The 72,089-nt window shown below is 45.1% G+C and overlaps 2 protein-coding genes across 2 annotated transcripts; one reads left to right on the top strand and one right to left on the bottom strand.

Moving 5' to 3' along the window:
* The first annotated feature begins 40,252 nt into the window (after positions 1–40,252).
* Positions 40,253–42,506, top strand: LOC135533051 (uncharacterized). The gene is made up of 3 exons (XM_064960445.1): positions 40,253–40,274; positions 40,416–41,611; positions 41,703–42,506. Exons 1-3 carry the CDS (start codon positions 40,253–40,255, stop codon positions 42,504–42,506), a joined length of 2,022 nt encoding a protein of 673 aa, XP_064816517.1.
* Positions 42,507–44,761: 2,255 nt separating this feature from the next.
* LOC135533050 (inner nuclear membrane protein Man1-like) lies at positions 44,762–67,445 on the bottom strand. The gene is made up of 10 exons (XM_064960444.1): positions 67,380–67,445; positions 65,118–65,187; positions 61,806–61,965; positions 59,419–59,564; positions 55,828–56,032; positions 50,708–50,886; positions 50,337–50,418; positions 47,321–47,426; positions 45,772–45,850; positions 44,762–45,115 (listed from the first exon to the last, which is right to left on the bottom strand). The coding sequence occupies exons 1-10, from the start codon at positions 67,443–67,445 to the stop codon at positions 44,937–44,939; spliced, it is 1,272 nt and encodes a 423-aa protein (XP_064816516.1). The 3' UTR covers positions 44,762–44,936.
* Between the last annotated feature and the right edge of the window lie 4,644 nt (positions 67,446–72,089).

The following is a 72,089-nucleotide window of genomic DNA, read 5'->3' as shown; positions in this document are numbered from 1 at the left end:
GACTGACTGACTGTGTGTGGTAAGGGGATGGTAGAGGGTACTCTCCTACTGACTGACTGTGTGAGGTAAGGGGATGGTAGAGGGTACTCTCCTACTGACTGACTGTGTGAGGTAAGGGGATGGTAGAGGGTACTCTCCTACTGACTGACTGTGTGAGGTAAGGGGATGGTAGAGGGTACTCTCCTACTGACTGACTGTGTGAGGTAAGGGGATGGTAGAGGTACTCTCCTACTGGATGAGGTAGAGGGTACTCTCCTACTGACTGACTGTGTGAGGTAAGGGGATGGTAGAGGGTACTCTCCTACTGACTGACTGTGTGAGGTAAGGGGATGGTAGAGGGTACTCTCCTACTGACTGACTGTGTGAGGTAAGGGGATGGTAGAGGGTACTCTCCTACTGACTGACTGTGTGAGGTAAGGGGATGGTAGAGGGTACTCTCCTACTGACTGACTGTGTGAGGTAAGGGGATGGTAGAGGGTACTCTCCTACTGACTGACTGACTGTGTGAGGTAAGGGGATGGTAGAGGGTACTCTCCTACTGACTGACTGACTGTGTGAGGTAAGGGGATGGTAGAGGGTACTCTCCTACTGACTGACTGTGTGAGGTAAGGGGATGGTAGAGGGTACTCTCCTACTGACTGACTGTGTGAGGGGATAGAGGGTACTCTCCTACTGACTGACTGGTAGGAGGGGGGTAGAGGGTACTCTCCTACTGACTGACTGTGTGAGGTAAGGGGATGGTAGAGGGTACTCTCCTACTGACTGACTGTGTGAGGTAAGGGGATGGTAGAGGGTACTCTCCTACTGACTGACTGTGTGAGGTAAGGGGATGTACTCTCCTACTGACTGACTGACTGTGAGGGTAAGGGGATGGTAGAGGGTGCTCTCCTACTGACTGACTGTGTGAGGGTAACTGACTGACTGGGGATGGTAGAGGGTACTCTCCTACTGACTGACTGTGTGAGGTAAGGGGATGGTAGAGGGTACTCTCCTGACTGACTGACTGTGTGAGGTAAGGGGATGGTAGAGGGTACTCTCCTACTGACTGACTGTGTGAGGTAAGGGGATGGTAGAGGGTACTCTCCTACTGACTGACTGTGTGAGGTAAGGGGATGGTAGAGGGTACTCTCCTACTGACTGACTGACTGTGTGAGGTAAGGGGATGGTAGAGGGTACTCTCCTACTGACTGACTGTGTGAGGTAAGGGGATGGTAGAGGGTACTCTCCTACTGACTGACTGTGTGAGGTAAGGGGATGGTAGAGGGACTGACTGTGTGAGGTAAGGGGATGGTAGAGGGTACTCTCCTACTGACTGACTGTGTGAGGTAAGGGGATGGTAGAGGGTACTCTCCTACTGACTGACTGTGTGAGGTAAGGGGATGGTAGAGGGTACTCTCCTACTGACTGACTGTGTGAGGTAAGGGGATGGTAGAGGGTACTCTCCTACTGACTGACTGTGTGAGGTAAGGGGATGGTAGAGGGTACTCTCCTACTGACTGACTGTGTGAGGTAAGGGGATGGTAGAGGGTACTCTCCTACTGACTGACTGTGTGAGGTAAGGGGATGGTAGAGGGTACTCTCCTGACTGACTGTGTGAGGTAAGGGGATGGTAGAGGGTACTCTCCTACTGACTGTGTGAGGTAAGGGGATGGTAGAGGGTACTGACTGACTGTGTGGTAAGGGGATGGTAGAGGGTACTCTCCTACTGACTGACTGTGTGAGGTAAGGGGATGGTAGAGGGTACTCTCTACTGACTGACTGTGTGAGGTAAGGGGATGGTAGAGGGTACTCTCCTACTGACTGACTGTGTGAGGTAAGGGGATGGTAGAGGGTACTCTCCTACTGACTGACTGTGTGAGGTAAGGGGATGGTAGAGGGTACTCTCTCCTGACTGACTGACTGACTGTGTGAGGTAAGGGGATGGTAGAGGGTACTCTCTCCTACTGACTGACTGTGAGGTGATGTGAGGTACTGACTGACTGTGGATAAGGGGATGGTAGAGGGTACTCTCCTGACTGACTGACTGTGTGAGGTAAGGGGATGGTAGAGGGTGCTCTCCTACTGACTGACTGTGTGAGGTAAGGGGATGGTAGAGGGTACTCTCCTACTGACTGACTGACTGTGTGAGGTAAGGGGATGGTAGAGGGTACTCTCCTACTGACTGACTGACTGTGTGAGGTAAGGGGATGGTAGAGGGTACTCTCCTACTGACTGACTGTGTGAGGTAAGGGGATGGTAGAGGGTACTCTCCTACTGACTGACTGTGTGAGGTAAGGGGATGGTAGAGGGTACTCTCCTACTGACTGACTGACTGTGTGAGGTAAGGGGATGGTAGAGGGTACTCTCCTACTGACTGACTGTGTGAGGTAAGGGGATGGTAGAGGGTACTCTCCTACTGACTGACTGTGTGAGGTAAGGGGATGGTAGAGGGTACTCTCCTACTGACTGACTGTGTGAGGTAAGGGGATGGTAGAGGGTACTCTCCTACTGACTGACTGTGTGAGGTAAGGGGATGGTAGAGGGTACTCTCCTACTGACTGACTGTGTGAGGTAAGGGGATGGTAGAGGGTGCTCTCCAACTGACTGACTGACTGTGTGAGGTAAGGGGATGGTAGAGGGTACTCTCCTACTGACTGACTGTGTGAGGTAAGGGGATGGTAGAGGGTGCTCTCCTACTGACTGACTGTGTGAGGTAAGGGGATGGTAGAGGGTACTCTCCTACTGACTGACTGTGTGAGGTAAGGGGATGGTAGAGGGTACTCTCCTACTGACTGACTGTGTGAGGTAAGGGGATGGTAGAGGGTACTCTCCTACTGACTGACTGACTGTGTGAGGTAAGGGGATGGTAGAGGGTACTCTCCTACTGACTGACTGACTGTGTGAGGTAAGGGGATGGTAGAGGGTACTCTCCTACTGACTGACTTGGAATGTGGCCTCTAAGGGCACCTTTGGGTGCCATAGGTTCTGGTCAAAAGTAGTGCACTATATAGGGAATAGGGTTCCATAGGACTCTGGTCAATAGTAGTGCACTATATAGGGAATAGGGTGCATAGGGTTCTGGTCAATAGTAGTGCACTATATAGGGAATAGGGTGCATAGGGTTCTGGTCAATAGTAGTGCACTATATAGGGAATAGCGTGCCATAGGTTCTGGTCAATAGTAGTGCACTATATAGGGAAAAGGGTGCCATAGGTTCTGGGCAATAGTAGTGCACTATATAGGGAATAGGGTGCCGTAGGTTATGGTCAAAAGTAGTGCACTATATAGGGAATAGGGTTCCATAGGACTCTGGTCAAAATTAGTGCACTATATAGGGAATAGGGTTCCATAGGACTCTGGTTAAAAGTAGTGCACTATATAGGGAATAGGGTGCCATTAGGGAGGAGCCCTGGAATTGCGTCCCCTGTGACTGTAGCCTGGTCTCTGCTCTGATGTAGCTAGGGGTCAACCTTCCAAATTAGCACATTTCTCAGACTTCCTGGCTTTTCAACCTCAAGTGTAAATATTGTTTCCTAATTGTAAGCAAGGTTTGTTCTCTGCTACCCCCGCTTGCTTATTTTAACTTGTCAAACTTATGGCTTCTCATCCCCCAACCTTCTTTTTTATCTCCCTCCCTCCATCCATCTCTCTCTCTCTCCTTTTCCTCCATCTCTCTCCCCCTCCCTCCCTCCCTCCCTCCCTCCCTCCCTCCCTCCGTCCGTCCGCCCGCCCGCCCGCCAGCCAGCCCGTCTGACTCTCTCTCTCCCCCTCCCTCACTCCCTCCGTCCATCCGCCTGTCTCTCTCCCCCTCCATCTCTCCCTCCCTCCGTCCGCCCGCCTGTCTGTCTCTCTCTCTCTCTACCCCTCCATCTCTCCCTCCCTCCCTCCGTCCGCCCGCCCGCCCGCCCGCCCGTCTGTCTCTCTCTCTCTCTCTCTCTCCCCCTCCATCCCTCCGTCCGCCCGCCTGTCTGTCTCTCTCTCTCTCTCTACCCCTCCATCTCTCCCTCCCTCCGTCCGCCCGCCTGTCTCTCTCTCTCTCTCTCTCTCTCTCTCTCTCCCCCTCCATCTCTCCATCCCTCCGTCCGCCCGCCTGTCTGTCTCTCTCTCTCTCTCTCTCTACCCCTCCATCTCTCCCTCCCTCCGTCCGCCCGCCTGTCTCTCTCTCTCTCTCTCCCCCTCCATCTCTCCCTCCCCCTCCGTCCGTCCGCCCCGCCTGTCTGTCTCTCTCTCTCTCTCTCCCTCCCCTCCGTCCGCCCGCCTCTCTCTCTCTCTCTCTCCCCCTCCCTCTCTCTCCCTCTCTCCGCCTGTCTGTCTCTCTCTCCCTCCATCTCTCCCTCCCTCCCTCCCTCCGCCCGCCCACCCGCCCGTCTGACTCTCTCTCTCCCCCTCCCTCTCTCTGTCCGCCCGCCTGTCTGTCTCTCTCTCTCTCACCCTCCATCTATCCCTCCGTCCGTCCGACTCTCTCTCTCTCCCCCTCCCTCTCTCCGTCCGCCTGCCTGTCTGTCTCACTCTCTCCCCCTCCATCTCTCCCTCCGTCCGTCCGTCCGTCCGACTATCTCTCTCTCCCTCTCTCTCTCCCCCTCCCTCTCTCCGTCCGCCCGCCTGTCTGTCTCTCTCTCTCTCACCCTCCATCTATCCCTCCGTCCGTCCGACTCTCTCTCTCTCCCCCTCCCTCTCTCCGTCCGCCTGCCTGTCTGTCTCTCTCTCTCCCCCTCCATCTCTCCCTCCGTCCGTCCGTCCGACTCTCTCTCTCTCTCTCCCCCTCCCTCTCTCCGTCCGCCCGCCTGTCTGTCTCTCTCTCCCCCTCCATCTCTCCCTCCCTCCGTCCGTCCGTCCGTCTGACTCTCTCTCTCTCTCCCCCTCCCTCTCTCCGTCCGTCCGTCCGTCTGACTCTCTCTCTCTCTCTCTCTCTCCCCCCCTCCTCTCTCCGTCCGTCCGTCTGACTCTCTCTCTCTCTCTCCCCCTCCATCTCTCCCTCCCTCCCTCCGTCCGCCCGCCTGTCTGTCTCTCTCTCCTTTTCCACCATCTCTCTCCCCGTCCATCTCTCCCTCCCTCCCTCACTCCGCCCGTCTGACTCTCTCTCTCTCTCTCCCCCTCCCTCTCTCCGTCCGCCCGCCCGTCTGACTCTCTCTCTCTCTCTCCCCCTCCCTCTCTCCGCCCGCCCGCCCGTCTGACTCTCTCTCTCTCTCTCCCCCTCCCTCTCTCCGTCCGCCCGCCTGTCTGTCTCTCTTTCCTTTTCCACCATCTCTCTCCCCGTCCATCTCTCCCTCCCTCCGTCCGTCCGTCCGTCCGCCCGCCTGTCTGACTCTCTCTCTCTCTCTCTCTCTCTCTCCCTCCATCTCTCCGCCCGCCCGCCTGTCTGACTCTCTCTCTCTCCCCCTCCATCTCTCCCTCCCTCCCTCCGTCCGCCCGCCTGTCTGTCTCTCTCTCCTTTTCCACCATCTCTCTCCCCGTCCATCTCTCCCTCCCTCCGTCCGCCCACCTTTCTGTCTCTCCCTCTCTCTCCCCCTCCATCTCTTCCTCCCTCTAGGTGGTTCTCCCAACCCAAACAGTCTCTGTGTCGAGGCAGACCGAGCAGAGCATCAGTGTGGTATTTCATCGAGGACTGTGAGCAATCCTTTAAGGGTATTTGTAGCCACAAAACAGCGAATGAAATGAGACCATTCAACAGCGTCGGGTTACAGAGGAATTAAACAGTCTTCTGAAACATGTCTAATATAAACAATAAACAATAAACTAATAAACATCAAACAGAGCCATATTAAACCTCTGACATTAGAGGAGAACAGGTGTGACGTGAAGAACGTAAAGTTGATGCTTTTCTACACGTCTAAAAGCCAAATCTCTCTGGATAAAAGAAGTTGACATTAGTCAAGCAGAAACAGCATTTAAAGAGAAAAACAACGCAGTATGTTAGACGCGAGCTGAAAGGAAGGCGAGCAGTGAGTTATTCCGTTAACCAACTGACAAGGCGGGGGGGGGGTTGTAGCTGAGAAGAGCAGTGAGTTATTCCATTAACCAACTGAAAAGGCGGGGGGGGTTGTAGCTGAGAAGAGCAGTGAGTTATTCCATTAACCAACCAGAAAGGCAGCGGGGGGGGGTTGTAGCTGAGAAGAGCAGTGAGTTATTCCATTAACCAACTGAAAAGGGGGGTGTAGCTGAGAAGAGCAGTGAGTTATTCCATTAACCAACTGAAAAGGCAGCAGGGGGGGGGGTTGTAGCTGAGAAGAGCAGTGAGTTATTCCATTAACCAACCAAAAAGGCAGCGGGGGGGGGTTGTAGCTGAGAAGAGCAGTGAGTTATTCCATTAACCAACTGAAAAGGCAGCGGGGGGGGGGGTTGTAGCTGAGAAGAGCAGTGAGTTATTCCATTAACCAACTGAAAAGGCAGCAGGGGGGGGTTGTAGCTGAAAAGAGCAGTGAGTTATTCCATTAACCAACCGACAAGGCAGCAGGGGGGGGTTGTAGCTGAAAAGAGCAGTGAGTTATTCCATTAACCAACCGACAAGGCAGCAGGGGGGGGGGGGTTGTAGCTGAAAAGAGCAGTGAGTTATTCCATTAACCAACTGAAAAGGCAGCAGGGGGGGGGGGGGTTGTAGCTGAGCAGAAAGTGAGAAGGGTTGTTATTGACAAACTGCAGTAAAACACCACAATCACCAAGCTTTCAAATAAATAACTTTGTATCTCTATATTTTAATATTATGTATTTATTATACAGGGCAAAGAAACCTGCCAGCTGTAAACATCCTATGAAAAAGGACTTCAATGCTTCAATAATTACCATAATGATCAAATATTAACTTAATAAATACTAATGTAGGTGGGGAGTGTTTTTTCGGCAGGAGACAACAACAAAATCACACACACCCTTCATAACATCACACACACCCTTCATAAAAACATCACACATCTCAAGGAGATTTAAAAACCAGAAGAGGGCAGAGCAGAGCAGACAGGCACACCACACCACACCACACAGCGCCCAGCTCAACCTGAAGGGAGCCCACATGGCTTCAGAGTAACAGGCTTGGCATTGGTGATCAGGTGTAGCAGATTGAACCCCGACATGGCTGCTTCTGATTGGCTGCTCCTGTCTGCTGATTGGAGGAGAGAGAGAGAAGACACGCCCGACTGACACACCCTGTCTAGGAGGGAGGGATGTAGGGAGGGATGGGGGGGCTATGCTACTCAGGCTGAGAGAGAGGGGCAGGGAGGAAGAGAGAGAGAGAGAAACAACAACACATAGGTCAAAGGTCACATTTCAATCACTGTACACTGTTAGACAGACAGACGGGTGTGATCCATCCACCGACCGACGTCCCGATTGGTTAACAGGGCTGATGCTGAAGGATGATTGGTTAACAGGGCTGATGCTGAAGGATGATTGGTTAACAGGGCTGATGCTGTAAGACGATTGGTTAACAGGGCTGATGCTGAAGGACGATTGGTTAACAGGGCTGATGCTGAAGGATGATTGGTTAACAGGGCTGATGCTGAAGGATGATTGGTTAACAGGGCTGATGCTGAAGGATGATTGGTTAACAGGGCTGATGCTGAAGGATGATTGGTTAACAGGGCTGATGCTGAAGGATGATTGGTTAACAGGGCTGATGCTGAAGGATGATTGGTTAACAGGGCTGATGCTGTAAGACGATTGGTTAACAGGGCTGATGCTGAAGGACGATTGGTTAACAGGGCTGATGCTGAAGGATGATTGGTTAACAGGGCTGATGCTGAAGGATGATTGGTTAACAGGGCTGATGCTGAAGGATGATTGGTTAACAGGGCTGATGCTGTAAGACGATTGGTTAACAGGGCTGATGCTGAAGGACGATTGGTTAACAGGGCTGATGCTGTAAGACGATTGGTTAACAGGGCTGATGCTGTAAGACGATTGGTTAACAGGGCTGATGCTGAAGGATGATTGGTTAACAGGGCTGATGCTGTAAGACCATTGGTTAACAGGGCTGATGCTGAAAGACGATTGGTTAACAGGGCTGATGCTGTAAGACCATTGGTTAACAGGGCTGATGCTGTAAGACGATTGGTTAACAGGGCTGATGCTGAAAGACGATTGGTTAACAGGGCTGATGCTGAAGGATGATTGGTTAACAGGGCTGATGCTGTAAGACGATTGGTTAACAGGGCTGATGCTGAAAGACGATTGGTTAACAGGGCTGATGCTGAAAGACGATTGGTTAACAGGGCTGATGCTGAAAGACGATTGGTTAACAGGGCTGATGCTGAAGGACGATTGGTTAACAGGGCTGATGCTGTAAGACGATTGGTTAACAGGGCTGATGCTGAAAGACGATTGGTTAACAGGGCTGATGCTGAAAGACGATTGGTTAACAGGGCTGATGCTGTAAGACCATTGGTTAACAGGGCTGATGCTGAAAGACGATTGGTTAACAGGGCTGATGCTGTAAGACCATTGGTTAACAGGGCTGATGCTGTAAGACGATTGGTTAACAGGGCTGATGCTGAAAGACGATTGGTTAACAGGGCTGATGCTGAAAGACGATTGGTTAACAGGGCTGATGCTGAAAGACGATTGGTTAACAGGGCTGATGCTGAAAGACGATTGGTTAACAGGGCTGATGCTGAAAGACGATTGGTTAACAGGGCTGATGCTGAAAGACGATTGGTTAACAGGGCTGATGCTGAAAGACGATTGGTTAACAGGGCTGATGCTGAAAGACGATTGGTTAACAGGGCTGATGCTGAAAGACGATTGGTTAACAGGGCTGATGCTGAAAGACGATTGGTTAACAGGGCTGATGCTGAAAGACGATTGGTTAACAGGGCTGATGCTGTAAGACCATTGGTTAACAGGGCTGATGCTGAAAGACGATTGGTTAACAGGGCTGATGCTGAAAGACGATTGGTTAACAGGGCTGATGCTGTAAGACGATTGGTTAACAGGGCTGATGCTGTAAGACGATTGGTTAACAGACAGACACACAGAGCATTGAAGGACAGAGGCCACGTTGAAGACATTGATCAGAATGAAATATTCCCCTCCATTTGAAGTTGACCCAGAGGTGAGGATGAGACAGTTATAGGACGACATCGATCAGAATGTCAGGGTCCATTATTACTACAGGAACATACATAAATATCATTATTATTATAGGTAGATTGTTTACATTAAGTATCATATAATGTGATGTCTGTCTATAAACCTCTGGACGCCGCCTGGTTATTGAGGACTGCAGTATGAGTCATAACACCCAGAAAACATAGAGGTCAAACAGGGAAAGTTTATTTATTTAACCAGGCAAGTCAGTTAAGAACAAATTCTTATTTTCAATGATGGCCTAGGAACAGTGGGTTAACTGCCTGTTCAGGGGCAGAACGACAGATTTTGTACCTTGTCAGCTCGGGGATTTGAACTTGCAACCTTTCGGTTACTAGTCCAATGCTCTAACCACTAGGCTACACTGCCGCCCAATTGATTGGTTCCAATAGTTTTCCCACTATTCAATCCCCCCCCCATCTGGGATTTTAGAAACCCTTAAAATCAGGGCTGTGTGTCTCCTGGAGCCTCACCCTGACGTGGTGTATTGATTACCATGGAAATCTCTCTCGGGACAATTACATTTTTCAAAACAATTGGAATCTTTTTCCCTTTTTTGACCGCTAGGTTTTCTGGGTATTATGACGGCTCCATTGTGGGGCTCTATTTGCGCTGGCTGTAGCACCGGGGGAGGGGGGGACGGACGACTGGGGTGTGATGAGACTGACATCATCTGATTCTACTCCCACCCAGTCCCTCTAACCGGGGGTTATAACATGGTCAAGCAGTGGTCACTCTACCTAGACGAGTGGCTAGCAGCAGGGCCTTCTGGGGGGGGATCCTGGTCTGTCTCAGGGACAACTGTAGAGCCACACGCCTTAGCAGGACAGCCATGGCAGGGCAGGCACACGATCAGAGAAAGACAGACCAAGCTACAAGGAGAGAGAGAGAGCTGAGTAGGAGCGTGGTGTGATGTTGGACAGCGCCACACATTTCAGGCCCCCACAGGTTACTAAGCAGGCTGTCATGGCGATACAGAGAGATAGTGTGTGTGAGGGTACAGAGAGATAGTGTGTGTGTGAGGGTACAGTGAGTTAGTGTGTGAGGGTACAGTGAGTTAGTGTGTGTGTGTGTGTGTGTGTGAGGGTACAGTGAGTTAGTGTGTGAGGGTACAGTGAGTTAGTGTGTGTGTGTGTGAGGGTACAGTGAGATAGTGTGTGTGTGTGGGTACAGTGAGTTAGTGTGTGTGAGGGTACAGAGAGATAGTGTGTGTGAGGGTACAGTGAGTTAGTGTGTGAGGGTACAGTGAGTTAGTGTGTGTGGGTACAGTGAGTTAGTGTGTGTGTGTGTGGGTACAGTGAGATAGTGTGTGTGAGGGTACAGTGAGATAGTGTGTGTGAGGGTACAGAGAGTTAGTGTGTGTGTGTGAGGGTACAGTGAGTTAGTGTGTGGGTGTGTGGGTACAGTGAGATAGTGTGTGTGTGGGTACAGTGAGATAGTGTGTGTGAGGGTACAGTGAGATAGTGTGTGTGTGAGGGTACAGTGAGATAGTGTGTGTGGGTACAGTGAGTTAGTGTGTGTGGGTACAGAGAGATAGAGTGTGTGTGAGGGTACAGTGAGTTAGTCTGTGTGGGTACAGTGAGTTAGTGTGTGTGTGTGGGTACAGTGAGTTAGTGTGTGTGTGTGTGTGTGGTGTGTGTGTGAGGGTACAGTGAGTGTGTGTGTGGAGGGAGGGACATCTAGTGGTGAATCTGGAGATGTGATTATTTAGCAAAGCTTTACCTGCTGTGTGTGTGTGTGTGTGTGTGTGTGTGTGTGTGTGTGTGTGTGTGTGTGTGTGTGTGTGTGTGTGTGTGTGTGTGTGTGTGTGTGTGTGTGTATGGTGTGTGTTTGTGTGGGGTATGGTGTGTGTGTGTGGTGTATGGTGTGTGTGTGTGGTGTGTGTGTGTGGTGTGTGTGTGTGGTGTATGGTGTGTGTGTGTGGTGTGTGTGTGTGTGGTGTATGGTGTGTGTGTGGTGTATGCTGTGTGTGTGTGGTGTATGCTGTGTGTGTGTGGTGTATGCTGTGTGTGTGTGGTGTGTGTGTGTGGTGTATGGTGTGTGGTGTATGTGTGTGGTGTATGGTGTGTGTGTGTGTGTGTGGTGTATGGTGTGTGTGTGGTGAATGCTGTGTGTGTGTATGTGTGTCCGAGAGAGATATGCATAGATGGTTAGAACAAACAAAGCAGCCTTGACATGTTCAGGTAAACTAGAGTTGTAAGATCTGTTATTTTCAGAATACTTGCTGAATACTTCAGTATATTAGCCATGACTAAAAAAGGGCTTGCTGGTTCACTTTGAATGGTTGTTGTTCGCATGAGGAGATAACATTCCAGGGATTAAGTCAGCCGTCTAACCGCAGTACCAACATCTACCACCGGGTGGCAGAAGCAGAGAAGGAAACGAGACAACCTTCCAAAAGGTTCACAGCATGATGTCGGAGGTCCAACCAAAAGGGCAAGCTGTCACTGGATCAAAACCTGAGCCTGATACATTTATTTGATGTATTATTATTCAAAATAAAATAAAAATTACATTTAAAGCTGTCCTTAAATTCATTTTTAAAACACATTTGCTATGTTTAAATGTACTGATTTAGGTGAAGATACAGGGCCAGTGTTTCCCCACACTCTGTCCTCAGGACCCCAAGGGGTGCACGTTTCGGTCCTCAGGACCCCAAGGGGTGCACGTTTCGATCTTCAGGAACCCAAGGGGTGCACGTTTTGGTTTGTGCCCCAGCACGACACAGCTTATTCAAATAATCAAAGCTTGATGATTTTAGTTGATGATTTGAAAATCAGCTGTGTAGTGCTGGAGCACAAACCAAAACGTGCACCCCTTGGGGTCCTGAGGACCAAAACGTGCACCCCTTGGGTTCCTGAGGACCGAAACGGGCACGCCTTGGGGTCCTGAGGACCGAAACGTGCACCCCTTGGGGTCCTGAGGACCGAAACGTGCACCCCTTGGGTTCCTGATGACCGAAACGTGCACCCCTTGGGTTCCTGAGGACCGAAACGTGCCCCCCTTGGGGTCCTGAGGACCGAAACGTGCACCCCTTGGGGTCCTGAGGACCGAAACGTGCACCCCTTGGGGTCATGAGGACCAAAACATGCACCCCTTGGGGTCCTGAGGACCGAAACGTGCACCCTTTGGGTTCCTGAGGACCGAAACGTGCACCCCTTGGGTTCCTGAGGACCAAGTAAGGGGGAACCCTGAAGTAGGCGAAAATGATCATTTTGTTGTTGAGAAATGACCAAAACAAGCCGAAATAACAGTTCAAAGACCTCGCAGTAACGTTGCTGCAGATAAAACTGGATGAAGCTGAACGCCACAAAAATGTGTGAGGAGGTGGAACGTGATAAACAAACGTTAGCCCAGCTAGCTGGCTTCTTCTGGAACTAATATAGAACTACTATGGCCTTATATAGAGCTGAGGCAGAGCTCTGCGTCTGGACTAGAGCTGAGTGCTCTCTCTCCCCCTCAAGAGACAGAAACAGTCCCAAGGGACCCAGACAACCTTCAGCTCAGCGAACACTGTATTCTGCTCCCAGTACAGCAGCTCTCCTGGAACAACAGGAAGACAAGCCTACTGGTACTATTAGACTGATAGAATACTGTAGTCTACTATTAGACTGATAGAATACTGTAGTCCACTATTAGACTGATAGAATACTGTAGTCTACTATTAGACTGATAGAATACTGTAGTCCACTATTAGACTGATAGAATACTGTAGTCCACTATTAGACTGATAGAATACTGTAGTCTACTATTAGACTGATAGAATACTGTAGTCTACTATTAGACTGATAGAATACTGTAGTCTACTATTAGACTGATAGAATACTGTAGTCCACTATTAGACTGATAGAATACTGTAGTCCACTATTAGACTGATAGAATACTGTAGTCCACTATTAGACTGATAGAATACTGTAGTCCACTATTAGACTGATAGAATACTGTAGTCTACTATTAGACTGATAGAATACTGTAGTCTACTATTAGACTGATAGAATACTGTAGTCTACTATTAGACTGATAGAATACTGTAGTCTACTATTAGACTGATAGAATACTGTAGTCCACTATTAGACTGATAGAATACTGTAGTCTACTATTAGACTGATAGAATACTGTAGTCTACTATTAGACTGATAGAATACTGTAGTCTACTATTAGACTGATAGAATACTGTATTCTACTATTAGACTGATAGAATACTGTAGTCTACTATTAGACTGATAGAATACTGTAGTCTACTATTAGACTGATAGAATACTGTAGTCTACTATTAGACTAATATTAGACTGATAGAATATTGTAGTCTACTATTAGACTGATAGAATACTGTAGTCTACTATTAGACTGATAGAATACTGTATTCTACTATTAGACTGATAGAATACTGTAGTCTACTATTAGACTATTAGACTGATAGAATACTGTAGTCTACTATTAGACTGATCGAATACTGTAGTCTACTATTAGACTGATAGAATACTGTAGTCTACTATTAGACTGATAGAATACTGTAGTCTACTATTCTACTATTAGACTGATCGAATACTGTAGTCTACTATTAGACTGATAGAATACTGTAGTCTACTATTAGACTGATAGAATACTGTAGTCTACTATTAGACTGATAGAATACTGTAGTCTACTATTAGACTGATAGAATACTGTAGTCTACTATTCTACTATTAGACGGATAGAATACTGTAGTCTACTATTAGACTGATAGAATACTGTAGTCCACTATTAGACTGATAGAATACTGTAGTCTACTATTAGACTGATAGAATACTGTAGTCTACTATTAGACTGATAGAATACTGTAGTCCACTATTAGACTGATAGAATACTGTAGTCTACTATTAGACTGATAGAATACTGTAGTCCACTATTAGACTGATAGAATACTGTAGTCCACTATTAGACTGATAGAATACTGTAGTCTACTATTAGACTGATAGAATACTGTAGTCCACTATTAGACTGATAGAATACTGTAGTCCACTATTAGACTGATAGAATACTGTAGTCTACTATTAGACTGATAGAATACTGTAGTCTACTATTAGACTGATAGAATACTGTAGTCTACTATTAGACTGATAGAATACTGTAGTCTACTATTAGACTGATAGAATACTGTAGTCTACTATTAGACTGATAGAATACTGTAGTCCACTATTAGACTGATAGAATACTGTAGTCTACTATTAGACTGATAGAATACTGTAGTCCACTATTAGACTGATAGAATACTGTAGTCTACTATTCCACTATTAGACTGATAGAATACTGTAGTCCACTATTAGACTGATAGAATACTGTAGTCTACTATTAGACTGATAGAATACTGTAGTCCACTATTAGACTGATAGAATACTCTAGTCTACTATTAGACTGATAGAATACTGTAGTCTACTATTAGACTGATAGAATACTGTAGTCTACTATTAGACTGATAGAATAGAATTAGACTGATAGAATACCACTATTAGACTGATAGAATACTGTAGTCTATTACTGATAGAATATTCTACTATTAGACTGATAGAATACTGTAGTCCACTATTAGACTGATAGAATACTGTAGTAGTCTACTATTAGACTGATAGAATACTGTAGTCTACTATTAGACTGATAGAATACTGTAGTCCACTATTAGACTGATAGAATACTGTAGTCCACTATTAGACTGATAGAATACTGTAGTCTACTATTAGACTGATAGAATACTGTAGTCTACTATTAGACTGATAGAATACTGTAGTCCACTATTAGACTGATAGAATACTGTAGTCTACTATTCTACTGATAGAATACTGTAGTCTACTATTCTACTATTAGACTGATAGACTATTAGACTGATAGAATACCACTATTAGACTGATAGAATACTGTAGTCTACTATTAGACTGATAGAATACTGTAGTCTACTATTAGACTGATAGAATACTGTAGTCTACTATTAGACTGATAGAATACTGTAGTCCACTATTAGACTGATAGAATACTGTAGTCTACTATTAGACTGATAGAATACTGTAGTCTACTATTAGACTGATAGAATACTGTAGTCTGTAGTCTACTATTAGACTGATAGAATACTGTAGTCTACTATTAGACTGATAGAATACTGTAGTCTACTATTAGACTGATAGAATACTGTAGTCCACTATTAGACTGATAGAATACTGTAGTCTACTATTAGACTGATAGAATACTGTAGTCTACTATTAGACTGATAGAATACTGTTCTACTATTAGACTGATAGAATACTGTAGTCACTATTAGACTGATAGAATACTGTAGTCTACTATTAGACTGATAGAATACTGTAGTCTACTATTAGACTGATAGAATACTGTAGTCCACTATTAGACTGATAGAATACTGTAGTCTACTATTCTACTATTAGACTGATAGAATACTGTAGTCTACTATTAGACTGACTGATAGAATACTGTAGTCTACTATTAGACTGATAGAATACTGTAGTCTACTATTAGACTGATAGAATACTGTATTCTACTATTAGACTGATAGAATACTGTAGTCTACTATTAGACTGATAGAATACTGTAGTCTACTATTAGACTGATAGAATACTGTAGTCTACTATTAGACTGATAGAATACTGTAGTCTACTATTAGACTGATAGAATACTGTAGTCTACTATTAGACTGATAGAATACTGTAGTCTACTATTAGACTGATAGAATACTGTAGTCTACTATTACTATTAGACTGATAGAATACTGTAGTCTACTATTAGACTGATAGAATACTGTAGTCTACTATTAGACTGATAGAATACTGTAGTCTACTATTAGACTGATAGAATACTGTAGTCTACTATTAGACTGATAGAATACTGTAGTCTACTATTAGACTGATAGAATACTGTAGTCTACTATTAGACTGATAGAATACTGTAGTCTACTATTAGACTGATAGAATACTGTAGTCTACTATTAGACTGATAGAATACTGTAGTCTACTATTAGACTGATAGAATACTGTAGTCTACTATTAGACTGATAGAATACTGTAGTCTACTATTAGACTGATAGAATACTGTAGTCTACTATTAGACTGATAGAATACTGTAGTCTACTATTAGACTGATAGAATACTGTAGTCTACTATTAGACTGATAGAATACTGTAGTCTACTATTAGACTGATAGAATACTGTAGTCTACTATTAGACTGATAGAATACTGTAGTCTAGACTATTCTACTATTAGACTGATAGAATACTGTAGTACTATTACTATAGTCTACTATTAGACTGATAGAATACTGTAGTCTACTATTAGACTGATAGAATACTGTAGTCTACTATTCTACTATTAGACTGATAGAATACTGTAGTCTACTATTAGACTGATAGAATACTGTAGTCTACTATCTACTGATAGAATATTCTACTATTAGACTGATAGAATACTGTAGTCTACTATTCACTATTAGACTGATAGAATTACTGTAGTCTGTAGTCACTATTAGACTGATAGAATACTGTAGTCTACTATTCTGATAGAATACTGTACTATTAGACTGATAGAATACTGTAGTCTACTATTAGACTGATAGAATACTGTAGTCTACTATTAGACTGATAGAATACTGTAGTCCACTATTAGACTGATAGAATACTGTAGTCTACTATTAGACTGATAGAATACTGTAGTCTACTATTAGACTGATAGAATACTGTAGTCTACTATAGAATACTGTAGTCTACTATTAGACTGATAGAATACTGTAGTCTACTATTAGACTGATAGAATACTGTAGTCTACTATTAGACTGATAGAATACTGTAGTCTACTATTAGACTGATAGAATACTGTAGTCTACTATTAGACTGATAGAATACTGTAGTCTACTATTAGACTGATAGAATACTGTAGTCTACTATTAGACTGATAGAATACTGTAGTCTACTATTAGACTGATAGAATACTGATAGTCTACTATTAGACTGATAGAATACTGTAGTCTACTATTAGACTGATAGAATACTGTAGTCTACTATTAGACTGATAGAATACTGTAACTATTAGACTGATAGAATACTGTAGTCTACTATTAGACTGATAGAATACTGTAGTCTACTATTAGACTGATAGAATACTGTAGTCTACTATTAGACTGATAGAATACTAGTCTACTAGACTGATAGAATACTGTAGTCTACTATTAGACTGATAGAATACTGTAGTCCACTATTAGACTGATAGAATACTGTAGTCTACTATTAGACTGATAGAATCTGTAGTACTATTAGACTGATAGAATACTGTAGTCTACTATTAGACTGATAGAATACTGTAGTCTACTATTAGACTGATAGAATACTGTAGTCTACTATTAGACTGATAGAATACTGTAGTCTACTATTAGACTGATAGAATACTGTAGTCTACTATTAGACTGATAGAATACTGTAGACTATTACTGATAGTCTACTATTAGACTGATAGAATACTAGTCTACTATTCTGATAGAATACTGTACTATTAGACTGATAGAATACTGTAGTCTACTATTAGACTGATAGAATACTGTAGTCTACTATTAGACTGATAGAATACTGTAGTCACTATTAGACTGATAGAATACTGTAGTCTACTATTAGACTGATAGAATACTGTAGTCTACTATTAGACTGATAGAATACTGTAGTCTACTATTAGACTGATAGAATACTGTAGTCTACTATTAGACTGATAGAATACTGTAGTCTACTATTAGACTGATAGAATACTGTAGTCTACTATTAGACTGATAGAATACTGTAGTCTACTATTAGACTGATAGAATACTGTAGTCTACTATTAGACTGATAGAATACTGTAGTCTACTATTAGACTGATAGAATACTGTAGTCTACTATTAGACTGATAGAATACTGTAGTCTACTATTAGACTGATAGAATACTGTAGTCTACTATTAGACTGATAGAATACTGTAGTCTACTATTAGACTGATAGAATACTGTAGTCTACTATTAGACTGATAGAATACTGTAGTCTACTATTAGACTGATAGAATACTGTAGTCACTATTAGACTGATAGAATACTACTATTAGACTGATAGAATACTGTAGTCTACTATTAGACTGATAGAATACTGTAGTCCACTATTAGACTGATAGAATACTGTAGTCTACTATTCTACTATTAGACTGATAGAATACTGTAGTCTACTATTAGACTGATAGAATACTGTAGTCTACTATTAGACTGATAGAATACTGTAGTCTACTATTCTACTATTAGACTGATAGAATACTGTAGTCTACTATTAGACTGATAGAATACTGTAGTCCACTATTAGACTGATAGAATACTGTAGTCTACTATTATACTATTAGACTGATAGAATACTGATAGTCTACTATTAGACTGATAGAATACTGTAGTCTACTATTAGACTGATAGAATACTGTAGTCCACTATTAGACTGATAGAATACTGTAGTCCACTATTAGACTGATAGAATACTGTAGTCTACTATTAGACTGATAGAATACTGTAGTCTACTATTAGACTGATAGAATCTGTAGTACTATTAGACTGATAGAATACTGTAGTCTACTATTAGACTGATAGAATACTGTAGTCTACTATTAGACTGATAGAATACTGTAGTCTACTATTAGACTGATAGAATACTGTAGTCTACTATTAGACTGATAGAATACTGATAGAATACTACTATTCTACTATTAGACTGATAGAATACTGTAGTCTACTATTCTACTATTAGACTGATAGAATACTGTAGTCTACTATTAGACTGATAGAATACTGTAGTCTACTATTAGACTGATAGAATACTGTAGTCTACTATTAGACTGATAGAATACTGTAGTCTAATATTAGACTGATAGAATACTGTAGTACTATTAGACTGATAGAATACTGTAGTCTACTATTCCACTATTAGACTGATAGAATACTGTAGTCCACTATTAGACTGATAGAATACTGTAGTCCTACTATTAGACTGATAGAATACTGTAGTACTATTAGACTGATAGAATACTGTAGTCTACTATTAGACTGATAGAATACTGTAGTCCACTATTAGACTGATAGAATACTGTAGTCCACTATTAGACTGATAGAATACTAGTCTAGTCTACTATTAGACTGATAGAATACTGTAGTCTACTATTAGACTGATAGAATACTGTAGTCTACTATTTAGACTGATTAGACTGATAGAATACTGTAGTCTACTATTAGACTGATAGAATACTGTAGTCTACTATTAGACTGATAGAATACTGTAGTCTACTATTAGACTGATAGAATACTGTAGTCCACTATTAGACTGATAGAATACTGTAGTCTACTATTAGACTGATAGAATACTGTAGTCTACTATTAGACTGATAGAATACTGTAGTCTACTATTAGACTGATAGAATACCACTATTAGACTGATAGAATACTGTAGTCTACTATTAGACTGATAGAATACTGTAGTCTACTATTAGACTGATAGAATACTGTAGTCTACTATTAGACTGATAGAATACTGTAGTCTACTATTAGACTGATAGAATACTGTAGTCTACTATTAGACTGATAGAATACTGTAGTCCACTATTAGACTGATAGAATACTGTAGTCTACTATTAGACTGATAGAATACTGTAGTCTACTATTAGACTGATAGAATACTGTAGTCTACTATTAGACTGATAGAATACTGTAGTCTACTATTAGACTGATAGAATACTGTAGTCCTACTATTAGACTGATAGAATACTGTAGTCTACTATTAGACTGATAGAATACTGTAGTCTACTATTAGACTGATAGAATACTGTAGTCCACTATTAGACTATTAGTCTACTATTAGACTGATAGAATACTGTAGTCTACTATTCTACTATTAGACTGATAGAATACTGTAGTCTACTATTAGACTGATAGAATACTGTAGTCTACTATTAGACTGATAGAATACTGTAGTCTACTATTAGACTGATAGAATACTGTAGTCACTATTAGACTGATAGAATACTGTAGTCTACTATTAGACTGATAGAATACTGTAGTCTACTATTAGACTGATAGAATACTGTAGTCTACTATTAGACTGATAGAATACTGTAGTCTACTATTAGACTGATAGAATACTGTAGTCTACTATTAGACTGATAGAATACTGTAGTCTACTATTAGACTGATAGAATACTGTAGTCTACTATTAGACTGATAGAATACTGTAGTCTACTATTAGACTGATAGAATACTGTAGTCTACTATTAGACTGATAGAATACTGTAGTCTACTATTAGACTGATAGAATACTGTAGTCTACTATTAGACTGATAGAATCTACTATTAGACTGATAGAATACTGTAGTCTACTATTAGACTGATAGAATACTGTAGTCTACTATTAGACTGATAGAATACTGTAGTCTACTATTAGACTGATAGAATACTGTAGTCTACTATTAGACTGATAGAATACTGTAGTCTACTATTAGACTGATAGAATACTGTAGTCCACTATTAGACTGATAGAATACTGTAGTCTACTATTAGACTGATAGAATACTGTAGTCTACTATTAGACTGATAGAATACTGTAGTCTACTATTAGACTGATAGAATACTGTAGTCTACTATTAGACTGATAGAATACTGTAGTCTACTATTAGACTGATAGAATACTGTAGTCTACTATTAGACTGATAGAATACTGTAGTCTACTATTAGACTGATAGAATACTGTAGTCTACTATTAGACTGATAGAATATTAGTCTACTATTAGACTGATAGAATACTGTAGTCTACTATTAGACTGATAGAATACTGTAGTCTACTATTAGACTGATAGAATACTGTAGTCTACTATTAGACTGATAGAATACTGTAGTCTACTATTAGACTGATAGAATACTGTAGTCTACTATTAGACTGATAGAATACTGTAGTCTACTATTAGACTGATAGAATACTGTATTCTACTATTAGACTGATAGAATACTGTAGTCTACTATTAGACTGATAGAATACTGTAGTCTATATTAGACTGATAGAATACTGTAGTCTACTATTAGACTGATAGAATACTGTAGTCTACTATTAGACTGATAGAATACTGTAGTCTACTATTAGACTGATAGAATACTGTAGTCTACTATTAGACTGATAGAATACTGTAGTCTACTATTAGACTGATAGAATACTGTAGTCTACTATTAGACTGATAGAATACTGTAGTCTACTATTAGACTGATAGAATACTGTAGTCTACTATTAGACTGATAGAATACTGTAGTCTACTATTAGACTGATAGAATACTGTAGTCTACTACTATTAGACTGATAGAATACTGTAGTCTACTATTAGACTGATAGAATACTGTAGTCTACTATTAGACTGATAGAATACTGTAGTCTACTATTAGACTGATAGAATACTGTAGTCTACTATTAGACTGATAGAATACTGTAGTCTACTATTAGACTGATAGAATACTGTAGTCTACTATTAGACTGATAGAATACTGTAGTCTACTATTAGACTGATAGAATACTGTAGTCTACTATTAGACTGATAGAATACTGTAGTCTACTATTAGACTGATAGAATAGAATTACTGATAGAATACTACTATTAGACTGATAGAATACTGAATACTGTAGTCTACTATTAGACTGATAGAATAGAATACTGATAGAATACTGTAGTACTATTAGACTGATAGAATACTGTAGTCTACTATTAGACTGATAGAATACTGTAGTCTACTATTAGACTGATAGAATACTGTAGTCTACTATTAGACTGATAGAATACTGTAGTCTACTATTCTACTATTAGACTGATAGAATACTGTAGTCTACTATTAGACTGATAGAATACTGTAGTACTATTAGACTGATAGAATACTGTACTATTAGACTGATAGAATACTGTAGTCTACTATTAGACTGATAGAATACTGTAGTCTACTATTAGACTGATAGAATACTGTAGAATACTGTAGTCTACTATTCTACTATTAGACTGATAGAATAGACTATTACTGATAGAATACTGTAGTCTACTATTAGACTGATAGAATACTGTAGTCCACTATTAGACTGATAGAATACTGTAGTCTACTATTAGACTGATAGAATACTGTAGTCTACTATTAGACTGATAGAATACTGTAGTCTACTATTAGACTGATAGAATACTGTAGTACCTACTATTAGACTGATAGAATACTGATGTAGTCTACTATTAGACTGATAGAATACTACTATTAGACTGATAGAATACTGTAGTCTACTATTAGACTGATAGAATACTGTAGTCTACTATTAGACTGATAGAATACTGTAGTCTACTATTAGACTGATAGAATACTGTAGTCTACTATTCTACTATTAGACTGATAGAATACTGTAGTCCACTATTAGACTGATAGAATACTGTAGTCTACTATTAGACTGATAGAATACTGTAGTCTACTATTAGACTGATAGAATACTGTAGTCTACTATTAGACTGATAGAATACTGTAGTCTACTATTAGACTGATAGAATACTGTAGTCTACTATTAGACTGATAGAATACTGTAGTCTACTATTAGACTGATAGAATACTGTAGTCTACTATTAGACTGATAGAATACTGTAGTCTACTATTAGACTGATAGAATACTGTAGTCTACTACTATTAGACTGATAGAATACTGTAGTCTACTATTAGACTGATAGAATACTGTAGTCTACTATTAGACTGATAGAATACTGTAGTCTACTATTAGACTGATAGAATACTGTAGTCTACTATTAGACTGATAGAATACTGTAGTCTACTATTAGACTGATAGAATACTGTAGTCTACTATTAGACTGATAGAATACTGTAGTCTACTATTAGACTGATAGAATACTGTAGTCTACTATTAGACTGATAGAATACTGTAGTCTACTATTAGACTGATAGAATACTGTAGTCTACTATTAGACTGATAGAATACTGTAGTACTATTAGACTGATAGAATACTGTAGTCCACTATTAGACTGATAGAATACTGTAGTCTACTATTAGACTGATAGAATACTGTAGTATTAGACTGATAGAATACTGTAGTCTACTATTAGACTGATAGAATACTGTAGTCTACTATTAGACTGATAGAATACTGTAGTCTACTATTAGACTGATAGAATACTGTAGTCCACTATTAGACTGATAGAATACTGTAGTCTACTATTAGACTGATAGAATACTGTAGTCTACTATTAGACTGATAGAATCTGTAGTACTATTAGACTGATAGAATACTGTAGTCTACTATTAGACTGATAGAATACTGTAGTCCACTATTAGACTGATAGAATACTGTAGTCTACTATTAGACTGATAGAATACTGTAGTCTACTATTAGACTGATAGAATACTATTAGTCCACTATTAGACTGATAGAATACTGTAGTCTACTATTAGACTGATAGAATACTGTAGTCTACTATTATTAGTCTACTATTAGACTGATAGAATAGACTGATAGAATACTGTAGTCTACTATTAGACTGATAGAATACTGTAGTCTACTATTAGACTGATAGAATACTGTAGTCTACTATTAGACTGATAGAATACTGTAGTCTACTATTAGACTGATAGAATACTGTAGTCTACTATTAGACTGATAGAATACTGTAGTCCACTATTAGACTGATAGAATACTGTATTCTACTATTAGACTGATAGAATACTGTAGTCTACTATTAGACTGATAGAATACTGTAGTCTATTACTATTAGACTGATAGAATACTGTAGTCCACTATTAGACTGATAGAATACTGTATTCTACTATTAGACTGATAGAATACTGTATTCTACTATTAGACTGATAGAATACTCTAGTCTACTATTAGACTGATAGAATACTCTAGTCTACTATTAGACTAATATTAGACTGATAGAATACTGTAGTCTACTATTAGACTGATAGAATACTGTAGTCTACTATTAGACTGATAGAATACTGTAGTCTACTATTAGACTGATAGAATACTGTAGTCTACTATTAGACTGATAGAATACTGTAGTCTACTATTAGACTGATAGAATACTGTAGTCTACTATTAGACTGATAGAATACTGTAGTCCACTATTAGACTGATAGAATACTGTAGTCTACTATTAGACTGATAGAATACTGTAGTCTACTATTAGACTGATAGAATACTGTAGTCTACTATTAGACTGATAGAATACTGTAGTCTACTATTAGACTGATAGAATACTGTAGTCTACTATTAGACTGATAGAATACTGTAGTCTACTATTAGACTGATAGAATACTGTAGTCCACTATTAGACTGATAGAATACTGTAGTCTACTATTAGACTGATAGAATACTGTAGTCTACTATTAGACTGATAGAATACTGTAGATAGAATACTGTAGTCTACTATTAGACTGATAGAATACTGTAGTCTACTATTAGACTGATAGAATACTGTAGTCTACTATTAGACTGATAGAATACTGTAGTCTACCACTATTAGACTGATAGAATACTGTAGTCTACTATTAGACTGATAGAATACTGTAGTCTACTATTAGACTGATAGAATACTGTAGTCTACTATTAGACTGATAGAATACTGTAGTCTACTATTAGACTGATAGAATACTGTAGTCTACTATTAGACTGATAGAATACTGTAGTCTACTATTAGACTGATAGAATACTGTAGTCTACTATTAGACTGATAGAATACTGTAGTCTACTATTAGACTGATAGAATACTGTAGTCTATTACTATTAGACTGATAGAATACTGTAGTCTACTATTAGACTGATAGAATACTGTAGTCTACTATTAGACTGATAGAATACTGTAGTCTACTATTAGACTGATAGAATACTGTAGTACTATTCTACTATTAGACTGATAGAATACTGTAGTCTACTATTAGACTGATAGAATACTGTAGTCTACTATTAGACTGATAGAATACTGTAGTCTACTATTAGACTGATAGAATACTGTAGTCTACTCTACTATTAGACTGATAGAATACTGTAGTACTGTATTCTACTATTAGACTGATAGAATACTGTAGTACTATTACTATACTGTAGTCCACTATTAGACTGATAGAATACTGTAGTCTACTATTAGACTGATAGAATACTGTAGTCTACTATTAGACTGATAGAATACTGTAGTCTACTATTAGACTGATAGAATACTGTAGTCTACTATTAGACTGATAGAATACTGTAGTCTACTATTAGACTGATAGAATACTGTAGTCTACTATTAGACTGATAGAATACTGTAGTCTACTATTAGACTGATAGAATACTGTAGTCTACTACTATTAGACTGATAGAATACTGTAGTCTACTATTAGACTGATAGAATACTGTAGTCTACTATTAGACTGATAGAATACTGTAGTCTACTATTAGACTGATAGAATACTGTAGTCTACTATTAGACTGATAGAATACTGTAGTCTACTATTAGACTGATAGAATACTGTAGTCTACTATTAGACTGATAGATAATACTGTAGTCTACTATTAGACTGATAGAATACTGTAGTCTACTATTAGACTGATAGAATACTGTAGTCTACTATTAGACTGATAGAATACTGTAGTCTACTATTAGACTGATAGAATACTGTAGTCTGTAGTCTACTATTAGACTGATAGAATACTGTAGTCTACTATTAGACTGATAGAATACTGTAGTCTACTATTAGACTGATAGAATACTGTAGTACTATTAGACTGATAGAATATTCTACTATTAGACTGATAGAATACTGTAGTACTATTAGACTGATAGAATACTGTAGTCTACTATTAGACTGATAGAATACTGTAGTCTACTGATAGAATACTGTAGTCTATTAGACTGATAGAATACTGTAGTCTACTATTAGACTGATAGAATACTGTAGTCTACTATTAGACTGATAGAATACTGTAGTCTACTATTAGACTGATAGAATACTGTAGTCTACTATTAGACTGATAGAATACTGTAGTCTACTATTAGACTGATAGAATACTGTAGTCTACTATTAGACTGATAGAATACTGTAGTCTACTATTAGACTGATAGAATACTGTAGTCTACTATTAGACTGATAGAATACTGTAGTCTACTATTAGACTGATAGAATACTGTAGTCTACTATTAGACTGATAGAATACTGTAGTCTACTATTAGACTGATAGAATACTGTAGTCTACTATTAGACTGATAGAATACTGTAGTCTACTATTAGACTGATAGAATACTGTAGTCTACTATTAGACTGATAGAATACTGTAGTCTACTATTAGACTGATAGAATACTGTAGTCTACTATTAGACTGATAGAATACTGTAGTCTACTATTAGACTGATAGAATACTGTAGTCTACTATTAGACTGATAGAATACTGTAGTCTACTATTAGACTGATAGAATACTGTAGTCTACTATTAGACTGATAGAATACTGTAGTCTACTATTAGACTGATAGAATACTGTAGTCTACTATTAGACTGATAGAATACTGTAGTCTACTATTAGACTGATAGAATACTGTAGTCTACTATTAGACTGATAGAATACTGTAGTACTATTAGACTGATAGAATACTGTAGTCTACTATTAGACTGATAGAATACTGTAGTCTACTATTAGACTGATAGAATACTGTAGTCTATTAGACTGATAGAATATAGTCTACTATTAGACTGATAGAATACTGTAGTCTACTATTAGACTGATAGAATACTGTAGTCCACTATTAGACTGATAGAATACTGTAGTCTACTATTCTACTATTAGACTGATAGAATACTGTAGTCTACTATTAGACTGATAGAATACTGTAGTCTACTAGTCTACTATTAGACTGATAGAATACTGTAGTCTACTATTAGACTGATAGAATACTGTAGTCTACTATTAGACTGATAGAATACTGTAGTCTACTATTCTACTATTAGACTGATAGAATACTGTAGTGTAGTCTACTATTAGACTGATAGAATACTGTAGTCTACTATTAGACTGATAGAAGAATACTACTGTAGTCTACTATTAGACTGATAGAATACTGTAGTCTACTATTAGACTGATAGAATACTGTAGTCTACTATTAGACTGATAGAATACTGTAGTCTATTACTATTAGACTGATAGAATACTGTAGTCTACTATTAGACTGATAGAATACTGTAGTCTACTATTAGACTGATAGAATACTGTAGTCTACTATTAGACTGATAGAATACTGTAGTCTACTATTAGACTGATAGAATACTGTAGTCCACTATTAGACTGATAGAATACTGTAGTCTACTATTAGACTGATAGAATACTGTAGTCTACTACTATTAGACTGATAGAATACTGTAGTCTACTATTCTATTAGACTGATAGAATACACTATTAGACTGATAGAATACTGTAGTCTACTATTAGACTGATAGAATACTGTAGTCTACTATTAGACTAGAATACTGTAGTCTACTAGTCCACTATTAGACTGATAGAATACTGTAGTCTACTATTAGACTGATAGAATACTGTAGTCTACTATTAGACTGATAGAATACTGTAGTCTACTATTAGACTGATAGAATACTGTAGTCTACTATTAGACTGATAGAATACTGTAGTCCACTATTAGACTGATAGAATACTGTAGTCTACAATTCTACTATTAGACTGATAGAATACTGTAGTCCACTATTAGACTGATAGAATACTGTAGTCTACTATTAGACTGATAGAATACTGTAGTCTACTATTAGACTCTACTAGTTAGACTGATAGAATACTGTAGTCCACTATTAGACTGATAGAATACTGTAGTCTACTATTAGACTGATAGAATACTGTAGTCTACTATTAGACTATTAGACTGATAGAATACTGTAGTCCTACTATTAGACTGATAGAATACTGTAGTCTACTATTAGACTGATAGAATACTGTAGTCTACTATTAGACTGATAGAATACTGTAGTCTACTATTAGACTGATAGAATACTGTAGTCTACTATTAGACTGATAGAATACTGTAGTCCACTATTAGACTGATAGAATACTGTAGTCTACTATTAGACTGATAGAATACTGTAGTCTACTATTCCACTATTAGACTGATAGAATACTGTAGTCTACTATTAGACTGATAGAATACTGTAGTCCACTATTAGACTGATAGAATACTGTAGTCTACTATTAGACTGATAGAATACTGTAGTCTACAATTAGACTGATAGAATACTGTAGTCTACTATTCTACTATTAGACTGATAGAATACTGTAGTCTACTATTCTACTATTAGACTGATAGAATACTGTAGTCTACTATTCTACTATTAGACTGATAGAATACTGTAGTCTACTATTAGACTGATAGAATACTGTAGTCCACTATTAGACTGATAGAATACTGTAGTCTACTATTAGACTGATAGAATACTGTAGTCTACTATTCCACTATTAGACTGATAGAATACTGTAGTCCACTATTAGACTGATAGAATACTGTAGTCTACTATTAGACTGATAGAATACTGTAGTCTACTATTAGACTGATAGAATACTGTAGTCTACTATTAGACTGATAGAATACTGTAGTCTACTATTAGACTGATAGAATACTGTAGTCTACTATTAGACTGATAGAATACTGTAGTCCACTATTAGACTGATAGAATACTGTAGTCTACTATTAGACTGATAGAATACTGTAGTCTACTATTCTACTATTAGACTGATAGAATACTGTAGTCTACTATTAGACTGATAGAATACTGTAGTCCACTATTAGACTGATAGAATACTGTAGTCTACTATTCTACTATTAGACTGATAGAATACTGTAGTCTACTATTAGACTGATAGAATACTGTAGTCTACTATTAGACTGATAGAATACTGTAGTCCACTATTCTACTATTAGACTGATAGAATACTGTAGTCTACTATTCTACTATTAGACTGATAGAATACTGTAGTCTACTATTCTACTATTAGACTGATAGAATACTGTAGTCCACTATTAGACTGATAGAATACTGTAGTCTACTATTAGACTGATAGAATACTGTAGTCCACTATTAGACTGATAGAATACTGTAGTCTACTATTAGACTGATAGAATACTGTAGTCCACTATTAGACTGATAGAATACTGTAGTCTACTATTCTACTATTAGACTGATAGAATACTGTAGTCTACTATTAGACTGATAGAATACTGTAGTCAACTATTCCACTATTAGACTGATAGAATACTGTAGTCTACTATTAGACTGATAGAATACTGTAGTCCACTATTAGACTGATAGAATACTGTAGTCTACTATTCTACTATTAGACTGATAGAATACTGTAGTCCACTATTAGACTGATAGAATACTGTAGTCTACTATTCTACTATTAGACTGATAGAATACTGTAGTCCACTATTAGACTGATAGAATACTGTAGTCTACTATTCCACTATTAGACTGATAGAATACTGTAGTCTACTATTCCACTATTAGACTGATAGAATACTGTAGTCTACTATTCTACTATTAGACTGATAGAATACTGTAGTCTACTATTCCACTATGAGACTGATAGAATACTGTAGTCTACTATTCTACTATTAGACTGATAGAATACTGTAGTCTACTATTCCACTATTAGACTGATAGAATACTGTAGTCTACTATTCGACTGATAGAATACTGTAGTCTACTATTCTACTATTAGACACAATGAACAATAACTGCTGAAGGAGAGGGCCATCCTATCCAAACCCTTTAAATTTAGGAGGCCTGGGCTATCTAAGCTGACGATCCAAACCCTCTTAAGAAGGACTGGGCTATCCAAGCTGACGATCCAAACCCTCTTAAGAAGGACTGGGCTATCTAAGCTAACGATCCAAACCCTCTTTAGAAGGCCTGGGCTATCCAAGCTTACGATCCAAACCCTCTTAAGAAGGACTGGGCTGTCCCAAGCCCTCTAATGGGTAGGATGTGCTGCCAAATAATGACAGAGACGACAGACCACAGCCAAAGCCAGCAGCAACCTTGTGTTAGTGGTGAATGATGCTGCACATTTTGCTAGTTGATTAGTGTTGATTTTATGATGTTTTAATGGCTTTGTTTCTACTATGTTAATGTAAATGAGTGACATTGCAGACCGGTTAGAACTGGGCTGCGTAACCTGGGTAACTGGGCAGGTAGGTAACTGTGTATTCCATTCATGGAATCCAACTGCTTAAGTACCTATATTTATTTTACCAGGTAAGTTGACTGAGAACACGTTCTCATTTACAGCAACGACCTGGGGAATCGTTACAGGGGAGAGGAGGGGGATGAATGAACCAATTGTAAACTGGGGATGATTAGGTGACCATGATGGTATGAGGGCCAGATTGGGAATTTAGTCAGGACACCGGGGTTAACACCCCTACTCTTACGATAAGTGCTACGGGATCTTTAGTGACCATGGAGAGTCAGGACATTCGTTTTAACGTCCCATCCGAAAGACAGCACCTTTTTAAAAGGGCAGTGTCCCCAATCACTGCCCTGGGGCGTTGGGATATTTTTTAGACCAGAGGAAAGAGTGCCTCTTACTGGCCCTCCAACACCACTTCCAGCAGCATCTCGTCTCCCAACCAGAAGATACTATCGTCAGTCTCTGGTTGGGGGATTTTTTTACGAGCCCCGACGCTCGTTCTGAACTCAGTCTAAGACACTGCATCTTAGTGCAAGAGGCATTACTACAGTCCCTGGTTCGAATCCAGGCCGCATCACATCCGGCCGTGATTGGGAGTCCCCATAGGGCAGCGCACAATTGGCCCAGCGTCGTGCGGGTTTGGCCGGGGTATGTAGTCATTGGAAATAATAATTTATTCTTAACTGATTTGCCTAGTTAATACATAAAGGTTCAATAAAACTTGCGGTACAGTTTTGTAAACTGAGAGAAATAATTTTCAAAAAAACAACGGTTAAATTACAACACACTTTTCTAGGGTTACGGTCAGTGTTCCCACACGGCCATATATATATATATATCCATGTTACTGCGCTTGTTTCGGGAAGACAGAGGTGGCCACCTGGGATAACTAGCATGCTTTAAACACCTGTGCGTAAGCTAACTGAGGAGGAAGTGCAGTCATCTGGAGACAGCATATGGATCTGGGGCTAAACTGCCACAGTAAGTAGATTTTTCGCTGTTATGAAAGATAAGGGGTATATCAGCACGCGATTGGAAAAACGTTTCACAAGCAATATTTACTGACGTTTCTAAATGTTAAAACACAGCGTGGACATGGTCGTTCCCACGCAGCTAACCTCTGAAAACCCTACGGATACGAAGGTTTTCCAGACCTAGTAACTGTGTAGGTCGATCCTTATAACATCTCCTGGATGGTCTGACCATAGAATTATTCTCATTCAAGAATTTCTGTGAATATTTATTATGGGTTTGACTGGCATCCAACTCAAGGTGAGCCACCACTTCTTATGCATGAAGAATGAACTCTCAGCCAGTCAACAATAAGAATATAATACAGTAGGCGTGTGTTCTACATTATGCTCTAAATACTCATGCCGTGGTGTATTACCAACTATGCTTATAACGGAGGCTGTAGTGAATGAACTGACATTAAACCTGGTTTGAGCTATTTCTATTAGCGTGTTGCCTTCATAAGCAAAGGCTGACAAGTGCGCCACATTAAAAATGCCATAGACTACAGTCAGTATAGACTACAGTCAGTATAGAATACAGTCAGTATAGACTACAGTCAAGGGGTCAGCTCTTCTGTAACGTTTGGTCTATTAACTTACTGTAACATAACTAGCTATGTTTCTAATATATCCGATTACACTGACGCTGCATACAACACTTGTTGACCTTTTTAATATAATGTATTCACCAAGAACTGTTGTCACGTTCAAGCGTCAATGTCTTTACAGCGAAGGCAACACTTTAGCCTACAAGTGCATGACTGTGTATTAGAACTGAATAGGCTATTTCAGCAACTGGTGTCCCACTCAAAACGAGCCCGTATTGTTAGCTCGGCTATCAAATGACAAGGACATTGTTTGTTATGGACAGTGGGACGGTCAACAAGCGCCACTTTCCCCGAGCAGAAAACTCTGGAAACAAAATGACATTTAAAAACAACACGACAATCTTTACACAGACTCGAATATTTATCATGCTATTGCAACAGTTAGTAAATAAACTACGAATCGAAATGTCGTTCACATACCTGTAAAAAGTAGCAGGGACAACAAAGTAACGCAGATCGTCAACCCACTGGCAGACGGGCGGTCCGTCCCGTGTCCGTGCATTAGCTGTGAACACAACTCAGTGAGACGAGAGAAACGGAGAACACACCGCTGGCCTGTCTGAGGGGCTGTCACTATATGGCCAAGCTGCAAAACCCGGAAGTTCTACAATTTTATCTTCTTTAAAAATCGGATTTCCAAACCGACGCTAACATTAACCATACTCCTAAACGTGTGCCTGACCTACGCTTAAATGAAGAGCAAAAAGCGAATTGACGTCTTCATACATTTTTCACGATTTATGCCAATTTCGACTTTGCAGCTTGGCATTATAGTGGGACATGTCTACTGTGGACGTCTTAGTTAGGTAATGACTGGTGCATTGTGGGATAGATTCCAGCGCCACAGGCACATATCTCCAAATATGAACAAGAGCAAAATCAGATTACGCGAAGTTGAGTCCATACAATAGGATCAAGCCAAACTAGCAGTCTATTTAAAGCCAAACTAGCAGTCTATTTAAAGCCAAACGAGCAGTCTATTTAAATTAGTTATCTTACTACTGGCTCTCGTGCCTGGAAACATGGACTATTACAATGGATTGTTACGACAGCAGATTGGAAAGCGAGTCCAATGAGATAAATAGACTGGAATATAATAGAATAGCACGGTTAGAATAGTGAGTTAGAATAGAATAGCATTGTTAGAATAGTGAGTTAGAATAGTGAGTTAGAATAGAATAGCACTGTTAGAATAGTGAGTTAGAATAGTGAGTTAGAATAGAATGCACTGTTAGAATAGTGAGTTAGAATAGAATAGCACTGTTAGAATAGTGAGTTAGAATAGAATAGCACTGTTAGAATAGAATAGCACTGTTAGAATAGCATAGCACTGTTAGAATAGTGAGAGAGAATAGCATAGCACGGTTAGAATAGTGAGTTAGAATAGCACTGTTAGAATAGTGAGTTAGAATAGCATAGCACTGTTAGAATAGTGAGTTAGAATAGAATAGCAGTGTTAGAATAGAATAGCACTGTTAGAATAGAATAGCACTGTTAGAATAGTGAGTTAGAATAGAATAGCAGTGTTAGAATAGAATAGCACTGTTAGAATAGAATAGCACTGTTAGAATAGTGAGTTAGAATAGAATAGCACTGTTAGAATAGTGAGTTAGAATAGAATAGCAGTGTTAGAATAGAATAGCACTGTTAGAATAGAATAGCAGTGTTAGAATAGTGAGTTAGAATAGCATAGCACTGTTAGAATAGTGAGTTAGAATAGCATAGCACTGATAGAATAGTGAGTTAGAATAGCATAGCACTGATAGAATAGTGAGTTAGAATAGCAGAGCACTGATAGAATAGCAGAGCACTGTTAGAATAGTGAGTTAGAATAGCATAGCACTGTTAGAATAGTGAGAGAGAATAGCATAGCACGGTTAGAATAGTGAGTTAGAATAGCAAAGCACTGTTAGAATAGTGAGTTAGAATAGCACTGTTAGAATAGAATAGCACAGTTAGAATAGTGAGTTAGAATAGCATAGCACTGTTAGAATAGAATAACAGTGTTAGAATAGTGAGTTAGAATAGAATAGCAGTGTTAGAATAGTGAGTTAGAATAGAATAGCAGTGTTAGAATAGTGAGTTAGAATAGAATAGCAGTGTTAGAATAGTTAGTTAGAATAGCAGTGTTAGAATAGTTAGTTAGAATAGCAGTGTTAGAATAGTGAGTTAGAATAGCATAGCACTGTTAGAATAGTGAGTTAGAATAGAATAGCAGTGTTAGAAAAGAATAGCAGTGTTAGAATAGTGAGTTAGAATAGAATAGCAGTGTTAGAATAGAATAGCAGTGTTAGAATAGTGAGTTAGAATAGCAGTGTTAGAATAGTGAGTTAGAATAGCAGTGTTAGAATAGTGAGTTAGAATAGCAGTGTTAGAATAGTGAGTTAGAATAGCATAGCACTGTTAGAGTAGTGAGTTAGAATAGCATAGCAATGTTAGAATAGTGAGTTAGAATAGCAGAGCACTGTTAGAATAGTGAGTTAGAATAGCAGAGCACTGTTAGAATAGTGAGTTAGAATAGCATAGCACTGTTAGAATAGTGAGTTAGAATAGCATAGCACTGTTAGAATAGTGAGTTAGAATAGCATAGCACTGTTAGAATAGTGAGTTAGAATAGCACTGTTAGAATAGAATAACAGTGTTAGAATAGTAAGTTAGAATAGAATAGCAGTGCTAGAATAGAATAGCAGTGTTAGAATAGTGAGTTAGAATAGAATAGCAGTGTTAGAATAGTGAGTTAGAATTGAATAGCAGTGTTGGAATAGTGAGTTAGAATAGCATAGCACTGTTAGAATAGTGAGTTAGAATAGAATAGCAGTGTTAGAAAAGAATAGCAGTGTTAGAATAGTGAGTTAGAATAGAATAGCAGTGTTAGAATAGAATAGCAGTGTTAGAATAGTGAGTTAGAATAGCAGTGTTAGAATAGTGAGTTAGAATAGCAGTGTTAGAATAGTGAGTTAGAATAGCATAGCAATGTTAGAATAGTGAGTTAGAATAGCAGAGCACTGTTAGAATAGTGAGTTAGAATAGCAGAGCACTGTTAGAATAGTGAGTTAGAATAGCATAGCACTGTTAGAATAGTGAGTTAGAATAGCATAGCACTGTTAGAATAGTGAGTTAGAATAGCATAGCACTGTTAGAATAGTGAGTTAGAATAGCACTGTTAGAATAGAATAACAGTGTTAGAATAGTAAATTAGAATAGAATAGCAGTGCTAGAATAGAATAGCAGTGTTAGAATAGTGAGTTAGAATAGAATAGCAGTGTTAGAATAGTTAGTTAGAATAGAATAGCAGTGTTAGAATAGTTAGTTAGAATAGCAGTGTTAGAATATAGTAAGTGTTAGAATAGTGAGTTAGAATAGAATAACAGTGTTAGAATAGTGAGTTAGAATAGCATAGCACTGTTGGAATAGTGAGTTAGAATAGAATATCAGTGTTAGAATAGAATAGCAGTGTTAGAATAGTGAGTTAGAATAGAATAGCAGTGTTAGAATAGTGAGTTAGAATAGCATAGCAGTGTTAGAATAGTGAGTTAGAATAGAATAGCAGTGCTAGAATAGAATAGCAGTGTTAGAATAGTGAGTTAGAATAGAATAACAGTGTTAGAATAGTGAGTTAGAATAGCATAGCACTGTTGGAATAGTGAGTTAGAATAGAATATCAGTGTTAGAATAGAATAGCAGTGTTAGAATAGAATAGCAGTGTTAGAATAGTGAGTTAGAATAGCAGAGCACTGTTAGAATAGTGAGTCAGAATAGCAGAGCACTGTTAGAATAGTGAGTTAGAATAGAATAGCAGTGTTAGAATAGTGAGTTAGAATAGAATAGCAGTGTTAGAATAGTGAGTTAGAATAGAATAGCACTGTTAGAATAGTGAGTTAGAATAGCATAGCACTGTTAGAATAGTGAGTTAGAATGGCAGAGCACTGATCGAATAGTGAGTTAGAATAGCAGAGCACTAATAGAATAGCATAGCACTGTTAGAATAGTGAGTTAGAATAGAATAGCAGTGCTAGAATAGAATAGCAGTGTTAGAATAGTGAGTTAGAATAGAATAACAGTGTTAGAATAGTGAGTTAGAATAGCATAGCACTGTTGGAATAGTGAGTTAGAATAGAATATCAGTGTTAGAATAGAATAGCAGTGTTAGAATAGAATAGCAGTGTTAGAATAGCAGAGCACTGTTAGAATAGTGAGTCAGAATAGCAGAGCACTGTTAGAATAGTGAGTTAGAATAGAATAGCAGTGTTAGAATAGTGAGTTAGAATAGAATAGCAGTGTTAGAATAGTGAGTTAGAATAGAATAGCACTGTTAGAATAGTGAGTTAGAATAGCATAGCACTGTTAGAATAGTGAGTTAGAATGGCAGAGCACTGATCGAATAGTGAGTTAGAATAGCAGAGCACTAATAGAATAGCATAGCACTGTTAGAATAGTGAGTTAGAATAGCAGAGCACTGATCGAATAGTGAGTTAGAATAGCAGAGCACTGATAGAATAGCATAGCACTGTTAGAATAGTGAGTTAGAATAGCAGAGCACTGATAGAATAGCAGAGCACTGTTAGAATAGTGAGTTAGAATAGCAGAGCACTGTTAGAATAGTGAGTTAGAATAGCAGAGCACTGTTAGAATAGTGAGTTAGAATAGCAGAGCACTGGTTAGAGTAGTAAGTTAGAATGGACTATTCCTACTGTTTGATTCTGGAGGTGAAGTAGAGGCCCAATCCAATGACAATAGATGATCAGTGTTCACCCCACTGAATGACTGAAATAAGACCACTTACTGCTGTAAACTCATGTTGGACAGCCTGGTTCCCTCCCTGGTTCCAGCACTGTCCAGCCTGGTTCCCTCCGTGGTTCCAGCACTGTCCAGCCTGGTTCCCTCCCTGGTTCCAGCACTGTCCAGCCTGGTTCCCTCCCTGGTTCCAGCATTGTCCAGCCTGGTTCCTTCCCTGGTTCCAGCCTGGTTCCCTCCCTGGTTCCAGCATTGTCCAGCCTGGTTCCCTCCCTGGTTCCAGCATTGTCCATGCCTGTTTGGACAGCCTGGTTCCCTCCCTGGTTCCAGCATTGTCCAGCCTGGTTCCCTCCCTGGTTCCAGCATTGTCCAGCCTGGTTCCCTCCCTGGTTCCAGCACTGTCCATGCGTGTTTGGACAGCCTGGTTCCAGCATTGTCCATGCGTGTTTGGACAGCCTGGTTCCCTCCCTGGTTCCAGCATTGTCCATGCGTGTTTGGATAGCATGGTTCCCTCCCTGGTTCCAGCATTGTCCATGCGTGTTTGTGGACAGCCTGGTTCCCTCCCTGGTTCCAGCATTGTCCATGCATTTCCACCCTTTAGAGCAGTGGTTCCCAGACTGTGGGTCTGGACCCCCTATTGGTTTGTGGTGTTACACATCATTTCATTATTATACAGTACAGTTCTTAAAATGGGTCAAAGGAGCCCAGACTCAAATCTACATTGTCTGTTTTGAGGAACATTTTGGTCAGAGTCATTACATTAAAAACATCTGAACCTTTTAAAATGTCTGGACACATTATTGGACAACTTTAGCTCCATGTGACTTGAGGGGGGGGTCGTGATAGGTCAATGTGAACGATACAATAGGAATTAAAACGTCTTCTGCATATAATAATAATAATAATACATATCACAAATATAAAAATGTACAATGTTTACATAGACGAGAGAAAGAAACGTCATTTAAGGGGGGAGCAGCTGATAGTTGAAGCAGCAAGCGTCACCTTGGACTGTAGAGAAGTGCCACACAGATAGGTTTAGAAAATGTACCCAAATTCCCCAGAAATGTCGGTTGGAAGATCGCCGGAATTAAGAGGGAATAAAGCAGAACACACCAAAATCCTCTAAACTGGGATTTCTGGAAAAATGTGTGTTTTTTTTTTTTTTTGTAAACCGCACACACAGACCAAGCATGTACATCCACTCACTTTATACAGTCTCATATCGTTTCTTATACATTTCTTAAGAAGAAAAACAACCTTTGGGTGCATCACTGGTATTCAACATCAGGTTGGTGACAATTATTACAAAAATATTTTTTTTTAAAGATCACCATTACCCATGATGCACCACACAGGAAAGTACAGTCAGCAAAAAAACAAACTGGCTTCCATTTTGAATGTTGTTTATTTTGTACATATTCAGCTCTGTGCAGTGGAATACAACTGTTTAAAGTGAATGTAAAAAAGTAAAGCAGAAAGTATCTAAACATTTTTAAAACACTACCCATGTTTGACTACCCAAACAACAACCTGACTTGAATTTAAAATTAAAATTAAATACTGGGTAGGTCCCCAAATGGCACCATAAGGCTCTAGTCAAAAGTAGTGCACTACATAGGGAATAGGGTGCCATTTGGGGACGCACACTGGTGGAGGTGCAGGAAAGCATATTGTTGGACACAAACACCTATGAAAACACCCCATTCTAGGTGTTGTCCAGAACGGAAAAAAATAATTAATAAATCCAAGAAAAAACACATTTGTAATAAAGCTCTTTCTTTATGACCTCACGATCCCTTTAAACAATGATTATACCACTATAATAAACCCCAAGACATTCTCCAGTAATGCAGTGACAGCTGTTTGTTTGTTTTAAAGCACAAAGTTAAGGCACAACCAGGTCAACAACCGCTGCAGGGGAAAAGGACTGCACCAGGTTAATTAAAACATTTTTTATTTTATTTTTTTTAAATGTGCATCATTTTGTACAACTTACAGCAACCCCACTTTCAACTTCACACAGCCCCCCCCAACAAAATATACATATAATCTTTATGTTGGCGATTCCTTTGATCTTGAAGCATTATGAATGTGTTGATAGTTTGACGACAACATAAAATCCAGCTCACGTGCAAATCATTCAGGACTTTACAGTCTCCATTTAGACACAACAGGTGGTTGGAATAATTGGGGGGGGGGGTGCATATAAAAATGGCACCCTATTCCCCTAAATAGTACACTACTTTGGGTTGAAAAGAGGATGGCGTTTGGAACACGACCACATGTAGCTTTGTACTTTAAACTAAAAAACAATGTTTAAATGATGAATGTGAATCAGCTTATTTCTGCATCAACGATAAAAACACTGTTTCATTTCTGCGTTACACATCTAAAAAAACACACAACGGGTTTTGCGTGTTCTCTCTCTCTGCATCATATCTGACAAGACTATAATAACATAGCCTGAGGTCTGCGTTTAATCAACATCAACGGCTGGATACAATTAAAGAACCACAAACAAAAGTCGAAATGACTGTCAACATGGCAGGGGGAAAAAAAAGTGTTCGCTCGCGTCCAAAAAATGGAACCCTATTCCCTATATAGTGCACTACTTTAGACCAGGGCCATATTCCCTATGTAGTGCACTAACTTTAGACCAGGGCCATATTCCCTATATAGAGCACTACTTTAGACCAGGGCCCAATTCCCTATATCGTGCACTACTTTAGACCAGAGCCCCAATTCCCTATATAGTGCACAACTTTAGACCAGAGCCCTATTCCCTATGTAGTGCACTACTTTAGACCAGAGCCCTATTCCCTAAATAGTGCACTACTTTAGACCAGGGCCCTATTCCCTATATAGTGCACTACTTTAGCCCAGGGCCCATAGGGGTAGTGCACTACTTTAGACCAGGGCCCCATAGGGGTAGTGCACTACTTTAGACCAGGGCCCCATAGGGGTAGTGCACTACTTTAGACCAGGGACCCATAGGGGTAGTGCACTACTTTAGACCAAGACCCAGGGGGCAGTGCACTACTTTAGACCAGGACCCAGGGGGCAGTGCACTACTTTAGACCAGGGACCCATAGGGGTAGTGCACTACTCTAGACCAGGGACCCTTAGGGCTAGTGCACTACTCTAGACCAGGGACCCATAGGGGTAGGGAACTACTCTAGACCAGGGACCCTTAGGGGTAGTGCACTACTCTAGACCAGGGACCCTTAGGGATAGTGCACTACTCTAGACCAGGGACCCTTAGGGATAGTGCACTACTCTAGACCAGGGACCCATAGGGGTAGGGAACTACATTAGACCAGGGCTGCTTGAGGGAGGAAAGATACTTAAAATGGCCGCCAATATAGAGTTAAGACAGAAAACCAAAGAAGCCAAAAAATACAAAATGGACGACTGACTGATCGCCCACGTTATCAGCCCCCCTCTTCTCGAAACTCCTTTCAATCGAAGACGGTTGGTTGCACCAACACCACCTGCCAAAATCACTGTCTCGCAACAAGTTATCCTCCCAATCTCTAACAAACACTTCCACTTCTGGATACAGAATCTGATGCAGTCAGTATGTTAAAAGAGTATTGTCGCGGTAGGCAGGAGAGAAAAAAAAGAGAGCTTATGGTTTTTGTCTTTATTAATACAGATCATTCAAAAGGAAGCCACCGCCACCAGCCCAACCATTCAACATGTATTTCCAGCTGACAGCGTAGCCCCCACTCCCACCCTACAGTCGGGCCCCACTCCCACCCTGCAGTCGGCCCCACTCCCACCCTACAGTCGGGCCCCACTCCCACCCTGCAGTCGGCCCCACTCCCACCCTGCAGTCGGCCCCACTCCCACCCTGCAGTCGGCCCCACTCCCACCCTGCAGTCGGCCCCACTCCCACCCTGCAGTCGGCCCCACTCCCACCCTGCAGTCGTCCCCACTCCCACCCTGCAGTCGGCCCCACTCCCACCCTGCAGTCGGCCCCACTCCCACCCTGCAGTCGGCCCCACTCCCACCCTGCAGTCGGCCCCACTCCCACCCTGCAGTCGTCCCCACTCCCACCCTGCAGTCGGCCCCACTCCCACCCTACAGTCGGCCCCACTCCCACCCTACAGTCGTCCCCACTCCCACCCTGCAGTCGGCCCACTCCCACCCTACAGTCGGCCCCACTCCCACCCTACAGTCGGCCCCACTCCCACCCTGCAGTCGGCCCCACTCCCACCCTGCAGTCGGCCCCACTCCCACCCTGCAGTCGGCCCCACTCCCACCCTGCAGTCGGCCCCACTCCCACCCTACAGTCGGCTCCACTCCCACCCTAAAGTCGGCCCCACTCCCACCCTGCAGTCGGCCCCACTCCCACCCTGCAGTCGTCTCCACTCCCACCCTGCAGTCGGCCCCACTCCCACCCTACAGTCGTCTCCACTCCCACCCTGCAGTCGGCCCCACTCCCACCCTACAGTCGTCCCCACTCCCACCCTAAAGTCGTCCCCACTCCCACCCTACAGTCGTCCCCACTCCCACCCTAAAGTCGGCCCCACTCCCACCCTGCAGTCGGCCCCACTCCCACCCTGCAGTCGGCCCCACTCCCACCCTACAGTCGGGCCCACTCCCACCCTACAGTCGGGCCCACTCCCACCCTACAGTCGGCCCCACTCCCACCCTACAGTCGGCCCCACTCCCACCCTGCAGTCGGCCCCACTCCCACCCTACAGTCGTCTCCACTCCCACCCTACAGTCGGCCCCACTCCCACCCTACAGTCAGCTCCACTCCCACCCTACAGTCGGCTCCACTCCCACCCTACAGTCGGCTCCACTCCCACCCTGCAGTCGGCCCCACTCCCACCCTGCAGTCGGCCCCACTCCCACCCTACAGTCGTCTCCACTCCCACCCTACAGTCGGCCCCACTCCCACCCTACAGTCGGCCCCACTCCCACCCTACAGTCAGCTCCACTCCCACCCTAGTCGTCCCCACTCCCACCCTACAGTCAGCCCCACTCCCACCCTACAGTCGTCCCCACTCCCACCCTACAGTCGGCCCCACTCCCACCCTACAGTCGTCCCCACTCCCACCCTACAGTCGGGCCCCACTCCCACCCTACAGTCGTCCCCACTCCCACCCTACAGTCGTCTCCACTCCCACCCTACAGTCGTCTCCACTCCCACCCTACAGTCGGCCCCACTCCCACCCTGCAGTCGGCCCCACTCCCACCCTACAGTCAGCTCCACTCCCACCCTAGTCGTCCCCACTCCCACCCTACAGTCAGCCCCACTCCCACCCTACAGTCGTCCCCACTCCCACCCTACAGTCGGCCCCACTCCCACCCTACAGTCGTCCCCACTCCCACCCTACAGTCGGGCCCCACTCCCACCCTACAGTCGTCCCCACTCCCACCCTACAGTCAGCTCCACTCCCACCCTACAGTCGTCCCCACTCCCACCCTACAGTCGTCCCCACTCCCACCCTACAGTCGTCCCCACTCCCACCCTACAGTCAGCTCCACTCCCACCCTACAGTCGGGCCCCACTCCCACCCTACAGTCAGCTCCACTCCCACCCTACAGTCGTCCCCACTCCCACCCTACAGTCAGCTCCACTCCCACCCTACAGTCGGGCCCCACTCCCACACTACAGTCAGCCCCACTCCCACCCTACAGTCGTCCCCACTCCCACACTACAGTCAGCTCCACTCCCACCCTGCAGTCGGCTCCACTCCCACCCTGCAGTCGGCTCCACTCCCACCCTACAGTCAGCTCCACTCCCACCATACAGTCAGCCCCACTCCCACCCTACAGTCGTCTAGGTGTTTACCTGCTTTTCCTCCACCGGCACGACTAAGAACTAAAGTAAATGCAATAAGGGATTACATTCTCCAGGGAATAAACATCCAGATTATTGGTATAAATTCAAAAGCTTATAAATATAGGCTTTAACTTTAACCTGCACATAAAGCAATTTCAATGTATAGCCCCCAACTCAACTCCTTGAAAAATCATGGGGCCAGTCTTGTTCAAAAAGGGGGATGGAGGGAGGAGAGGATGGAGAGAGGAGAGGATGGAGGGAGGGAGGAGAGGATGGAGGGAGGAGAGGATGGAGGGAGGAGAGGATGGAGGGAGGAGAGGATGGAGGGAGGAGAGGATGGAGAGACAAGAGAAAGAAAGGGGGTTGTTTCTCTCTCATATATTTGTTAAATATGCCATTAGAACGAAATGGAAGTTTTGTTTCCTTGTTTAAATCCATAAAGTTTGTAATACAAAAACAAAAAACCAAAAAATTAAATAGTGTCGACAGGGCACCGGCGAATCACACATCTCCAGCTTTCTCACACAAAGCTCAGACCACGCCCCCTAGTCTCCAATCTCTCAGCCCATTGGTTGTTCAAGTGGTCTTCCAAAGTTTTGTTTTCAGAACTCTGATTGGTCGTTACAACAGAAACCACCGCAGGACTGTCAGTCTAAAGCCTCCCACCACTCCTGTGGTCCAGACAGGTTGTGGACAACCAACAGTCAAGTCCCACTTAAAAGACAAAACAAAGCCCTGTGAGCTGAGACAGTTCAACCCAGCCCTGTGAGTTGAGACAGGTCAACCCAGCCCTGTGAGTTGAGACGGGTCAACCCAGCCCTGTGAGTTGAGACGGGTCAACCCAGCCCTGTGAGTTGAGACAGAGGGGTCAACCCAGCCCTGTGAGTTGAGACAGAGGGGTCAACCCAGCCCTGTGAGTTGAGACGGTTCAACCCAGCCCTGTGAGTTGAGACAGACGGGTCAACCCAGCCCTGTGAGTTGAGACAGACGGGTCAACCCAGCCCTGTGAGTTGAGACAGAGGGGTCAACCCAGCCCTGTGAGTTGAGACAGACTGGTCAACCCAGCCCTGTGAGTTGAGACGGTTCAACCCAGCCCTGTGAGTTGAGACGGTTCAACCCAGCCCTGTGAGTTGAGACAGACGGGTCAACCCAGCCCTGTGAGTTGAGACAGACGGGTCAACCCAGCCCTGTGAGTTGAGACAGAGGGGTCAACCCAGCCCTGTGAGTTGAGACGGTTCAACCCAGCCCTGTGAGTTGAGACAGACGGGTCAACCCAGCCCTGTGAGTTGAGACAGACGGGTCAACCCAGCCCTGTGAGTTGAGACAGAGGGGTCAACCCAGCCCTGTGAGTTGAGACAGACTGGTCAACCCAGCCCTGTGAGTTGAGACGGTTCAACCCAGCCCTGTGAGTTGAGACGGTTCAACCCAGCCCTGTGAGTTGAGACAGACGGGTCAACCCAGCCCTGTGAGTTGAGACAGACTGGTCAACCCAGCCCTGTGAGTTGAGACAGACGGGTCAACCCAGCCCTGTGAGTTGAGACAGACGGGTCAACCCAGCCCTGTGAGTTGAGACGGTTCAACCCAGCCCTGTGAGTTGAGACGGTTCAACCCAGCCCTGTGAGTTGAGACAGACGGGTCAACCCAGCCCTGTGAGTTGAGACAGACTGGTCAACCCAGCCCTGTGAGTTGAGACAGACTGGTCAACCCAGCCCTGTGAGTTGAGACAGACTGGTCAACCCAGCCCTGTGAGTTGAGACAGACTGGTCAACCCAGCCCTGTGAGTTGAGACAGACTGGTCAACCCAGCCCTGTGAGTTGAGACAGAGGGTTCAACCCAGCCCTGTGAGTTGAGACAGACGGTTCACCAAGCTGCCATCACCTCCAGTAGAGGCTTGTTAAGGGGGGACTGAAGGAAAGGGGTCTTGTGTTGAGGTGAGACTGTTACACAGGGGTAAGAAGGAGCTGTCAGGGCTGGTGTGGTGGTATCTGTGGGGTTGAGGGAGAGAGGAGGCTGGGGTATCTATACCCCCCCCCCCTCAGGAGAAGCCAAGAGAGTTAGCGTCAGGGCTGGTGTGGTGGGGTTGAGGGAGAGAGGAGGCTGGGGTAATCTGCACCCCCCCCCCCCCTCAGGAGAAGCCTAGAGAGTTAGCGTCAGGGCTGGTGTGGTGGGGTTGAGGGAGAGAGGAGGCTGGGGTAATCTGCACCCCCCCTCAGGAGAAGCCTAGAGAGTTAGCGTCAGGGCTGGTGTGGTGGGGTTGAGGGAGAGAGGAGGCTGGGGTAATCTGCACCCCCCCTCAGGAGAAGCCTAGAGAGTTAGCGTCAGGGCTGGTGTGGTGGGGTTGAGGGAGAGAGGAGGCCGGGGTATCTGCACCCCCCCCCCCCCTCAGGAGAAGCCTAGAGAGTTAGCGTCAGGGCTGGTGTGGTGGGGTTGAGGGAGAGAGGAGGCCGGGGTATCTGCACCCCCCCCTCAGGAGAAGCCTAGAGAGTTCGTGTTAGAGCTGCTGTCAGGGCTGGTGTGGTGACGTAGTCTGGACATGGTGTTCATGTAGGTGTTGGAGGGCTTCAGGGAGGTGGTACAGCCCTGGGCCTGAGGGAACCGCTGGTGGTAACGGTCCAGACGCAGGTACTTCACCGTCACCAGCTTACCTGGGAGGGGGGGGGGGTAGGGAGGGGAGGGGACAGTAGGTAGGGAGGGGGGGGACAGTAGGTAGGGGGGGGGGGGAGTAGGTAGGGAGGGGGGGGGGGAGTAGGTAGGGAGGGGGGGGACAGTAGGTAGGGGGGGGGGGACAGTAGGTAGGGGGGGGGGGGGAGTAGGGAGGGGGGGGTAGGTAGGGAGGGGGGGGGACAGTAGGTAGGGGGGAGTAGGTAGGGAGGGGAGAGAGGCGGTAGGTAGGAAGGGAGAAAGACGGTATGTAGGGAGAGAGAGAGACGGCAGTAGGTAGGGACGGAGGAAAGGGGGAGAGAGAGAGACGGTAGGTAGGTAGGTAGGTAGGGAGGGAGGATGGGGGGAGAGAGAGACAATGAAAACCAACCATGTGACTAAATCTATTAAATCCTTCCTATTTTATCCGGTATCAATAAATCACAGCACCACATGAATAGTACAAAATGCTATTGGCTCAAAGTTAGCAAACAAGGTCTATTGGCTTTGATCCAGGTGGTGAGATAAAATGGTCAACAATAAGGAAGTCAGCAGACAACAACAAGGTTCATTAGAGGACGGAAGGACAACGAAGGACAAACAAAGACGAGTGTGTTGTCGCTAAAGGCATTTAAAATATATTTTTAAAAAGTGATTTTACCATCGAACCAGGAGCCATGTAGCGCCTTGAAGGCTTTCCCTGAGTGTTCTGCTGACAGACACTTCACATAGACGCAGCCCTGGAGAGAGAGGAGAGAGAGGTTAACAAGCTCCTCTATCACAGGTTATAAACACAGCCACGTCACATAGACACAGCCCTGGAGAGAGAGGAGAGAGAGGTTAACAAGCTCTTCTATCACAGGTTATAAACACAGACACTTCACATAGACACAGCCCTGGAGAGAGAGGAGAGAGACGTTAACAAGCTCTTCTATCACAGGTTATAAACACAGACACTTCACATAGACACAGCCCTGGAGAGAGACGTTAACAAGCTCTTCTATCACAGGTTATAAACACAGCCACGTCACATAGACACAGCCCTGGAGAGAGAGGAGAGAGACGTTAACAAGCTCCTCTATCACAGGTTATAAACACAGCCAGGTCAGTCTGTCGGGTGGCTACTGCAATATATGGCTGTTGGTTCTACCTGGTCACTGGATATATAACCAGATGGCTGTTGGTTCCACCTGGTCAGTGCATATATAACCAGATGGCTGTTGGTTCCACCTGGTCAGTGCATATATAACCAGATGGCTGTTGGTTCTACCTGGCCAGTGGATATATAACCAGAAGGCTGTTGGTTCCACCTGGTCAGTGGATATATAACCAGAAGGCTGTTGGTTCTACCTGGTCAGTGGATATATAACCAGAAGGCTGTTGGTTCTACCTGGTCAGTGGATATATAACCAGAAGGCTGTTGGTTCCACCTGGTTAGTGCATATATAACCAGAAGGCTGTTGGTTCCACCTGGTCAGTGGATATATAACCAGATGGCTGTTGGTTCCACCTGGTCAGTGGATATATAACCATATGGCTGTTGGTTCCACCTGGTCAGTGATATATAACCATGTGTTCCACTTGGTCAGTGGATATATAACCAGAAGGCTGTTGGTTCCACAAGGTCAGTGGATATATAACCAGAAGGCTGTTGGTTCTACCTGGTCAGTGGATATATAACCAGAAGGCTGTTGGTTCCACCTGGTCAGTGCATATATAACCAGAAGGCTGTTGGTTCCACCTGGCCAGTGGATATATAACCATATGGCTGTTGGTTCCACCTGGTCAGTGATATATAACCATGTGTTCCACCTGGTCAGTGGATATATAACCAGAAGGCTGTTGGTTCCACCTGGTCAGTGATATATAACCATGTGTTCCACCTGGTCAGTGGATATATAACCAGAAGGCTGTTGAAGTGTTTAATCAAAAAACTTTATATTTGAGATTCTTCAAGTAAGGCACCCTTTGCCTTGATGACTGACAGCTTTGCACACTCTTGGCATTCTCTCAACCAGCTTCACGAGGTAGTCACCTGGAATGCATTTCAATTAACAGGTGTGCCTTGTTTTCTTAGTGCGTTTGAGCCAATCAGTTGTGTTGTGATCAGGTAGGGGTGGTATACAGAAGACAGCCCTATTTGGTAATAGAATAGGGAGCCGCTTGGAACACAGCCATTGCTTGATAGAACAGCTGTGACAGACACTCACCTCTCTGGAGTTCTTGTCGACAGCGATGTGGACGATGCCGTCGTTGTCACAACACTTCTCCAAGATGGCCTCGTGGATGGCCAGATGCCAGTTTTCACCAACCTCCCTGTTGCAAACACACACACACACACGTAAAGGGGTCAGATGTCATCTATAAGTCCTAACACACCTCTAACCTGGTAGTCAAGAACACACAGGTAGGATAGCACAGTACATATGGCACACACGGGAAAACACTTGATACAATATACATCTGAGGGAGTCTGTCGACGTCAACGTCTAAGAGTCTGCCAACGTCAACGTCCAGGTCTAAGAGAGAGTCTGCCAACGTCAACGTCCACTTCTAAGAGAGAGTCTGCCAACGTCAACGTCCACGTCTAAGAGAGAGTCTGCCAACGTCAACGTCTAAGAGAGAGTCTGCCAACGTCAACGTCTAAGAGAGAGTCTGCCAACGTCAACGTCTAAGAGAGAGTCTGCCAACGTCAACGTCCAGGTCTAAGAGAGAGTCTGCCAACGTCAACGTCCAGGTCTAAGAGAGAGTCTGCCAACGTCCAGGTCTAAGAGAGAGTCTGCCAACGTCCAGGTCTAAGAGAGAGTCTGCCAACGTCAACGTCCAGGTCTAAGAGAGAGTCTGCCAACGTCAACGTCCAGGTCTAAGAGAGAGTCTGCCAACGTCAACGTCCAGGTCTAAGAGAGAGTCTGCCAACGTCAACGTCCAGGTCTAAGAGAGAGTCTGCCAACGTCAACGTCCAGGTCTAAGAGAGAGTCTGCCAACGTCCAGGTCTAAGAGAGAGTCTGCCAACGTCCAGGTCTAAGAGAGAGTCTGCCAACGTCCACATCTAAGAGAGAGTCTGCCGACGTCAACGTCCAGGTCTAAGAGAGAGTCTGTCAACGTCAACGTCCAGGTCTAAGAGAGAGTCTGCCAACGTCAACGTCCAGGTCTAAGAGAGAGTCTGCCAACGTCAACGTCCAGGTCTAAGAGAGAGTCTGTCAACGTCCACGTCTAAGAGAGAGTCTGTCAACGTCAACGTCCAGGTCTAAGAGAGAGTCTGCCGACGTCAACGTCCAGGTCTAAGAGAGAGTCTGCCGACGTCAACGTCCAGGTCTAAGAGAGAGTCTGCCAACGTCAACGTCCAGGTCTAAGAGAGAGTCTGCCAACGTCCACGTCTAAGAGAGAGTCTGCCGACGTCCACATCTAAGAGAGAGTCTGCCAACGTTCAGGTCTAAGAGAGAGTCTGCCAACGTTCAGGTCTAAGAGAGAGTCTGCCAACGTTCAGGTCTAAGAGAGAGTCTGCCAACCTCCACGTCTAAGAGAGAGTCTGCCAACGTCCAGGTCTAAGAGAGAGTCTGCCAACGTCCAGGTCTAAGAGAGAGTCTGCCAACGTCAACGTCTAAGAGAGAGTCTGCCAACGTCAACGTCCACATCTAAGAGAGAGTCTGCCAACATCAACGTCCAGGTCTAAGAGAGAGTCTGCCAACGTCCAGGTCTAAGAGAGAGTCTGCCAACGTCAACGTCCAGGTCTAAGAGAGAGTCTGCCGACGTCAACGTCCAGGTCTAAGAGAGAGTCTGCCAACGTCAACGTCCAGGTCTAAGAGAGAGTCTGCCGACGTCAACGTCCAGGTCTAAGAGAGAGTCTGCCAACGTCAACGTCCAGGTCTAAGAGAGAGTCTGCCAACGTCAACGTCCAGGTCTAAGAGAGAGTCTGCCAACGTCCACGTCTAAGAGAGAGTCTGCCGACGTCCACATCTAAGAGAGAGTCTGCCAACGTCCAGGTCTAAGAGAGAGTCTGCCAACGTCAACGTCCAGGTCTAAGAGAGAGTCTGCCAACGTCAACGTCTAAGAGAGAGTCTGCCAACGTCAACGTCCACATCTAAGAGAGTCTGCCAACATCAACGTCCAGGTCTAAGAGAGTCTGCCAACGTCCAGGTCTAAGAGAGAGTCTGCCAACGTCAACGTCCAGGTCTAAGAGAGAGTCTGCCAACGTCCACATCTAAGAGAGAGTCTGCCAACGTCCAGGTCTAAGAGAGAGTCTGCCAACGTCAACGTCCAGGTCTAAGAGAGTCTGTCAACGTCAACGTCCAGGTCTAAGAGAGAGTCTGCCAACGTCCACATCTAAGAGAGAGTCTGCCAACGTCCAGGTCTAAGAGAGAGTCTGCCAACGTCAACGTCCAGGTCTAAGAGAGAGTCTGCCAACGTCAACGTCCAGGTCTAAGAGAGAGTCTGCCGACGTCAACGTCCAGGTCTAAGAGAGAGTCTGCCGACGTCAACGTCCAGGTCTAAGAGAGAGTCTGCCGACGTCAACGTCCAGGTCTAAGAGAGAGTCTGTCAACGTCAACGTCCAGGTCTAAGAGAGAGTCTGCCGACGTCAAAGTCCAGGTCTAAGAGAGAGTCTGCCGACGTCAACGTCCAGGTCTAAGAGAGAGTCTGTCAACGTCCACGTCTAAGAGAGAGTCTGTCAACGTCCACGTCTAAGAGAGAGTCTGTCAACGTCAACGTCCAGGTCTAAGAGAGAGTCTGCCAACGTCAACGTCTAAGAGAGAGTCTGCCAACGTCCACGTCTAAGAGAGAGTCTGCCAACGTCCACGTCTAAGAGAGAGTCTGCCAACGTCCACGTCTAAGAGAGAGTCTGCCAACGTCCACGTCTAAGAGAGAGTCTGCCGACGTCCACGTCTAAGAGAGAGTCTGCCGACGTCCACGTCTAAGAGAGAGTCTGCCGACGTCCACATCTAAGAGAGAGTCTGCCAACGTCCAGGTCTAAGAGAGAGTCTGTCAACGTCAACGTCCAGGTCTAAGAGAGAGTCTGTCAACGTCAACGTCCAGGTCTAAGAGAGAGTCTGCCAACGTCAACGTCCAGGTCTAAGAGAGAGTCTGCCAACGTGCACATCTAAGAGAAAGTCTGCTGATACCGACATGCAAAGAGAGTCCCCTGACAAGTACATGCTCATCCCTAACCCCAACAGAACCTTAAAGATTGATGGTGAACACATTGACTTCGTAACACCCTCTGGTACTCACATGACTGGATCAAACATGTTTCTGATCTTCAGACACGGTGTTAAACTGTTGGGAGGAGAGTTCCTCCTGTCCAGAGGAAACGCTGAGAGAAGAGAGACAGACAGGAAAGAGACGTTCGATTGGAGAAAAGACAGGAAATGTGTTAGATGGACAAGAGACAGACAAGAGACGCTAGATGGACAGTAAAACCAGCAGGGAAGAAACATTTTGTTATTTCTCACATAAAACTACACGACCAAAAAGTACACGGACACCTGCTCATCGAACATCACATTTCGTAACCGTGGTTATTAATAGGGAGTTGGTAGTGCCCTACCTAGGGAACAGGGTGCCATTTGGGAGCACACTAGGAATGGGAACGGGTTAGTTACCTTTGCCCTGCCAGACTTTGGAGGGGATGAGTGAGATCTGGTCGCAGCTCAGAGAGGGCTGGAGCCACCTCCACACCAGGAAGTCGGCTCCGCCAATCCGCTGAGACTCTGTCCTGATACGGCTCTCATTGGCTGAGAGGAAGGTCACAGCCCGGTCCCAGACCTTCTTCAGCTTCTTTCTGGAATGGTAGAATAGAAACGAACAGTCATTATGACTAGCTTGTCTCTAAATGGTAGAATAGAAACAAACATCGCTCGTCTCTAAATGGTAGAATAGAAACAAACATCGCTCGTCTCTAAATGGTAGAATAGAAACAAACATCGCTCGTCTCTAAATGGTAGAATAGAAACAAACATCGCTCGTCTCTAAATGGTAGAATAGAAACAAACATCGCTCGTCTCTAAATGGTAGAATAGAAACAAACATCGCTCGTCTCTAAATGGTAGAATAGAAACAAACATCGCTCGTCTCTAAATGGTAGAATAGAAACAAACATCGCTCGTCTCTAAATGGTAGAATAGAAACAAACATCGCTCGTCTCTAAATGGTAGAATAGAAACAAACATCGCTCGTCTCTAAATGGTAGAATAGAAACAAACATCGCTCGTCTCTAAATGGTAGAATAGAAACAAACATCGCTCGTCTCTAAATGGTAGAATAGAAACAAACATCGCTCGTCTCTAAATGGTAGAATAGAAACAAACATCGCTCGTCTCTAAATGGTAGAATAGAAACAAACATCGCTCGTCTCTAAATGGTAGAATAGAAACAAACATCGCTCGTCTCTAAATGGTAGAATAGAAACAAACATCGCTCGTCTCTAAATGGTAGAATAGAAACAAACATCGCTCGTCTCTAAATGGTAGAATAGAAACAAACATCGCTCGTCTCTAAATGGTAGAATAGAAACAAACATCGCTCGTCTCTAAATGGTAGAATAGAAACAAACATCGCTCGTCTCTAAATGGTAGAATAGAAACAAACATCGCTCGTCTCTAAATGGTAGAATAGAAACAAACATCGCTCGTCTCTAAATGGTAGAATAGAAACAAACATAGCTCGTCTCTAAATGGTAGAATAGAAACAAACATCGCTCGTCTCTAAATGGTAGACTAGAAACAAACATAGCTCGTCTCTAAATGGTAGAATAGAAACAAACATAGCTCGTCTCTAAATGGTAGAATAGAAACAAACATCGCTCGTCTCTAAATGGTAGACTAGAAACAAACATAGCTCGTCTCTAAATGGTAGAATAGAAACAAACATCGCTCGTCTCTAAATGGTAGAATAGAAACAAACATCGCTCGTCTCTAAATGGTAGAATAGAAACAAACATAGCTCGTCTCTAAATGGTAGAATAGAAACAAACATAGCTCGTCTCTAAATGGTAGAATAGAAACAAACATCGCTCGTCTCTAAATGGTAGAATAGAAACAAACATCGCTCGTCTCTAAATGGTAGAATAGAAACAAACATCGCTCGTCTCTAAATGGTAGAATAGAAACAAACATCGCTCGTCTCTAAATGGTAGAATAGAAACAAACATCGCTCGTCTCTAAATGGTAGAATAGAAACAAACATCGCTCGTCTCTAAATGGTAGAATAGAAACAAACATAGCTCGTCTCTAAATGGTAGAATAGAAACAAACATCGCTCGTCTCTAAATGGTAGAATAGAAACAAACATCGCTCGTCTCTAAATGGTAGAATAGAAACAAACATCGCTCGTCTCTAAATGGTAGAATAGAAACAAACATAGCTCGTCTCTAAATGGTAGAATAGAAACAAACATCGCTCGTCTCTAAATGGTAGACTAGAAACAAACATCGCTCGTCTCTAAATGGTAGAATAGAAACAAACATCGCTCGTCTCTAAATGGTAGACTAGAAACAAACATCGCTCGTCTCTAAATGGTAGAATAGAAACAAACATCGCTCGTCTCTAAATGGTAGACTAGAAACAAACATCGCTCGTCTCTAAATGGTAGAATAGAAACAAACATAGCTCGTCTCTAAATGGTAGACTAGAAACAAACATCGCTCGTCTCTAAATGGTAGAATAGAAACAAACATCGCTCGTCTCTAAATGGTAGACTAGAAACAAACATCGCTCGTCTCTAAATGGTAGAATAGAAACAAACATCGCTCGTCTCTCTGACATGAGGAAAGCCCAGTTAAACTGAACAGGATGTGATTTGCTCCTCAGGGGACTAAACAACAGAATCTGCCCTAAACACAACAGAGTAGTTTAGTTTAAGAAGCAGCAGGGTAGCCTAGTGGTTAGAGCGTTGGACTCATAAGCGAAAGGCTGCAAGTTCAAACCCCCGAGCTGTCGTTCTGCCCCTGAACAGGCAGTTAACCCACTGTTTCCAGGCCGTCATTGAAAGTAAGAATTTGTTCATAACTGACTTGCCTAGTTAAATAAATGGTCAATTAAAAATAATCATAATAATTTTTAAAAGTCTGAGATCCATACAGTTTAAATGACCACATCTTCTTAATAAAGACCATGAGATCCATACAGTTTAAATGACCACAGCGTCTTAATTAATAAAGACCATGAGATCCATACAGTTTAAATGACCACATCTTCTTAATTAATAAAGACCATGAGATCCATACAGTTTAAATGACCACATCTTCTTAATTAAAGCCCGTGAGATCCATACAGTTTAGAGGCTTCAAGAAGCCATGTCCATTCCTGTAACCACTGAGCCAATCGACACAAACAATGAAGTGTGGTGACAGTTCTATCCTGTAGGGCCCCATAAAATCTGGAAACTTTTTGCCTGATTCCATTTATTTATTTATTTTTTCCCAAATTCCATTTTCTCTGTTTAGTTTTTCCAGGTTTTCCCCAGTAGTCTAAGATCACACTTTTTATTGATAGAAAAACAACAATATTGGATGTTAAGTCCAAAACAGTGCTTGAAAATCATATCAGGAGTCCATTTTTGAAGTCTGAGAAAGTTCGACTATTTTGGTGTAGTTACCCTTTAATTCACCCGTGAACCAGCCAGGGAACATCGTTTGGTCAGCGATGTTTCTGTAGAGCTCATGTGAGGGCAGAGTTTGCAAAAACAAAATGGCCACTGGACTGACGCTAATAAATTCTGATATAATTCTGCCAGGAAGGTAAGAGTTCCACTTTGTAGTTCACATTTAATTGAGAAGATTTTTTTGTTTGTTGCGAAAGCCTTTCCATCTACCAGAAGACTGTTATTAGCATCATCGCTAACGGCTACACTTAGTAGTAGACAAACGCGCACACAGACAGGGGCATTCCTGTGCCGTTGCCTCAAAATACACAAAAACAAAATCACCGAGTACGGTTACAGGCACGCAATACAATTATTGTGCATAGCCAGGTTAATATAATAGTTTGAAACATTTTTACGTGCTTTGCGCGAAGGACGAATTTTCCCTAATAATCCCGTTTCCACGGACACATCTGAAAAATCAGGGCTTCCTTGATGGGAATTCACAAAACGCGGAACCAATCAGACTCGTCGTTCTACCGCAAGCGACCGTGTTATTTTTCGGGGAGAAGACTATCGGAGTTCGGACATACGAAGTCGGTCTGTGAAACCCACCTCTGAGATGCACACATTCAGTTGTTCCTTACCTCACTGCACTCGCTCATAAGAGAGAGGCTGCCGTCGTAACGCTGCTGACACAGATCAAATACACCGCTGGAAAGCAGATTTAAAAACGGCCTAAATCATTCGAAAGATTAACTACCAGTTTTCTGAGCAATTTATTATTATTTAAATCGGTGTAGGCTTTACCCGGGACAGATCAAATCTTGTCCTACGCCGATTACGATGAGCAGAGTTCGGTGTTTACATCACTGTTGCCACACTGTCTACTGCCGTAAAAAATCAGTTTAATATCGAATTATTAGTGTGCACATAAATGTACTCATTGATGCATTTTTGTTCATGTCTTATGGTAAACTTGGGCAAATGTATGCATTTTCTACTGAGATCGATGCATTTAGTTGATTCCCTACTAAAGTTCGATACATTTAGTTGATTCCCTACTGAGTTCGATACATTTAGTTGATTCCCTACTGAGTTCGATACATTTAGTTGATTCCCTACCGAGTTCGATACATTTAGTTGATTCCCTACTAAAGTTCGATACATTTAGTTGATTCCCTACTGAGTTCGATACATTTAATTGATTCCCTACTAAAGTTCGATACATTTAGTTGATTCCCTACTGAGTTCAATACATTTAGTTGATTCCCTACCGAGTTCGATACATTTAGTTGATTCCCTACCGAGTTCGATACATTTAGTTGATTCCCTACCGAGTTCGATACATTTAGTTGATTCCCTACCGAGTTCGATACATTTAGTTGATTCCCTACCGAGTTCGATACATTTAGTTGATTCCCTACCGAGTTCGATACATTTAGTTGATTCCCTACCGAGTTTGATACATTTAGTTGATTCCCTACCGAGTTCGATACATTTAGTTGATTCCCTACTAAAGTTCAATAGATTTTTGAATATTGTTGAATTCCATTTTAATGTCTAGATTCCAACTTCTCCACAACGCAGATGTTATATGGCCCTAGTGCTGGAACTGAACTGGGGCTGAACCAGGGAGTCTCTGACGTGAGGAATGGGCAGGTAGGAGGTTAGTACTCACCTGTCGTGGGGCTGAACCAGGGAGTCTCTGACGTGAGGGATGGGCAGGTAGGAGGTTAGTACTCACCTGTCCTGGGGTTGGACCAAGGAGTCTCTGACGTGAGGAATGGGCAGGTAGGAGGTTAGTACTCACCTGTCCTGGGGCTGGACCAGGGAGTCTCTGACGTGAGGGATGGGCAGGTAGGAGGTTAGTACTCACCTGTCCTGGGGCTGGACCAAGGAGTCTCTGACGTGAGGGATGGGCAGGTAGGAGGTTAGTACTCACCTGTCCTGGGGCTGGACCAAGGAGTCTCTGACGTGAGGAATGGGCAGGTAGGAGGTTAGTACTCACCTGTCCTGGCGTTGGACCAGGGAGTCTCTGACGTGAGGGATGGGCAGGTAGGAGGTTAGTACTCACCTGTCCTGGGGCTGGACCAGGGAGTCTCTGACGTGAGGGATGGGCAGGTAGGAGGTTAGTACTCACCTGTCCTGGGGTTGGACCAGGGAGTCTCTGACATGAGGAATGGGCAGGTAGGGCTGGAGGTCATTGTTCTCCTGACATGATGCATTGTGGATCCTCAGAACACCGATGATTCTCTCCACCATGTCATACATCTGCCTGGTCTCCTCTTCCTCGCTCCTCCAACGATACTTCATGTAGTAGAATACACCCCACACCAGACCAATCACTAGAGAGAGAGAAGGTTAGATTAGATACTTCATGTAGTAGAATACACCCCACACCAGACCAATCACTAGAGAGAGAGAAGGTTATATTAGATACTTCATATAGTAGAATACACCCCACACCAGACCAATCACTAGAGAGAGAGAGAGAGAAGGTTATATTAGATACTCCATATAGTAGAATACACCCCACACCAGACCAATCACTAGAGAGAGAGAGAGAGAGGTTAGATTAGATACTTCATATAGTAGAATACACCCCACACCAGACCAATCACTAGAGAGAGAGAGAGAGAGAGGTTAGATTAGATACTTCATATAGTAGAACACACCCCACACCAGACCAATCACTAGAGAGAGAGAGAGAAGGTTAGATTAGATACTTCATATAGTAGAATACACCCCACACCAGACCAATCACTAGAGAGAGAGAGAGAAGGTTAGATTAGATACTTCATATAGTAGAATACACCCCACACCAGACCAATCACTAGAGAGAGAGAAGGTTAGATTAGATACTTCATATAGTAGAATACACCCCACACCAGACCAATCACTAGAGAGAGAGAGAGAAGGTTAGATTAGATACTTCATGTAGTAGAATACACCCCACACCAGACCAATCACTAGAGAGAGAGAAGGTTAGATTAGATACTTCATATAGTAGAATACACCCACACCAGACCAATCACTAGAGAGAGAAGGTTAGATTAGATACTTCATATAGTAGAATACACCCCACACCAGACCAATCACTAGAGAGAGAGAGAGAAGGTTAGATTAGATACTTCATGTAGTAGAATACACCCACACCAGACCAATCACTAGAGAGAGAGAAGGTTAGATTAGATACTTCATATAGTAGAATACACCCACACCAGACCAATCACTAGAGAGAGAGAAGGTTAGATTAGATACTTCATATAGTAGAATACACCCACACCAGACCAATCACTAGAGAGAGAGAGAGAGAGAGAGAGAGAGAGGTTAGATTAGATACTTCATATAGTAGAATACACCCCACACCAGACCAATCACTAGAGAGAGAGAGAGAGGTTAGATTAGATACTTCATATAGTAGAATACACCCCACACCAGACCAATCACTAGAGAGAGAGAGAAGGTTAGATTAGATACTTCATATAGTAGAATACACCCCACACCAGACCAATCACTAGAGAGAGAGAAGGTTAGATTAGATACTTCATATAGTAGAATACACCCACACCAGACCAATCACTAGAGAGAGAGAGAAGGTTAGATTAGATACTTCATATAGTAGAATACACCCCACACCAGACCAATCACTAGAGAGAGAGAAGGTTAGATTAGATACTTCATATAGTAGAATACACCCACACCAGACCAATCACTAGAGAGAGAGAGAAGGTTAGATTAGATACTTCATATAGTAGAATACACCCCACACCAGACCAATCACTAGAGAGAGAGAAGGTTAGATTAGATACTTCATATAGTAGAATACACCCCACACCAGACCAATCACTAGAGAGAGAGAAGGTTAGATTAGATACTTCATATAGTAGAATACACCCCACACCAGACCAATCACTAGAGAGAGAGAGAAGGTTAGATTAGATACTTCATATAGTAGAATACACCCCACACCAGACCAATCACTAGAGAGAGAGAAGGTTAGATTAGATACTTCATATAGTAGAATACACCCCACACCAGACCAATCACTAGAGAGAGAGAGAAGGTTAGATACACCCCACACAGGAGGCCTGTTAGAAGACATGTCTAACCTGTTAGGATGAGCAGCACCCTGTGGATGACTGTAAAGAGGAGAGAAGACATGTCTAACCTGTTAGGATGAGCAGCACCCTGTGGATGACTGTAAAGAGGAGAGAAGACATGTCTAACCTGTTAGGATGAGCAGCACCCTGTGGATGACTGTAAAGAGGAGAGAAGACATGTCTAACCTGTTAGGATGAGCAGCACCCTGTGGATGACTGTAAAGAGGAGAGAAGACATGTCTAACCTGTTAGGATGAGCAGCACCCTGTGGATGACTGTAAAGAGGAGAGAAGACATGTCTAACCTGTTAGGATGAGCAGCACCCTGTGGATGACTGTAAAGAGGAGAGAAGACTTGTCTAACCTGTTAGGATGAGCAGCACCCTGTGGATGACTGTAAAGAGAAGACATGTCTAACCTGTTAGGATGAGCAGCACCCTGTGGATGACTGTAAAGAGGAGAGAAGACATGTCTAACCTGTTAGGATGAGCAGCACCCTGTGGATGACTGTAAAGAGGAGAGAAGACATGTCTAACCTGTTAGGATGAGCAGCACCCTGTGGATGACTGTAAAGAGAGAAGACATGTCTCACCTGTTAGGATGAGCAGCACCCTGTGGATGACTATAAAGAGAGAAGACATGTCTCACCTGTTAGGATGAGCAGCACCCTGTGGATGACTATAAAGAGGAGAGAAGACACGTCTAACCTGTTAGGATGAGCAGCACCCTGTGGATGACTGTAAAGAGGAGAGAAGACATGTCTCACCTGTTAGGATGAGCAGCACCCTGTGGATGACTGTAAAGAGAGAAGACATGTCTCACCTGTTAGGATGAGCAGCACCCTGTGGATGACTATAAAGAGAGAAGACATGTCTCACCTGTTAGGATGAGCAGCACCCTGTGGATGACTATAAAGAGGAGAGAAGACATGTCTCACCTGTTAGGATGAGCAGCACCCTGTGGATGACTGTAAAGAGAAGACATGTCTAACCTGTTAGGATGAGCAGCACCCTGTGGATGACTGTAAAGAGGAGAGAAGACATGTCTAACCTGTTAGGATGAGCAGCACCCTGTGGATGACTGTAAAGAGGAGAGAAGACATGTCTAACCTGTTAGGATGAGCAGCACCCTGTGGATGACTGTAAAGAGGAGAGAAGACATGTCTAACCTGTTAGGATGAGCAGCACCCTGTGGATGACTGTAAAGAGGAGAGAAGACATGTCTAACCTGTTAGGATGAGCAGCACCCTGTGGATGACTGTAAAGAGGAGAGAAGACATGTCTCACCTGTTAGGATGAGCAGCACCCTGTGGATGACTGTAAAGAGAGAAGACATGTCTCACCTGTTAGGATGAGCAGCACCCTGTGGATGACTATAAAGAGAGAAGACATGTCTCACCTGTTAGGATGAGCAGCACCCTGTGGATGACTATAAAGAGGAGAGAAGACATGTCTCACCTGTTAGGATGAGCAGCACCCTGTGGATGACTGTAAAGAGAAGACATGTCTAACCTGTTAGGATGAGCAGCACCCTGTGGATGACTGTAAAGAGGAGAGAAGACATGTCTAACCTGTTAGGATGAGCAGCACCCTGTGGATGACTGTAAAGAGGAGAGAAGACATGTCTAACCTGTTAGGACGAGCAGCACCCTGTGGATGACTGTAAAGAAGGCTCTTCTGAAGCGGCAGGAGAAGGACATCTTGGGGTGGGTCGACTCCAGACGAGTCACCTCACTCACCTCCGCTACTGCCTCCTCTGGGTTATCCCCGATCAGCCTGGGAGAGGAGGGGAGGGGGAGAGAAGAGAGGAGGGAGAGAGAAGAGAGGAGGGAGAGGAGAGAGGAGGGAGAGAAGAGAGCGAAAGGAAGGGGGGAGGAGGAAGAGAAGAGGGAGAGAAGAGAGCGAAAGGAAGGGGGAGGAGGAAGAGAGGAGGGAGAGAAGAGAGCGAAAGGAAGGGGGGAGGAGGAAGAGAGGAGGGAGAGAAGAGAGCGAAAGGAAGGGGGAGGAGGAAGAGAGGAGGGAGAGAAGAGAGCGAAAGGAAGGGGGGAGGAGGAAGAGGAGAGGAGGGAGAGAAGAGAGCGAAAGGAAGGGGGGAGGAGGAAGAGAGGAGGGAGAGAAGAGAGGAGGGAGAGAAGAGAGCGAAAGGAAGGGGGGAGGAGGAAGAGAGGAGGGAGAGAAGAGAGCGAAAGGAAGGGGGGAGGAGGAAGAGAAGAGAGGAGGGAGAGAAGAGAGCGAAAGGAAGGGGGGAGGAGGAAGAGAAGAGAGGAGGGAGAGAGAAGAGAGGAGGGAGAGGAGAGAGGAGGGAGAGAAGAGAGCGAAAGGAAGGGGGGAGGAGGAAGAGAGGAGGGAGAGAAGAGAGCGAAAGGAAGGGGGGAGGAGGAAGAGAGGAGGGAGAGAGAAGAGAGGAGGGAGAGGAGAGAGGAGGGAGAGAAGAGAGCGAAAGGAAGGGGGGAGGAGGAAGAGAGGGGGGGAGAGAAGAGAGCGAAAGGAAGGGGGAGGAGGAAGAGAGGAGGGAGAGGAGGGGGAGGAGGGAGAGAAGAGAGCGAAAGGAAGGGGGGAGGAGGAAGAGAAGAGGGAGAGAAGAGAGCGAAAGGAAGGGGGAGGAGGAAGAGAGGAGGGAGAGAAGAGAGCGAAAGGAAGGGGGGAGGAGGAAGAGAAGAGGGAGAGAAGAGAGCGAAAGGAAGGGGGAGGAGGAAGAGAAGAGAGGAGGGAGAGAAGAGAGCGAAAGGAAGGGGGAGGAGGAAGAGAGGAGGGAGAGAAGAGAGGAGGGAGAGAAGAGAGCGAAAGGAAGGGGGGAGGAGGAAGAGAGGAGGGAGAGAAGAGAGCGAAAGGAAGGGGGGAGGAGGAAGAGAAGAGAGGAGGGAGAGAAGAGAGCGAAAGGAAGGGGGGGGGAGGAAGAGAAGAGAGGAGGGAGAGAAGAGAGCGAAAGGAAGGGGGAGGAGGAAGAGAGGAGGGAGAGGAGGGGGAGGAGGGAGAGAAGAGAGCGAAAGGAAGGGGGGAGGAGGAAGAGAAGAGAGGAGGGAGAGAAGAGGGAAAGAAGAGAGCGAAAGGAAGGGGGAGGAGGGAGAGCGAAAGGGGGGAGGAGGGGAGAAGAGAGGAGGGAGAGAAGAGAGCGAAAGGAAGGGGGGAGGAGGAAGAGAGGAGGGAGAGGAGGGGGAGGAGGGAGAGAAGAGAGCGAAAGGAAGGGGGAGGAGGAAGAGAAGAGAGGAGGGAGAGAAGAGGGAAAGAAGAGAGCGAAAGGAAGGTGGAGGAGGGAGAGCGGAAGGGGGGAGGAGGGGAGAAGAGAGGAGGGAGAGAAGAGAGCGAAAGGAAGGAGGGAGAGAAGAGAGCGAAAGGAAGGGGGGAGGGAGAGAAGAGAGGATGGAGAGAAGAGAGGGAAAGAAGAGCGAAAGGAAGGGGGGAGGAGGGAGAGCGAAAGGGGGAGGAGGGGGAGAAGAGAGGAAGAGAAGAGAGTGAAAGGAAGGGGGAGGAGGGAGAGAAGAGAGGAGGGAGAGGGGGGAGAGAGAGGAGGGAGAGGGGGAGAGAGAGAGGAAGGAGAGAGAGGAGGAGAGGGGGAGAGAGAGAGGAGGGAGAGAGAGAGATGGGGGGGAGAGAGAGGAGGGAGGGAGAGAAGAGAGCAAAAGGAAGGGGGAGGAGGGAGAGAAGAGAGCGAAAGGAAGGGGGGAGGAGGGAGATAGGAGGGGGGGAGAGAGGAGGGAGAGAGCGAAAGGGGGGAGGAGGGGGAGAAGAGAGGGAGAGAAGAGAGTGAAAGGAAGGGGGAGGAGGGAGAGAAGAGAGGAGGGAGAGAAGAGAGGGAGAGAGGAGGGGGTGAGAGAGAGAGGGGGGTTCCATTAATATGAGAATACATCATAGGGGTTGATAACAGGGTTCGGCACCAAACACAAGAACACAGACAATCAGGGAGGGACCACCTGTCCGATAGGAAATGCCCGTTTCTGTTTCCTGCCGCGTGTCCTAATGACCACGACCCGATATGCTCTCCACTTCAGAGAATCTTAGAAGAGAGAGCATGTTTACCGTATGCCAACGTCCTCCCCCGTCCGTATGATCCACTCCAGAGCGAGGAGAACCCAGTGACGGTACTGTTCACTCTGCTGCAGGAGATAGTCCGAGGCCTCCTTCAGAGACAGGCTCCTGTTGGCCTGCTGCTGCTCCGGGGCGGTACAGTCATGTTGGCCTGATGGGGATGACATTAACGTGAGCTGCAGATAAACCACTTATTATAGACGGGGAGACAGACAGACGGGGGGCGGAGACAGACAGACGGGGGCGGAGACAGACAGACGGGGGCGGAGACAGACAGACGGGGGGGAGACAGACAGACGGGGGCGGAGACAGACAGACGGGGGCGGAGACAGACAGACGGGGGCGGAGGACAGACGGGGGAGACAGACAGACGGGGGGCGGAGACAGACAGACGGGGGCGGAGACAGACAGACGGGGCGGAGACAGACAGACGGGGGGCGGAGACAGACAGACGGGGGGGGGCGGAGACAGACAGACGGGGGGGGGAGACAGACAGAGACGGAGACAGACAGACGGGGCGGAGACAGACAGACGGGGAGGAGAGAGACGGGCGGGGAGACAGACAGACGGGCGGGGAGGAGGACAGGGGAGACAGACAGACAGACGGGGCGGGAGGAGACAGACAGACGGGCGGGAGGAGACAGACAGACGGGCGGGAGGAGACAGACAGACGGGCGGGGAGACAGACAGACGGGCGGGGAGGAGACAGACAGACGGGCGGGGGGACAGACGGGCGGGAGGAGACAGACACGGGCGGGAGACAGACAGACGGGAGGAGACAGACAGGCATGTAAGGGGAGGAGACAGACAGACGGGCGGGGAGGAGACAGACAGACGGGCGGGAGGAGACAGACAGGGACAGGCGGGGGGGAGACAGACGGGCGGGAGGAGATAGACAGGCAGGTGGGCGGGCGGGAGGAGACAGACAGGCAGGTGGGCGGGGAGGAGACAGACAGACGGGAGGGAGACAGGCAGACAGACAGACAGGCAGGTAGGCGGGAGGAGACAGACAGCCAGGTAGGCGGGAGGAGACAGACAGACTGGAGGAGACAGACAGCCAGGTAGGCGGGAGGAGACAGACAGACTGGAGGAGACAGACAGCCAGGTAGGCGGGAGGAGACAGACAGACTGGAGGAGACAGACAGGCAGGTAGGCGGGAGGAGACAGACAGACGGGAGGAGACAGACAGGCAGGTAGGCGGGAGGAGACAGACAGACGGGAGGAGACAGACAGGCAGGTAGGCGGGAGGAGACAGACAGACTGGAGGAGACAGACAGGCAGGTAGGCGGGAGGAGACAGACAGACGGGAGGAGACAGACAGGCAGGTAGGCGGGAGGAGACAGACACCTCATTTCAACAGTAATCCCCTGAGGTAAAATTTCAAACTATCCTTGAGCAGTTTGTGTCATCATTACAGCTTAAAAAAGGTGTTTGTCATCAGACAACACCCACTGAGTGGACCAAACATTAAGAACACGTTCCTAATATGGAGTTAAACCCCACCCCCTTTTCCCTCAGAACAGCCTCAATTCGTCAGGGTCTCTACAAGGTGTTGAAAGCGTTCCACAGGGATGCTGGCCCATGTTGACTCCAATGATTCTCATATTTGCTTCTCGAGGCGGCAGGTAGCCTAGCGGTTAGAGGCAGGTGGCCTAGCGGTTAGAGGCAGGTAGCCTAGCGGTTAGAGGCAGGTGGCCTAGCGGTTACAGGCAGGTTGCCTAGCGGTTACAGGCAGGTAGCCTAGTGGTTACAGGCAGGTAGCCTAGTGGTCAGAGGCAGGTAGCCTAGTGGTCAGAGGCAGGTAGCCTAGCGGTCAGAGCGTTGGACGAGTAATCGTAAGGTTGCTAGATCGAATCCCCGAGCTGACAAGGTAATACAATCTGTCGTTCTGCCCCCTGAACCCACTGTTCCCAGGCCGTCATCGAAAATAAGAATTTGTTTCTTAAACTGACTTGCCTCGTTAAACAAAGATAAAATAAAACATTTGTGTCAAGTTGGCAGGATGCCCTTTGTGTAGTGGATCATTCTTGATACACACGGGAAAACAGTTGAGCGTGGAAAAACCCAGCAGCGTTGCAGTTCTTGACACGAACCGGTGCCTATCCACAATCCATGTCTCAACTGTCTCAAAGCCTAAAGATCCGTCTTTAACCCTTCTCCTCCCTTGCATCTAGAACAGATTGAAGTGGATTTAATAAGGGAGCACTTTCACCTGGTCGGTCGGTCATGGAAAGCGTTCTGAACACTGTATACACCCTGAGGTCGGAGGTGAAAACAACACATTCTAGCTAATTAAGCATAGCACACAGCCAAGGCTGTAGGATGGAAGAGTCTCAATCAAATGTATTTATATAGCCCTTCATACATCAGCTGATGTCTCAAAGTGCTGTACAGAAACCCAGCCTAAAACCCCAAACAGCAAGCAATGCAGGTGTAGAAGCACGGTGGCTAGGAAAAACTCCCTAGAAGGTTCAGACCCTAGGAGGAAACCTAGAGAGGAACCAGGCTATGTGGTGTGGCCAGCCCTCTTCTGGCTGTACCAGGTGGAGATAATTTTTAAAAACATTTTTTTTACCTTTATTTAACCAGGCAAGTCAGTTAACAACAAATTCTTATTTTCAATGACGGCCTGGGAACAGTGGGTTAACTGCCTGTTCAGGGGCAGAACGACAGATTTGTACCTTGTCAGCTCGGGGGTTTGAACTTGCAACCTTCCGGTTACTCGTCCAACGCTCTAACCACTAGGCTACACTGCCTCCCCAGAGAGGAACCGGGCTCTGAGGGGTGGCCTGTCCTCTCCTGGCTGTACCAGGTGGAGATTAGAAACCTAGAGAGGAACCGGGCTCTGAGGGGTGGCCTGTCCTCTCCTGGCTGTACCAGGTGGAGATTAGAAACCTAGAGAGGAACCAGGCTATGAGGGGTGGCCTGTCCTCTCCTGGCTGTACCAGGTGGAGATTATAAACCTAGAGAGAGGAACCAGGCTCTGAGGGGTGGCCTGTCCTCTCCTGGCTGTACCAGGTGGAGATTATAAACCTAGAGAGGAACCAGGCTCTGAGAGGAGGCCAGTCCTCTTCTGGCTGTACCAGGTGGAGGTTATAAACCTAGAGAGAGGAACCAGGCACTGAGAGGAGGCCTGTCCTCTTCTGGCTGTACCAGGTGGAGATTATAAACCTAGAGAGGAACCAGGCTCTGAGAGGAGGCCTGTCCCCTTCTGGCTGTACCAGGTGGAGATTATAAACCTAGAGAGAGGAACCAGGCTCTGAGAGGAGGCCAGTCCTAGTCAGATCCTTTCTTAAAACATACCAGCAATATGAGCCAGGTGGTCGTGAAGGTTGAGGAGAAGTTTCAGAATGGTGTCCTTCTCCGTCTCGTCCTGAAATCCAGAAAATATCAAGTCAATATTTTAGTTTCAGTATAACAGATGTCTGTCGATACAACATGTGGAGCTAAAACGTCTATTTATTCATTTAAAATGTACCACAGATAATTAAATGTTCTTCAGGTAAATGCTCATGTGTGGCAGAATAAAATATATTGTTTCATGTAGACGACTATATATAATCTATATATCTTTCAGTCCTTTATGTTACCATTACAATCCCAGCCCCTCGTAGGAGGGAGGGCCTGTTATCTTTTGGGAGGCCGTCATTATAAATAAGAATGTATTATTCTTAACTGACTTGTCTAGTTAAATAAAGAGGTTAAATTAAATACAAATAAACAATATCACTGTATTTGGTAGTAGGGCCTCAAACAAACTTTTTGGTCAACCAGTCTCTGTGGCTGGTAGATTAAAAAATATAAATCTACCAGCCACTCAGATTTTCTGCCAAAATTACACACAAAAAAACCCCAGGTAAGCTTTAAAGTTCATTAAATATATATATTACTAATCAGAGTGTTGCTTAATTTCATGAAATATTCTAAGCCGCTGTCACCTTGTCTTGAAACTCAAAACGTAGAAAAAAGACAACCGTAGCTTGTGAACAAAACAAAAATGTAAAAACAGACAAGAAATACGAGAACAAAAGTCTGACCGTGTAGTGGGAGGGGGAGGACCGTGTAGTGGGAGGGGGAGGACCGTGTAGCGGGAGGGGGGGACCGGGTAGCGGGAGGGGGGACCGTGTAGCGGGAGGGGGGACCGTGTAGCGGGAGGGGGGGACCGTGTAGCGGGAGGGGGACCGTGTAGCGGGAGGGGGGACCGTGTAGCGGGAGGGGGGACCGTGTAGCGGGAGGGGAGGACCGTGTAGCGGGAGGGGGAGGACCGTGTAGCGGGAGGGGGAGGACCGTGTAGTGGGAGGGGGAGGACCGTGTAGCGGGAGGGGGAGGACCGTGTAGCGGGAGGGGGAGGACCGTGTTGAGGGGAGGACCGTGTAGTGGGAGGACCAGTGGGAGGACCGTGCAGTGGGAGGGGGAGGACCGTGTAGTGGGAGGGGGAGGACCGTGTAAGTGGGAGGGGGAGGACCGTGTAGCGGGAGGGGGAGGACCGTGTAGTGGGAGGGGGGGACCGTGTAGCGGGAGGGTGAGGACCGTGTAGTGGGAGGGGGGACCGTGTAGTGGGAGGGGGGACCGTGTAGTGGGAGGGGGGACCGTGTAGTGGGAGGGTTTAGTGGGACCGTGTAGTGGGAGGGGGAGGGGGGAAACCGTGTAGTGGGAGGGGGGAGGAAACCGTGTAGTGGGAGGGGGACCATGTAGTGGGGGACCGTGTGTAGTGGGGGGGAGTGGGGGGGAGGACCGTGTAGTGGGAGGGGGAGGACCGTGTAGTGGGAGGACCGTGTAGTGGGAGGGGGGAGGACCGTGTAGTGGGAGGGGGGGACCGTGTAGTGGGAGGGGGGACCGTGTAGTGGGAGGGGGAGGACCGGTAGTGGGAGGGGGGGGGACCGTGTAGTGGGAGGGGGGACCGTGTAGTGGGAGTGGGGGGACCGTGTAGTGGGAGGGGGGGACGTGTAGTGGGGGGGGTGGGAGGGGGGACCGTGTAGTGGTAGTGGGACCGTGTAGTGGGGGAGGACCGTGTAATGGGAGGGGAGGACCGTGTAATGGGAGGGGGAGGACCGTGTAGTGGGAGGGGGGACCGTGTAGTGGGAGGGGGGACCCTGTAGTGGGAGGGGGACCCTGTAGTGGGAGGGGGGGACCCTGTAGTGGGAGGGGGACCGTGTAGTGGGAGGGGGGGGACCGTGTAGTGGGAGGGGGGGCCGTGTAGTGGGAAACCGTGTAGTGGGAGGGGGGGACCATGTAGTGGGAAACCGTGTAGTGGGAGGGGGACCATGTAGTGGGGGACCGTGTAGTGGGAGGGGAGGACCGTGTAGTGGGAGGGGAGGACCGTGTAGTGGGAGGGGGAGGACGTGTAGTGGGGGGGGCAGATAGTGGGAGGGGGGCCGTATAGTGGGAGGGGGGCCGTATAGTGGGAGGGGGGGCCTGGGAGGGGGGCCGATGTAGTGGGAGGGGGGACCGTTTTGTAAGGGCCCAGAATGCAGTGGTCCTGCAGATCATGCGGTCCTGATTGCTGGACTGCGACACAAACTCGGCCTTTAGACCAGGGCCAAAACTATAAGAAAATATACTTACATAAGAACTGTCAAACTCGCTGCCAAACGGGTGGTTCTTAACTGAGGAGAGAACAAAAATAGACATTATCATCCAACCACGCCCCTTTCATCCAACCACGCCCCCTTTCATCCAACCACGCCCTTTCTTTCATCCAACCACGCCCCCTTCATCCAACCACGCCCCCCTTCATCCAACCACGCCCCCTTCATCCAACCACGCCCCCTTCATCCAACCACGCCCCCTTCATCCAACCACGCCCCCTTCATCCAACCACGCCCCCTTCATCCAACCACGCCCCCTTCATCCAACATTTGAAACCCGGGGGACAATAATGACAGACAGAAAATGAATACATCACAGAAATATGGTCTTTCATAACCTGTCGCAGTTACCCTGTCGCAGTTACCCTGTCGCAGTTACCCTGTCGCAGTTACCCTGTCGCAGTTACCCCGGAGCAGTTACCCCGGAGCAGTTACCCCGGAGCAGTTACCCCGGAGCAGTTACCCCGTCGCAGTTACCCCGGTGCAGTTACCCCGTCGCAGTTACCCCGTCGCAGTTACCCTGTCGCAGTTACCCCGGTGCAGTTACCCTGTCGCAGTTACCCCGTCGCAGTTACCCCGGAGCAGTTACCCCGGCGCAGTTACCCCGGCGCAGTTACCCCGGCGCAGTTACCCCGGCGCAGTTACCCCGGAGCAGTTACCCCGGAGCAGTTACCCCGGAGCAGTTACCCCGGCGCAGTTACCCCGGCGCAGTTACCCTGTCGCAGTTACCCCGGCGCAGTTACCCCGGCGCAGTTACCCCGGCGCAGTTACCCCGGAGCAGTTGGAAGTTACCCCGGAGCAGTTTGTTCTTAAGCAGTTACCCTGTCGCAGTTACCCTGGAAGTTACCCCGGCGCAGATACCCTGTCGCAGTTGGCGCAGTTTGGCGAGTTACCCGGCGAGTTACCCCGGGCAGTTACCCTGTCACAGTTAGCGCAGTTACCCCGGCGCAGTTAGGGCGCAGTTAGTCGAGTTAAGAGCGCAGTTACCCCGGCGCAGTTACCCTGTCAACAGTACCCCGAGCGCAGTTACCCCGGCGCAGTTACCCCGGCGCAGTTACCCCGGAGCAGTTAGTCGCAGTTAGAAGAGCAGTTACCCAGTCGCAGTTACCCCGGAGATACCCGGAGCAGATACCCCGGAGCAGTTACCCCGTCGCAGTTACCCCGGGGTTGAGGAGCCGCAGTTACCCCGGAGCAGTTACATCAGCAGTGACCCCGGAGCAGCTACCCCGGCGCAGTTAGAAGAGCAGTTACCCATCACAGTTAGCGGTTAGGAGTTACCCCGGCGAGTTAAGCGCAGTTACATCGCAGTTACCCCGGGTTGAGGCGCAGTTAAGCGCAGTTACCCCGATCGCAGTTGGCGCAGTTGAGGAGAGAGAAGCGCAGTTATCCAGGAGCGGTTGCAGTTACCCTGTCGCAGTTAAGCGCAGTTACCCTGTCGCAGTTAGCGGTTGAGGCAGTTACCCCGGCGCAGTTACCCCGGTGCAGTTACCCTGTCGCAGTTACCCCGGAGCAGTTACCCTGTCGCAGTTACCCTGTCGCAGTTACCCTGTCGCAGTTACCCCGGTGCAGTTACCCTGTCGCAGTTACCCCGTCGCAGTTACCCTGTCGCAGTTACCCCGGTGCAGTTACCCTGTCGCAGTTACCCCGTCGCAGTTACCCTGTCGCAGTTACCCTGTCGCAGTTACCCCGGCGCAGTTACCCCGGCGCAGTTACCCCGGCGCAGTTACCCCGGCGCAGTTACCCTGTCGCAGTTACCCCGGCGCAGTTACCCCGGTGCAGTTACCCTGTCGCAGTTACCCCGGCGCAGTTACCCTGGAGCAGTTACCCTGGAGCAGTTACCCCGGTGCAGTTACCCTGTCGCAGTTACCCCGGCGCAGTTACCCTGTCGCAGTTACCCTGGAGCAGTTACCCCGGTGCAGTTACCCTGTCGCAGTTACCCCGGCGCAGTTACCCTGTCGCAGTTACCCTGTCGCAGTTACCCTGTCGCAGTTAACCCGGCGTAGGCCGTCATTGTAAATAAGAATTTGTTCTTAACTGGCTTGCCTAGTTAAATTAGGGTTAAATAAAAAAATAAAGAGTGAGGGTTGAGGAGAGAGAAGAGCAGACTGTCAACAGTGAGGGTTGAGGAGAGAGAAGAGCAGACATCACAGTGAGGGTTAAGGAGAGAGAAGAGCAGACATCACAGTGAGGGTTGAGGAGAGAGAAGAGCGAAGAGCAGACATCACAGTGAGGGTTGAGGAGAGAGAAGAGCGAAGAGCAGACATCACAGTGAGGGTTGAGGAGAGAGAAGAGCGAAGAGCAGATGTCACAGTGAGGGTTGAGGAGGGAGAGAAGAGCAGACATCACAGTGAGGGTTGAGGAGGGAGAGAAGAGCAGACATCACAGTGAGGGTTGAGGAGAGAGAGAAGGGCAGATATCACAGTGAGGGTTGAGAAGAGAGAAGAGCAGAGGATCACAGCGAGGGTTGAGGAGAGAGAAGAGCAGACATCACAGTGAGGATTGAGGAGAGAGAAGGGCAGACATCACAGTGAGGGTTGAGGAGAGAGAGAGAAGAGCAGACATCACAGTGAGGGTTGAGGAGAGAGAAGAGCAGACATCACAGTGAGGGTTGAGGAGAGAGAGAAGAGCAGACATCACAGTGAGGGTTGAGGAGAGAGAGAAGAGCAGACATCACAGTGAGGGTTGAGGAGAGAGAAGGCGAAGAGCAGACATCACAGTGAGGATTGAGGAGAGAGAAGAGCAGACATCACAGTGAGGGTTGAGGAGAGAGAGAAGAGCAGACGATCACAGTGAGAGTTGAGGAGAGTGAGGTTTGAGGAGACAGAGAAGAGCAGACATCACAGTGAGGGTTGAGGAGAGAGAGAAGAGCAGACATCACAGTGAGGGTTGAGGAGAGAGAAGAGCGAAGAGCAGACATCACAGTGAGGGTTGAGGAGAGAGAGAAGAGCAGACATCACAGTGAGGATTGAGGAGAAAGAAGAGCAGACATCACAGTGAGGGTTGAGGAGAGTGAGGGTTGAGGAGAGAGAAGAGCAGACATCACAGTGAGGGTTGAGGAGAGAGAGAAGAGCAGACATCACAGTGAGGGTTGAGGAGGGTGAGGGTTGAGGAGAGAGAAGGGCAGACGGTTGTGTCACACGTGAGTCACTGTCTGAACACGAGGCTGGATGCAGACCATCATTAGCAGGGCTGTGGTGAGCTAGTGAGTGTGAGCATTGTGTACACACACACACACACACACACACACACACACACACACACACACACACACACACACACACACACACACACACACACACACACACACACACACACACACACACACACACACACACACACACAGAGGATGAGCTGTATGCTCGGCACACAGCCACAGACCTGTTATTATCTTAAAGCATTCATTAAAGTAGTGGGTGTTACATTAATACAGTCTACGATTAACACATTAACAACGTTACAGACGGTAGCCAATGAGGTCTGTCCATAACGGCCCTCTATTCCCTACGTAGTGCACTACTACTTGGAGAACAGGGCCCTATATGACTCATACCAAATTCATATGATTCATACGCGAGTTCGACCCATTTAATTTCAAATGGGGTCGACTGAGAGCTCTGGGCGTCTGCAGTTCAAACACCATTTGGCAATGTGCATTGTTTTATATCTATTTGCTGGGCAGTGCCCTTCACTCTGTGGATGATTTGCATGATTTACAATACAGTCATCAGCCGACTACCAGCAGCAGCCTGATCCGGTCTGCCGAAGTTAAGAGCTTCTATTTATCAGTTTAGCTAGAGTCTAATCCAACAGGGACAGGAGCTGGAGGAACCTAGCTAGTGTCTAATCCAACAGGGACAGGAGCTGGAGGAACCTAGCTAGTGTCTAATCCAACAGGGACAGGAGCTGGAGGAACCTAGCTAGTGTCTCATCCAACAGGGACAGGAGCTGGAGGAACCTAGCTAGTGTCTAATCCAACAGGGACAGGAGCTGGAGGAACCTAGCTAGTGTCTCATCCAACAGGGACAGGAGCTGGAGGAACCTAGCTAGTGTCTCATCCAACAGGGACAGGAGCTGGAGGAACCTAGCTAGTGTCTCATCCAACAGGGACAGGAGCTGGAGGAACCTAGCTAGTGTCTCATCCAACAGGGACAGGAGCTGGAGGAACCTAGCTAGTGTCTCATCCAACAGGGACAGGAGCTGGAGGAACCTAGCTAGAGTCTAATCCAACAGGGACAGGAGCTGGAGGAACCTAGCTAGTGTCTAATCCAACAGGGACAGGAGCTGGAGGAACCTAGTGTCTAATCCAACAGGGACAGGAGCTGGAGGAACCTAGCTAGTGTCTAATCCAACAGGGACAGGAGCTGGAGGAACCTAGCTAGTGTCTAATCCAACAGGGACAGGAGCTGGAGGAACCTAGCTAGTGTCTAATCCAACAGGGACAGAAGCTGGAGAACCTGGAGGAACAGGAGCTGGAGGAACCTAGCTAGTGTCTAATCCAACAGGGACAGGAGCTGGAGGAACCTAGCTAGTGTCTAATCCAACAGGGACAGGAGCTGGAGGAACCTAGCTAGTGTCTAATCCAACAGGGACAGGAGCTGGAGGAACCTAGCTAGTGTCTAATCCAACAGGGACAGGAGCTGGAGGAACCTAGCTAGTGTCTAATCCAACAGGGACAGGAGCTGGAGGA

The sequence above is a fragment of the Oncorhynchus masou genome, unplaced genomic scaffold (genome assembly GCF_036934945.1).
Source record: "Oncorhynchus masou masou isolate Uvic2021 unplaced genomic scaffold, UVic_Omas_1.1 unplaced_scaffold_2182, whole genome shotgun sequence".
Taxonomy (NCBI): domain Eukaryota; kingdom Metazoa; phylum Chordata; class Actinopteri; order Salmoniformes; family Salmonidae; genus Oncorhynchus; species Oncorhynchus masou.
Note: the sequence above shows the minus strand (reverse complement) of the source record. Positions and strands in the feature narration are given on the sequence as shown.

Excerpts from the sequence above, each read along its gene's own strand:
- LOC135533051 (XM_064960445.1), top strand. The coding sequence starts at position 40,253 with ATGTTAAAAGAGTATTGTCGCG. Across the intron at positions 40,275-40,415 it reads GTTAAAAGAGTATTGTCGCG|TCGGGCCCCACTCCCACCCT; the intron begins GTAGGCAGGAGA and ends CCCACCCTACAG. Across the intron at positions 41,612-41,702 it reads GGCCCCACTCCCACCCTACA|TCGGCCCCACTCCCACCCTA; the intron begins GTCAGCTCCACT and ends CCCACCCTACAG.
- LOC135533050 (XM_064960444.1), bottom strand. The coding sequence starts at position 67,445 with ATGTCTATTTTTGTTCTCTCCTCAGTTAAGAACCACCCGTTTGGCAGC. Across the intron at positions 50,419-50,707 it reads CAAAGTCTGGCAGGGCAAAG|CGTTTCCTCTGGACAGGAGG; the intron begins GTAACTAACCCG and ends CTCTTCTCTCAG. Across the intron at positions 47,427-50,336 it reads AACATGTTTGATCCAGTCAT|GGAGGTTGGTGAAAACTGGC; the intron begins GTGAGTACCAGA and ends TGTTTGCAACAG.